Source organism: Gymnogyps californianus, chromosome 2, assembly GCF_018139145.2.
Source record: "Gymnogyps californianus isolate 813 chromosome 2, ASM1813914v2, whole genome shotgun sequence".
In the NCBI taxonomy this organism is placed as follows: domain Eukaryota; kingdom Metazoa; phylum Chordata; class Aves; order Accipitriformes; family Cathartidae; genus Gymnogyps; species Gymnogyps californianus.
This window is the reverse complement of record NC_059472.1, coordinates 26299181-26352992: the sequence shown is the minus strand read 5'-3', so window position 1 is coordinate 26352992 and position 53812 is coordinate 26299181. Positions and strand designations below refer to the sequence as shown.

Here is a 53812-nt window from a genome sequence, read left to right as displayed (position 1 = left end):
CATGGTAAAAAGTTTACCAATTTGTTTTCAGTGTTTGAAATCTCCTGTTGTGTAGTAGCTAGAAGAACTTTAAAACCAACAAATCATCTAAAGCTGATTAACTAGAGAAGTTAGTTGCATTCACATTTACAACACAGCTGATAATAGAGGCAAGAATTAGTAGTAAAGATGATAGTTTACAAAAATAATTACGACAAAGTTTTCAACAGCTTGATTAGGTAAGACAAGTTTATTTTGAGGATTCTCATAACACATCTTTATTTTCCCTGCAAAGTCTTCTGGCTCCTTGATCTCTTTTATAGCAGCTATGAAATAAAAGCACCATTTAAACTCAGAGGAGGATTCAGAACAGTATGCTTCTGAAGCAAATTCCTACCAGACAGCAAAAAAAGGTATGCAAGTGTTCAGAACTTGAAAATTTGGCCACATTTAAGTTTCTTTGTTCAGAGGAATCTACGCATACAGACTTGGCATTATTCTCATTCAAAATGCTTTTTTCCTAGCACTTAAAACCGAGGACAAATAATATGCAGAAGAAATAAAGCTACATTAGCCTTTTAAAAATTATAGAAAAAAAAAATTTCTCTCGATTTTGTTTGCTTCTACTTAAAAGACTTTACATGGAAGTTTAGTGATGATGATGACTTTACATAAACAAAGTAATTAAGGTTTGACGACCAGTGAAGGTGATCAGTCACTGGTATAGGCTGCCCAGAGAGGCTGTGGAGTCTCTATCCTTAGAGCTATTAAAAATCCAACAGACAAGGCCTTGAATAACCTGTTCTAGTTGACGCTGCTTTGAGGAGGTTGGACTAGAGACCTCCAGGTCCCTTCCAACCTCAACTACTCTATGAATCTATGATTTTTTTGGTATTGCCCAAGCAAAGGTTAAAACAAGTTTTCATCACCAAGTTGCAACTTTGTTGTCTTAGTTTGAGAGGGGACTAAAACTTCATAAAATTCTTCAGTACTCCAAGTACTATCTTGTACAATTGCAGTGTCCACAAAGTCCTTATCCACACAACCAAAGTTTCCTACTAAGCCTGAATTTTGAAGATGCAGTTTTTCCTCAAATAGGCTAGCTTTTATTTCTTCCTAAAATTTAAATATGCTGGTACCAAACCAATCAAAGCATTCTAAATACTGGCATAAGCACTTATTTTCTTACATAAGAAAATAACATGGTTGGTTGTCAGCTTGGTTGCCAGTAACAGATGTTAGTTAAAACTAATCAGAGATTGACCTGGAATGCATCCAGACATCATTAGCAAGTTAATATTAATGTTATGAGCATGTGGAGATAAAACAAAGACCACTCAGAAAGCTCAGGCTGAAGTCAGCATTCTTGATCTAATTCCAACATTCATTTTCTGCCTCAAGGTACTACAATGAGTGAGGAGAACAAGAAAGCCTATCCAACTGATTAATATAGATTTTGCAGTCTTTGTAAACTACCTATTCATTGCTGTGTTGACAAACTGTAATAGTTCACCCTTTCCAGAGGAAGCAGCCAGCATTATTCTCACCAAGACCCATGTATGCTAAGCATACTAGTTGAGATCATTAACTATAAGAGTTTTAAATGTAAGACACACATTTAATGGCAATTTCTTTTTTATTTAAAAAAAGTTGCAAAGCCAGCTAATGTGAACAGGAAGCTCTTTCTTCTTTTAATAGGAATACCTGCAAACACATGAAACTGAACAAAACCTGAACAGCTTACACAAAAAAAAAAAAAATCAGCCATTTTTTAATTTTATTAAGCTAACCTCAGTAAGAAGTGTTATTTACTAATGCAGGTAGCACTGAAGTTCTTCTATTTGAACCGTTTGTGTGGTCAATCAACCAGCACTTACATTTCTATTTGATGCAAAGTCACGGGGCATGGAATTAAAGCAAACTAAAAAAAAAAACCAAAGCATTACAACTCCATGCCTTTATACCTTGATGTAAGACATTCAATGTCCTCCAGCATTTCTGGGCTCTTCTCTGCCACAAGTAGGCACAATACAGTTCTCATATCTTAACCATACAGATATTTCAACCAAGAGCTAAACAACTGAACTAGCTATTATTTACAACCGTTGATGGAAACTGTTTCTTCTGCATCTTCCAGTAATTAAAAAAGTGAAAATAACTGCCAATACTGTCAAATCTAGAATGTTTTATTCTAGGGCATCTTTTCCTCCTTTACAGCAAGCTTAACTTAACTTTCCGTGGACCAATTGGCCTATCATTCAGTTCATTAATAGCAGCCATAGCTTCCTCATAGTTTGTCATAGCAACGATGGCATCACCCGAAGGTAATCCTTGTTCATTGTACTGTACAGAAACTGACTCTGGTATCACTCTGTAGCCATAGAAAAAATCCAGAATCTCGTTAGGAGTAGCTTTAAAAGGTAAATTTTTCAATCGAATAGGAACAACACGTTCAGAACCACCACTGAAATTTGGATCTGGCATAAATCTTCCTTCAGGAAAATTTCCCATTTTATTATTCCCAAACTCCATTCTGCCAAAAGGTTCATTGTCACCACCAAAATCCATGAGGGGTGGTGGACCTCTAAAATCCTTAGGAGGGCACATGAAGTCCTCAGGGGGGTGCCTAAATTCAGAAGGATGCCTAAAGTTCCCAGGGGGACCAAATGAATGCATGGGTGGCCCTTGTGGTGGCCCAGGTGGTGAACCAACTGGACGGGAAAGCTCACCTCTGTCATACGGATGTGAATGACCCTGCATTTCATTTGGTGCAGACAATGGTACAGTTACACCAAACTTCTGCATCTGCTCTTCAGATATAAGTCTTATTAATACCTCCGTTCCCAAGAATCTTCGACGATTTAAATTTTCTGCTTTCATGGCCTGTTCTTCAGATTTAAACTTCACTAATGCTTCTCCCAGCCCAACTCCTTTGTCATCATAGAGCAAGTAAATATCATCTTCATCAATATCAAATCTCGCAAAGAACTTTTGCACTTCAATTTTTGACACATCAAATGGAAAATTCCTTACATAAACACACATCTTAGGGCCAGAATGACCTTCCCGATAACTTTTTTCTGGTATGGCCTGTCCAGGATGATCTCTGTCCTGTGATCTTTTCCTCTCACAAGAATCAATTATTTTCAACATTGACTTTCTTGAAATTGGAAAAATGTAAACAGGACGATTGAGAAGAACCTTCCTATGACATTCCAAAGCAGCCTGATAATCTCTCTCACTCCTTAACATCACAAAGGCATCTCTAGTCCTCCTCTGATGCTTATCCGTTAGAAGCTTGATTTGTTTGCTGCATATATCCAGATCAGGGAAAAAAGCTCTCAAATCTCTCTTCTCCAGATTAGTAGATAGATTTCTTAAGTGTATGTAATATTCCTGGTTGGGAGATGAACGAGAACGTGTTCTTTGTCTCCTTGGTGATCTTGAATGAGAATGCTTCCTTGAATGAATGTAGCTTGAACTTCTTGGAGATTGGTCTTCGCACAAAAAGTCATCGATTTCATTTGGCACGTCTACCCTCCCGCCATACTCAATCCACCGTTCCTCTGTAGATGGACTAATTTCTATAAACCTCTGACCCATGTATTGTCTATGACGTTTAAGTCCTTCTAAGGCATCACCAGGCGTAGCAAATTTTACCAAGCAATCACCATTGTTTAAACCATTGCGATGCTTTATCAGAATCACTCCCTCCACACATATCCCAGAAAGGAAAGCACGTACTTCATCTTCTGTTGCAGAGTAAGGTATACCACGTAGAAATAAGTAAAGATCATCTGGGTTAAATGGATGAGAATCCTTTCTTGACTGATAGCTTGATTTAGGTATACCTGTATCACCATGTCTTGTGCCATTGGTATGGAAACCAGCCTCTGGATGATTTGGTGGACCGTAACCAGGTTTACTTATTCCTTTTGGAAATGCCGTGACTAAATGTGGAATGTCTCCAACACCTGATGCACCAGAACCATTAGCACCTGTTCTTCTAGAGCCAGCCATAGTTTCTCGTCCCCCACGGTCAAATCGTTTCCGGCTCATTTCTATGGTATTCTGCATTTCTGCCTTGCTGCTGAGAAAGAGCTCTATGCGCGAGTCCTTGATAAACCCTCCTGAACAGCTCATGGCACGCCGTGCATCTTCGTCTGTTGCAAATATAATAAAAGCCTCCCCAATCTCTCCTCCAATAATATGCACACCTCCATCAGGAATATTCAATCCCAAGAAGAAACGACGAATATCTGCAGGACCCGCAACAACAGGAAGCCCCTGTAAACGGATGACTACAGCCATGCTGAGCTCAACCCACAGCAAAAATCACCTGCAGACAAAAAGGTACACATGATAGCACGTCTTTAGTACTCAGCTATTACAGTATCTTAACACTTAAGAAGCTAGAGCCTTTTTAATGAATGTCCTTGTCTCAATCAAGAGAGAAGGTATCAAAAAATCCACAAGTTCACAAGAACAAGATTAAAACAAGATTCACTGAAAGTTGATTAGTCAGAACAATTAGCTACTCCACCAGCACACGTGCACAAGTCTATCAATATTCCCTACCCTAAGGGCAACAAAATCCACCTAAGTCACTCCTCACCATCCACAATACCTAAAGAACACCTAAAGTCTTTCACAGCATAGTTACTGCATGCCAGAGATCTCTGCCCAGTCCTAAGGAACAAAAAAAATCCTGTTTACTTTTGAACAGGACACTTGTGATTGTAACATAGAAAATACTAGATGATAAAAGCAGAAAGGAAAAAGGATAACTACGTCACTGGAAAATGAAGTAATTCACCAACAGTGATTACTTTACTGCTTTGACAAGTTGCTCTACCCAGTGATCAGTTCTGTTCAATAACGTATGTGTTCTCAGCGTTCAAAAATGTTGTCTCTTTCATGTAGTCAAGAGTATTAACCGCAGCAGCCACATGCACTCAGGAGAGCATATCCTAGTTCCCAGCCACAAGTCTGTGAGAAAAAAAGGCCGTGTATGATCTTGTCACAATACTCAGTGAGAAGTGTTAAGCTTTTGGCAGCTTACCTGTTTCTGCTCTGAAGACCTGATAAATTCTGTAAAATCAACTTAACTGTGGAAAGAAAACGAAACATAATTAATGGCTGATATCTGTACTTCGCTTTACATACTGTGCTACACTGCTGCAGCTCATCCGTAGCGGTGGCTAATATTAAAGCCAAGCATGTAATGAACCCACAATCTGGGATACTATGAAGAACTCCTTTCCACGTTCCAAGATGCTCTGCACTGCATCTCTGTGTTTCCATTTTAGAAGCAAAAGAAATTCAAAATTTAAGTTGACTTCTGGAAATGATGAAAACACGATGAGATTACTTGGTCATCAATTGCGCCACACTGAACTGTTGAAATGAAACAGACTGACAGTATATCGAGGGAAAAACTCTCAATTCTTTTGAGTCCTTGAAAGATGCGTAAGTCCATCTCAAGATTACAGGACGTATCCATTCTTCTGAAATCCACCTGCTTTCAAAGTTCACAACAAGAGTATGCTACTCACCAGTCCAGCACTGCACTTAATGTACACAGTGAAGACGATCAAATGAAAGAGCAAAACTATCCAACAAGGAGAAACTTCAGGGAGTACTTCAATTTACAAAGCAAACTTCAGTATTTTCCCTATGTTTACTGCCTTTCAAACATAAGAACAAGAATCACTTTAATACACTGACTTAAGCATATCCTGATTTTCAACATTATCTAACATCACACAATACATAGCACAGTACTCTCAGAACAAACACAAGCTTCTGTAGCAAATTACTACATCCCTTTAAAAAAAAAAGAGCCCAACGCTCCAATGACAAGTGTTTGAGAATAACCCTTGTACAAACCCCTTGCTCAATAACAAACGTAAAGCACTAGATCCTGATGCCAAGTTATCTATTGATAACAGTAACTATCACTCCACCTGAGCTTAGAAAACAAGCAAAGCCCAAATTCTGTAACTAATGGATCCTACGTCACTTCTACGTCAGCACTTTGTAAACACAACAAAATGAAAACAACTGCCTATTTAGTAACTTCACAAAAGATGATCTGTTCTCTGTATTTTTGTGGTGGGTTGACCCCGGCCAGCAGCCAAGCACCCACGCAGCTGATCGTTCGCTCCTCGTGCCCACCAGCAGGATGGGGAAGAAAATAGGAAGAACAAAGTCAAGAAAACTTGTGGGTCAAGATAAAGACAGTTTAATCAGTCAAGAGAAAAAAGTGAAACAAAGGAAATCACTCACCACCTCCCACAGGCTGACTGATGTCCAGCCTGCCTCCGAATAACAACCATCTTGAAAGCCAATAAAAAATCCCCCAAAAAAAGCAAAACGATCACACAAAAACCTTCTTCTTCCTCTAGCTCAGTTTTTGTTGCTGAGCATGATGTTACATGGCATGGAATATCCCTTTGGTCAGTTTGGGTCAGCTGTCCTGGCTGTGTCCCCTCCCAGCTTCTTGCCTACTCCCAGCATACTCACCGGGGTGGCAGAGTGGGGAAAAAAAAAGAGAAAGCCTTGACACTGTGCAACCACTGTTCAGCCATAGTCAAAACACTGATGTGTTGTCAACACTCTTTTAGCCACAAATCCAAAACACAGAACCGTAAGGGCTGCTATGAAGAACGTTAACTCCATCCCAGCCAGACCCAGTACACTTTATAATGTATCTTCTCAACAGATGTGACAGCAATGCCAAAAAGCAAGGAGAATTCAACGGCAGAATTTTCTTATAGGACCTTCGTGTCTTGAAAAATCAAATCCGCTGCCCTGCTACTTCATGATGTATTTAATCTGTAGCATTTCTGAATTTCACGACTCTGCATTCTTATCCCAATTTTTAAACAGCATTCAGAACAGATCTCCTCAGTATTTCTTCGGTGATAAAACGGGAAGTTCTCCACGATGTAGCATGGATACAACATACAACCTTCAGTGGTGAAAACTAGACACAGTGATTTCAGATCATAATGTGATATTTAAGAACTCCACAAACAGAAATGCAAGTTCAAATAATAACCTTTTACTGACTGTATATTAAACAAGCACTGGTAGAAAGTGTAGACAAGCCATCCAACAATTTAAAGTGAATGACCAAAAAGAGTGACTTTTGGGATGAAAGTGTCACACAAAACTAAGACCAATGCATTAACTGAGCAAGGACTTCAGAGAGCAAGGATTTAGATAATAAATAGATTGACAACTTCATGCCACCAATTTAAAAGCACAGAAGTGTGCTCACTGTTTTAACAAATTTTGTATTTGAACTAACTAGAAAACAGTACTATGCCTATACTTCCACAGCCTCAGCAAATTCCAAATACCATTAAAACTTCACTAAAAAAACCACCCCAGCTTGTAAACATTGTAGGAAACTAAGCCTGCACTAGACTAGTATTTTTACTACAACGTTGAGATTACAGAGTCTGCATGCAGTGAGCATGCAAGCTAGAAAGAACACCCACAGAAATATCCCAACTATAAAACTGCACTAATCTGAGAATAACTGGTGCATCAGAGGACGATTTCTTATTCTAATCTTCTTCAAAATAAGCCTCAACAGTCCAAGTAAGCTGTTGCTAATGACAGTTTTCGCATCGCTGAAGGAAGATGCGAGTGAGCTCTGCAGCTGGGCCCGCTACACGGCCAGCTTGAGCACGGGGTCGCTTCCGAGCGCTGCGAGCTGGAGAAAGCCAGTGAGACGCCCCGCCGCCAGGCAGCGCCGCTCGACGGCCGGCTCGCACCGGCCCTTACACCGCTCCGACCGCAGACGGCGCAGCACAAGCCCGGAAGGGGCGAGCGGGCTGAAGCCCAGGGCCGCGGGCGACGGGATGGGGAACAGGGAACAAGGGGAACCGGGTGAGGGGAAGGCCTCCCCGCGCCACACGCGCTCCAGCCCGCCACAGGCCGCTTATGATCCGGCCCCACGGAGAAGCCCGGCCTCCCCACGGCACCGGGACAGGGCTGAAGGGAGGCACCGGGGGGGAAGGGCGATGGGCAGTCAAGCGGCATGAGGCCGCGGCCGGGGAAACGGCTGCGCAGCGGTTCCGCCAGAGTTGGGCTGCCGAGAACCGGCTCACGGCGCGAACCCCGCGCCCTTGGTTACACGCAGCGCCCCAGGAAGCCGGGCACTCTCCCTCACGCCATCCACCCACCGGACACGCCACTAGGACAGGCTCCGCGCCGAGCCCCGCTCCCCGCAGTTCCCGGCACAGCACCACCAAGATGGCGTCCTCCGTCGCTCCCCCCACAACACTCTGAGGAGAGACTGAACTGCGCCTGCGCGAGCCCCTCCCCTTCGCCCCTACGGTTGAAGCCGCACGAGTCCTTCCGGGCCTCTCCCGCGGCGCGGCGCGGCGCGGCGCGGCGCGGCGCGGCGCCGAGCACGACCCCGACGCGCGCATGCTCCGTAGCGCGCGGCGCCCCAGAAAGCCGCCGGGAGGCGGGGCGGAAAATGCCTCTTTCGTAAGCCTCGCTTCTATGCCTGCGCATGCGCAGTCTCACGCCTGGGGTCATAGCAATACGCATGCGCGCTGCTTTGGCGCCCAGACGGGATCGGTGTTCGCAGAGGTGAAGGAGCCGCTCTGCAGCTGGTGCGCATGCGCCCTCGGCCCCATGGCGATCCGCATGGCATCCATATGAAACCAAGGTTTATATAGGGGACGGCATCACGTACATAATTGTTGCTTTGGCGTGTTAAGCATTGTTTTCAGTTTCTCATTTCCATTAGTCCCAGCGACTGCCCAGCCGAGGAAGAGGGGCAGGGAGGAAGGCAGGCCCGGTGGGGCCCGGCGCTGACTGGCCTTGTTACCGTTTCCTTTTCCTTACATCCGGAATGCAGACAGAAAGGCTATGTTCAGGAAGGAGGCATTGCTTTATTCGATAGTGCACAGAAGTGGACACTTGGGGGAAGTTCCCCAAGTCGAGTGCAAAATCAAATATAAAACTTAGCCTATTCATACATCCCATTTCATACCTCCTATTTACGTTACATATGCATCACACTAATCCCTCCTATTTACTACATTTACATATTGCTAACATTGCAAAACTATACTGTGCATGCGCGGGGGTCCCGAGTGGCCATCGGTGGTCGTTTGGGGAGGTGCCCCCTACTCATTCTGAGACAAAGTTCACATTAAGTTATCTTCATCAAGTAAGCATTCTGTCCCTCGTTGACTGAGTATGTCCTTGTGGTTGTTACTTTAAGATAAGTTCCTGTTAAAAAAGCTCTATCCACCTTGCAAATGCTTCACACAACTTCTAGCAGTTACAAGATAATGACAACTACAAGATAACAACTACTAAGGTCTATTTACATAAAGAAATGTTTCACATGCCATCTAGCAGCTAGAAGATAATAACTACTCCTAAGGTCTATTTACATACAATTAAAACAGCTGGTATCAGCCTGAGCCTGTGGGTGCCTCAGGCACCAAGGAGGGAGTTTGCACCCACTGCTGCTCTGCCAATGGCTACAGACACGATTTCTAACCTGACTCGGGGATGGCTCAAGTCTGGGTTTTGGGAGGAAAGGCAGGCAGGGACGGAGAGGGGGAAGAGGAGGAGGAAAGGTGTAAAAGGCCATGTACAGGGAAGGGGAGAGGCAGACTACTTTGGTTGTGCAGGTGAGGTAGTTATTTTATCCTAGTGTTTATCCCACCTGCCTTTCCCTCTGTTTTACGTATTCTCCCCTGTATTTCTAGGCTTATTCTGTACTTGTGTGCTACACTTTTGATAGACAAAAATCTGTATTTATGGTAGATTCACCTAGTAACTCTGCCTTTAAAAACTTGTTGAACCCAGCAGAAGAAAGCCAATGAGGAATAAAGCATTTGGTGCAATAAGCATACAGGCTTCTAAGCAATGCTAATACAGAGAATCATAATAGTTAGGCAATCAGCACACAGGAAAGGGGCAGTGAGGAATAATTAAAATCCAGGACATGAAGTGCCCTGCAAAGTTTTGGTAACGTTTGAGGGAATGTGAACAAGAGCGTCCTGGCAGGTGGAAAAGGTAAAGGGGAGTAACTTTGGCTGTGCATCCATTCCTCTAGGCATTTTGTGTGCTCGCCCTGTTACCAGTTTCCTCTCAGGGGGAAATAACACACACGTATCACATTTGTATTACACACTGTGTAACAGTTTTAGAGATGAGGTACCAGAAAGTGCAAACTACACCTCTGTCTTCCCTGGATTGTTTCTTCCCGCTGATCTCATCCAGCTCCACGTCCTGAAACGAGCCAAACAAAACCCTCCCAACTTCACTTCTCTGTTTTCAGCTGCTCCATCCCTGCCGCTTCCCCGAGTTCCCTGCCGCTCTGTAACCGATACCCTAAATCCTGCCCCGGCCTTGTGCCCTCCTCCTCGCCCCGCCCGCCTGCAGCCCCCCCCCCCCCGCCGAACGCTTTGCCTCCTGCGGCGGGCCCTTCGCGCTTGCCGTACGAGAGGGGACTGACCAATGAGGGCTTGCCGTAGGAGGCCGCGGGTAGCCATGGCGACGCCGGGGCGCTGGGCGGCCGCCGCGCTGCTCCTGGCGGTGGCGGCGGTGCTGCCGCCCGCCCGCGGCTTCTCCCTCCCGCTGCAGCGGCCCGCCGACTGCGGCAACGCCCGCTACTTCGACATCTCCCGCCTGGCCTGCGGGCCCTGCGGAGCCCACCAGCGACAGAGCGCCGGCGGTGAGCGACCCGGCCCTGCCGCGCGGGGGGGACGCGGGGCTGCCCGGGCCCGGGGGCCGTGCGGGGCCGGCGGAGCTCAGGCAGCTCCGCGCTGAAATCCGCCCCCCCCAGCAGCGGGAGATGGCAAATCTGGGCTCGGGTTTTGGCGGTAAAACAGCAGTCCTCAGGGGCAAGTCTGAAAAGGCAGCGAAAAGGTCCAGGATGCCCCAAAGGCATAAGGGGCCACAGCACAACTTTGATGCCTGTGTCTGAGATACATCCCAGAGAAACGTCTGTAGACCTTTTTTTGTAATCTTTCTTTCCTCGGGCGTTTGTATGGTTATAGGTATTCACATTTTCATCAGTAAAATTCCACAGCGCCCTGAATTTATGTTCTCGAACACTTCTGTAACTTGAAGCTCCTTCTCAAAACTTGAATGTCTGAGATGTTAAGTATCTGAGATCTTCACGCTGTGCACGTACTAATCCAAGTCCCATGTGCGAACTTGGAGCATACACAACACACCTTGACAGTACTAAATGAAAAATACAGATGGTAGTTCGCTTTCTTTAGTCCTAAGATAAATAAGATGGTGTGATAGTGTCCATCTTGTATAAATACACAGTCCAAGAGAAGTGGGAGTTCAGTGTTGTGTGTACAGAAACAAATTCGAGACTAAGACCCAACAGCATCTCTCTTCAGAACTGGTACCTCAGCCAGATGCAGTGATCTGGACGGCTGTGTTCACAACTGCTGCGTAAAAGCTGGTCGCCTCTTCCACCACCATCATGGTATCCTAGAGTAACCCCATAGTTTACTTGCAGAAAAAATGCACTGTAATAGTTTTCAGAACCCCTGATAATGTGGGTGTCTAGGTGTCCCTTTTAGGCTTGAATCTTCCTTTAACTGAAGGGCTTCAAGGAGAGAGAAATTCCAGGGGGAGGTCAAGGTTTTGTTTTTTCCCTGCAGTGTCTGACTGGAGCAGTGTAGGTAGCTGCCACTCAGTCTGCTCTTTGCATCTTGTCTGGATTCCACTTAGGATTGCACAAGTCTGCCCATGCACTCCATGGCTAGCTCATCACTGTGGATTCTGCTTTCAAGCAACTTGCCTAAAAATTTAGGTATCATCACAATGAATGTCTCAACTCAAGTCTCTTCATTGATCTAATCCTATTGGGCTTTTTCTTCTTTTTATTAAGTATGAATGGTTGATCATTTTGACAAATGTTGTTTCTGTAAGACTGGTCTCATGATGATGTACTTTAAGGTTATAAAACTTTCCACAGAATTTTACATGATTTTTACGTGCACAGTTCAATAAGCTGAAATAATAAATACAGTTTATTAGTACATAGAATGAATTTTGGTTTGTAGTATGTGTTTAAAAATATGGAGAGAGGTCCATGATAGTGAGACTGAAAAAGTTTCTGAAAAAAAAGTTGTTGAGCACTAGCAGATGTGCACTGTGATGTGCCATGAAACTAAATGTTTACTTTAATTTCATACTAAATGTTAAGTATGTTCTGTTATTCACTGAAAACCATTCAATATAGAGCTCGATCCCCATGCACAATTTTAAAAGCTTTGAGTTTAAAATAGCTTTACAAACGACAGTTGTATTTTGAAAAACCTTTGCATATAAACATGTTTTGTTTTTAGGACTGACTTCCTATTCAAAGGATAAAAACTGTATACAAACATATAATGCTGGTGGTGTAGAGAGGATGGGCTAAGAATGGTGCTGTGGCAAGATTTAGAGGGAGAGATTATTCTATCTGTTATTAGACCAACTGATGCAGTTTAGTTTAAAAAAAAAAAACACAAAAACACAAGCTCTGGGTTCCTGTTCCGCCCTGGTATATTAGTCAGCCTAGTAACGTTTTCCTAAAACATCTTTGTACAAACTATAACATGAACATTTTTAAAAAAGCAAGATGATTTTCATGCACGTCTCACTCAGGTGTTTTATTTGCCTAGCTAATAATCTATATTGATCTCTTGAGAACAATAGCAGTTGTTCTTAGTATTCTGTGAAAAAAAGTCAGTTTTATATAGGTTAAAAGCGCATTTGGGGTTTTTTTCAGGTAGTTCATGTGTATGTCAGCCAGGATACAGGATGGTTTCTAGTAATGGTGGGTCCTCCGTTATTTGTGAAAAATGCCCAGAAAATATGGTAAGTATTGAACTTTTCATACTTTGCCATAATAATAATGCTCTTTTAATTTTAAATTTCCTCCTGACTGCAAGTTATTTTTCATTAATGTAAAATTATTTTGCATAATAGTCTTTGCTTGGGAATTTTTAAGACCATGCTTATAGGTAGTAATTTTTTTCCCTTTAGAAGTGTTTATTACTATTATTTTGCAGGCATTTTTTCATTCTAAATTTTACCCCACAGACAAAGTAAGAGTATTTTAGATGTTTAATTTCCTTCCACTGGTTTTCTTTTCTGCTTCATGTTATGTTATCCTTGCCCAGAGATCACTGTTTTATAGAATGCTGAAGATGCTTTTCAGCTCATAGGTATCTTACTTCATTATTTATATAAATCCTATTATTGTAATATTTAGGCTGTATCTTCATAGTCCCTGATACTTTATCTTTTTACTTCAAAATGATCTGCTACTATTATGTTACTTTAATTATATATATCTTTGTAGTTTGGTCAGTTCTTTCTACCTTTCTTGACAAATTAAGCTATAATTTTGGGTCATATTCACATCATTGAGCCAGAGGCACCAGGCTTAACCAGCTTTTTCCCGCTATAGTAGAGAAATAATTTTTCTCCAGCAAAAACAACTTTTCAGGGTGAAAGCCTTCCTGAATACTTCTTTCTTTCCGATAACTGTAGAAGAACTCTCAAGAGCCCAGCTTAGTTGCATACGTTAGGTGTTCAATGGCTAATGGGTAATGTAGGTCATTTCCCTCTTCTTTCCATCTTCTTTCTACATTAGACATTGACAAATATCCATTGGTGTTTTGATCATTCTGCTGTTTCTTTCTCTTTCCTGTAATGGTGGCTTTTGTCTTTGATCCTATGGCAAGGCTTATGTAAAGATAAAATGATGATAGTGGAGAAGGGAATAACATCAGTATCACCTGAGGATGAGCAGTTATCTTCGTTTTCCTCATTGGGTTTGATCTGTAGTGCAGCTACTTCATGGTATAAAATAAGTGTGGATGTGAACTGTTTGGGTACGTGCAAAATTCCATGCAGTTATATAAGCTGCTTCACTTCAAACTCCTCCATTTCCATTACTTCTGTATATTTATATGCGAATATGTCTATTTATGCATTGTTATGTTTATTTATTTTTTTTTCCCCAGCGTAGAACCTCTATATCTTTTTTTTAAACCTTCCACTTTCAATCAACTCTTATCTTCACTAAAGGGTGTTAGCTAATGGGTTCAGAAAAACTTAAGAACACTTTTTTTAGTCTATGTCTGCAGAGGAATTAATTTTGCCAGATTGTTTAGCCTTTTTTTATCTTTAAAAGTTTCATAAATGTTATCGATGTTGTTGTATCTGAACACATTTTCTAGTTAATAACATCTGGATCAGGCATTCTTCCCAGATATTGGGTGTTATCTATATTTTTCAAAAATTATAGTAGTTTTACATTTTATTTTAGAGCGGAGTTACTCAAGATGGGTGGAATTGTATTATTTGCCCTCAAGGCCTAACTTCAGAAGGAAAATGTAAATGCCTCAATAATGAAATATTAGGTAAGAAATATATGCAAGTTATGAGATACTAGTGCTTGTTTTAGATATTTGAGTTTATTAAGACATGCTCTTCTGTTAAATAAGAAAGGAAATTTAACATATGTTTACATATCTAATGTAAAAATTCAACATTCCTCTTGATCTTAAACCTCATTCCTGAAAGACAACAGATAAATCTGTACCGTTGTTCATTGCAATAAAAACTATTATGCAAACATTCCAAAAATGAATACTGATGTATCACTTCCTTTAAGCTGGTTGGCACTGAGTGGAGGCATTAAAATTGGAATGAAAACAATGTCAATATAGACTAAGAAAAAACATTAAAGTGTTTTGAAGTATATAATGCGTGGGAACTTCGCAGTACAGGAATTGTACATATATGAGTAGGTGGAACAGAATAGCCTGAGCAAGCCAAGCAAACTACTGTGCATTAAAATCAGTGGATTTCATGCCTCCCTGAGACACATGCCTATATCTGTGATTTCCTGCGACATGCTTTCCTAGATCTGTGCCTCTTACTTGATGCTCTATAGTAGTTGCAGATGAATTTCAGTAGACTCAGAAAATTAATTTTAATGTTAACCTTAGTGTCTGTGTTAACTATATTTTTGCTTATCTTGCATGGTAAAAAACTAAGAGCAAAGTATAGTTTTCATCAAGGGTGTAAAACAAAAAAGCTCTTGGAAGCTCTAGTTTTCCTTATTTTCAAAGACACAGGATGGAAAAGACTTTCCGTGTGCCTGTAATTCTTTGAATAAGTATTCCTAATGTCCACTTCGGTTATATTTCTAACAGATTATACTGGAGAATCACTGTTTTCCAGATCATTAATTTAAAATTTTCATAGGTATCTGTAAAAGAGTGAATATCAATCATCTCCCTTAAACTTTATGAGAGTTACAAAATACATTCTGAGCGTTTATGGTAAAATGTTGAGAGCAAAGCTGATTCTGTAACTAACATGCAGAAAGAACATTAGTATTGTAATTCTTTTGATTCTCTGTGTGTGTCTTTTTTTTTTTATAATTAGACTCAAAATCCCTTGCCAAATGATTTAATGGCTGGAAGATGCAGTTTTGAAACTTTGAATTTGTGACATTTGCATGAATCATTTCAGATAAAAAATTTTTTTCCGGTAATTTGTAAACTTGATGGTTTGAGTTTTAGCTTTGCAGTGAAGCCTTGGTTTGAAATTTGGTTCAGAATAAATAACAAAGGAACAGAAAAACTGGACATGAAATATTGCGTTTCTCATTAAAACTAAACTGCATGTGCATAGTTATAAACAATGCATATATATGTATATGAATGTGCCTTTGTAGTGGATGTTATTTGCAAGTTGTGCTCTTGATTTTTTTTTAAATAAAATCTTTGCATTTATTCTAGATCTGCATAGACACTATTTTTTCACACTTTTTTTAACCTGTGTGACGTACTGTGCATAATGCAATTTTATCACAGTTGCTTTTCTTTTCCACTTAGTTGAAAGAAGTATCGATGGCATTTTGCTTAATGAAGCATTGTGCATACGTTGTAATGGAAGTGAGCAATCATTCTCTGCCTCAGATGCATCAGGAAATAGGTGAGTATTCTTTGCCTTTTGTGATGATAAATTTGAACGTGTCATGTTCTGTTTAAATGGAATATTCTTGAGGAACAGTCTGTATCTTTGGGATGATGGTTTTAAAAGCAGTGAATTGGAACTCCTCAACCCCATATCAAACTCAATATGTTTTGTGTTCACTGAAGTCCTTATATGACCAACGGCTTGGTTGGTTGGTTTGTTTTGCTTTGGTGTGACTAAAAAGCGGGCTTTGGATTGGAAGCAGAAACTGAATTCTTACTTTGATAATTAACTATTTCATTTCTTTGCTACTTCACTGACAGTAGAAACAAATGGGTAATGTCTTTTGGATTTCAGTTCAAACTACTGAAGATGCTGACAGTGTTATCAGGCATACTATGTAATCAGCTTTCACTAAGTATTAAATCTCATACTTAACTACATTTTAAGTGCATTCTTCACGTTTGTGATCCATAGGTGTGTAAGATGTGAACAAACGTTCATCAATGTAAGCAAGTCTTGTGACTGCAGCAGCCCAAACATTTTGGTAAGCAGAAGAATGCTTATTGTATTGAAGCTCAGAAAAAGAAAAGTTATGTTGACAAGTGTATAAATTTCCTTTTTTTTTTTTTTTTTTTTTTCTCCCCAGACTGGTGGATTGTGTTTCAGTGCTAGTGAAAGCTTACCCCCAAAGGGAGTTGCAACTGTTCGTTTTGGACAGCTAGTAAGTGTGTTTAATTCTAAAACATTTTCAAGCTATCTCATTATTTACTTTCAGTAAGTCTTTTAAATTCCGTTCCTGAAAAACAAAGGTGGTGGTTTGTTGTCTGATCACGGTGATTGCAAGGTAATTTGCATCTAGATAGAGTGTAGACATGTAGACCAGGCAAGCATTGTTCTAATGGAATATGTTTAAGAAAATTCATGCCCTCTTGGAAACTGAAAAAGGGAAGTAATTTACATGAATTTAGTATCAAAACAAGTAACATGTGGTCTATTGTATTAATTGTATGTATTTAAAACACACTCTTGTATAACAAAAACATGCTGAAAAGTCCGTGAGGGCCTCTGGGCTTTTTTTCTTTTTCTTTTTTTTTTTAATGTAAAATTAGTGTTCGTATGAAATATTTGAAAGAAGATATAAGGATTGAAAGGGCATTTTTAGTTGTCAGGCGGTTAGACCTGATAGAAGAAAATGGACACCTATACAATTTGAGATTGTGTATGAAGTTATTGAACTCCTTGAATTGGCTAATGAATAAAAATATGTTCTATTGAGAAGAATGAAGGTGTTTTCATTGTTTTAGCTAATGAACTTTTATTAGTTGTGAAATCTGCTCTAAGTTAGGACCATTTTCCAAGTTCCGAATTCAGGAAATGCTATGTGCCTAATAAATGAAGTTTTTTCTTAAATGAATTAATGTTAAAGGCTACTGCTTGAAAGAAAGCAAAAAGCAGTCTTCAGTTTTCCTGGTAGCAAATATCGGTTTTGCTTTCTGCAAATGCCATCTTGTAAGTAATATTTTATTGAAAACATGTCTTTTCAGTTGCTTACAGTATGTATGAAAGCTATGTTTAGTTCAAAGATGAGTAGTTATAAAAAGCAGGTTGAGAAATAATTAGGCAAATTTGGTCCTGAGTTAAATTTACCACCCAGTCAGCACCTTACCCTTAAAATCATTAGTATTTCCCTTGTGCAGTAAAGAAAACTCCTTTGGCACAGAATCCATATTCAAAACTTAAATATTTCTGCTATTGTTCTGTGTATTTTGTCTAATTTAGTGAAGTGAAAGAAATTATTGCATTATGGTTGTGGTTTGAACTGAGCTGGTTTGATTGAGACATTTACAAAGCTGAAGAGACAGAAAGCTCTTAGAAAAAATAAGTAGCGTCTTTTAGCTGACATAGTTTTCCAGACTGTTACGTTATGGATAAATTGTTCTGAACAAAGACAGTGAAGCAGTTCCTTCTTTACAGGGTATAACACTGACATCAGCATGGTTTCTGAAAAACCTGCAGTCCTCAGCCTCTGCCTGTTGGGTGAGTTTCATTAACATTTGCAGTTTGGTTTTTTTATACAGAAGTGATACTCTGTATAAAAGCATGGCACTTTAATTTTTGGAAGTTAGCTTGCTTATTTTTAAGAAGTCTTATTTTGAGATGACAGTAGATAAGAAAGAAATACATATACAGAATGTTTAGAAAGAATATTGAGCGCTAGTCAATGTTAATGCAAGTCTCCAGGGTTGGAATCTTCACAAGGTGAATGGTGTTAAAGAAAAAATCCTGCAATAGTCAGTAGGTATGTGAACTGTTATTGAGTATATCCAGTAAGGGATCACTCAGAAAACCAACTTCTTACATATTCAGTATTGATTCGCAGCTGGTCTTTACCTCTTATTTGGCTTTCAGTTATTCATTTTGTTTTGTGATGGAAAAGGATAACCATAGAACCATCCTTTTTAGCTTTGCTTTGCTTTATGTTTGCAAGTGTTATTTACCATTATGTTGCTCTGGGTGGCAGTAACCATGGGTGGAAGAGTGGCTGAGGCAACAGAATCATGCACACTTGTGAAGGGGATGTGCCTCTGCCTCTTTTTTACCAAGTCTGTTATCACACATCTTCATTTCCCTTCCGTATTCCTCTCCTCAAAATCAGATTTTAACTTCTCAGCCCCTACTTTTTCTCCCAATCTGTCACAACCCAAAGGGTTACCTGGCCTACAGGGGTATAAAGATCACAACAGTGGATTTGCAGAATTCCGTAATACACAAGCACACAGAGTCTTTATTTCCTACATTTCTTTATTACAGATTACTACAAATTACTATCAGTAAAGTGAGTATACTTATGATTAATAAAGCAAGTATATATGTATTCCAATGGTAGCAGCAATCAATAGTAGCAGCAAGCATATATTTCAATATTACAAGTTACTACAAAATTTTCACTAGTGAAGCAGCAAATACACTTATGATCAATTACCTATATGCATGCCTATGTATATATATTATTCAAAATAGTACCAGTACAGTGCTCACCAAACCGCTCCCAGGAGTGGGGCCTTGAAGTCGACGACAGAGGAAGTCTCACTTCGAAGATGATCCGCGTCACAGAGTCTGGAGTCAGCCAGGCGTCCTCAGCGATGGTCTGATAACTGGCCTAGGAGAGCTCATAGAAAAGTTTGTGCAGGGGGAGTTCTCTGTGGGTGTGTGTGAGAGAAAGACAGACAGACAGACAGACAGACAGGGACTCTCTGTTTTGGGTAAAAAGTAAGCCATTTTTATATCGCAGAGACATAAGGCAGTGTAGGACAGCACCACCTGGAGCAGCCAATAGATGATGATGTTTTATATTCTCTCAGACAGTTTTTATTTTTCCAGACTGTTTTTCTGCTCTTTCAGCTAGAACAGCCAATAGCAGTTGCTGATTTCTACTTTCTTAGAATGTTTTCCCTCTTTCCAGACTATTTTTCACCTTTCCAGATGATAAGTTGCTGTTACAGTTCCTTGGTTTTGTGCTTATCGATGGTATCTCAGGATGTCTCTGGTATTTAGGTACCCAGCTGCACTTCTCAAGGATGTTTCTGATTCCCAGGCCTAGTTCCCAAGCTAGCAGTTCTCCAGCTGGCAGGCATTCTGTCAGTATTTCAGCAGACTTCTGTTCAGTATTTTCCCAGATCACCTTTGTGGCTGCTCCCATCACCATCTCATACACACAGGTCTGAGATGTATTCTCCTACTTATCCCATTCTTTTTTACAAACTGAGGCTGTCCTCGTCACTTACGTAAGTTTATCCTGTTTGTCTGCCTGAGCCTGCTCAGCTCTTCAGAGGTGCTGCCTGAATGTAACGTGCAACTGCCGATCTGACCGGCACAAAGGCAATAGGCGGTGACAAGTAAATACGAGTGCAGTGATCACTGCACACAGATGCCAGACATCACTTCTGCCTATCGCATGACAGTGGTTTGTTTACCAAAACTGAACAATGGTATTAATACAACGTAGTTTAGGAACAACAGAATAGAAAAAGTACTAAAACTGAAAAGAAGATATTTACAACACATGCAACTATAGTTGTCAGTCTTAGGTCTCTGATGGAGTCATCTTTGACATACAGCCTACGTGGTGTTAAACATTTTGATTCCTACTTCATTTTCTAAATGCAGATTTTGACATTTCTGTCACATACCATCTAGCTGATGCAACTAAAATAAACTGAAAAAGTGAGAGCATTGATTTCATGCTGCCATCTGCAGGCCTATAAAAATATGGAACCTGAATAGCTGGGAGAAAATATTAGGTGTTGACAAAACGAAATCAGTTTCAATTAAAAATGAGGGTTTAGGAGTGGCTTATTAAAGATAACATTAATTTTATGACTGCCTCACCAAAAGGAGGGGCAAATAAATACTTTTCTGTGTTCTTGTGTTTCTCCACTGCAGTTGTACTCTAATCTAACAGCGTGCCAAGCCCTTGGAAATATGTGTGTGATGAATATGAATTCATTGAGTTCTTCAAGCACTGATGCCTGTGGTTTATTTCAGTATATTTATGTCAATACGGCAAGGCTAGGCATTGTTCATTCAATAGCCTTCTGGTAAGTTGCCTTTTCCATAACTTTCAGTCTTTAATAGTGTTTTATAGAAATTATTATTCTAAATGTTCTTTGATGCAAAACATTATGTTTCTTTAGAGAAAACATTGTAATTGTTTTCAGGAGGCATAATCTTCCATGGCTATATTACGGTGATCAACCAGGATTAGCATCCCAAGTGCTTGAGGCAAATCACTTCCCTACAATCTTCAGTTTTAAAGGAACAGATAAGGTAGGTGTTGGGTAGCAGACATGGGGAAGCAGACATTAGGAAGAGGACATAATCACATAAAGAGGTTTAGATTTATTACAGATGTGGCTCTACTAAAAATAATTTTTAGGCAGTTAGTGTAACACAACTCAGTGTGATATCTTACAGAAAAGGAAGGCGATATTTATGTAAAAAATCTCTAGGTAAGATGATTTTACTGACTTACACCCACTCGCTCACACATTTGCTTTGCTCACACTCTTTTACCCACATTCTCATAAGGCCAAGATGTGCTTGCCTGAGCGGTCTGACCAGGATCAATTGTGTGTGACACAAGGAACAAGGGATGCCAGCTATTAAGTCCTCATTGTGTCCCAAAGGTTCTTCTGGATTGGCAGTGATGAACAAGTAATTAGACAAATCTTTTATACCCCTTAGGAGTTAATAGTTGTTTTGGCATTGTCCTTTGCTTCAGAGTCTTGTTTACTTCAATCTCCTAAATCTGAGGCAAAGGTGGTCTTTGTCTTTTTTCCTTGTTTGAAATATATACATCCTTTCGTCAGTGTTGGTGGTGAGCTAATTGGAAAAAGAGGGGTACATGTGATATGCTGTAACTTTGCTGCCATTCTCCTGGTGCCAAAGTGTAGGATCTTTTGCTGACAAGTTGTCTGTGCCGTGGTTTTATCACAACCTATTTCTCAGCTTTATTGCTGAGAACAGTGTTCTTCATTATTGCTATGCAGTGTTTAACCCTTTCTTTCTGTTGCTTCTGATGCTTACACACACATTTCTATCCCTACTTCATTTATACCCACCTTAATGTTTCTGTTACAAATCTCTACAAGCTGAGTTGTATCAGAGATGGATTCAGTCTATTACTCCAGCCGTTTCCTCTTCCTACAGTGAATTAGGGGAAAAAACCAAAAGAGGTGAGGAAAAACAATCATTTCAATGTTAAAAAAGCCAGGTATCCATCCCTGGGAGGGATGGACTGGTTACGTAGCTTGTTAACTGGCACACTTTTAAGAAGGAATCAAACAGTAAATCAAGCAGTGAAGTGTTTTGTTTTACAGATTCATTGTAAAATTAGAATAACTGGAATAGTTTATCCAGATAAGCTAATCACAGAAAGAAAGTAGTGCTAGTGATAACCTGTTTGTCAGTTATACTGCCAAATTTATCTTAAGTTTTCTTACTGACTCAAAATAATAGTTTTTTTCAGCCATATTCTAAAAGGTTGTGTTTTAAATTAAACAATGTTGCAATGCAGCGGTTGTTTTAACAACTAAAATACTCGTTAATGTTCCTAACACTGAAGGTCCTGGAAGACCTCAAGATCCCAGCCTGGTATACATTAGAAATCTGCATAGATTTCTGATTAGTTTAGGGCAAGTCTGCCTGTGTAGAAGTTCCTTCGGAACTTTTTCCACGTCACCAGTGAAGCTGTAGAAGAATGGTAAAGTATGTTTTTTAAAAAAAGTAAACCGCCAAAACCAAGATTAAAAACATAAAATCAAAGGGGAAAAAAATGAAGCATTATGCTGAAAGTTTTAGGGAAGCATCAAACGATGAGACAGCAGTCCCTAAAATGCGTATGTCCACTTTATGGCAGTTTCATTGTTTCTTTATCTTTTTTCATCATCAGGATGTAAAGCTGCAATTTATTGCAGCCTCATTTGATGCAGCAGGAAACTTTCTTAAATGGCAAAGCTTGGAAGGAGGCATCTTACAGGTATGTTTGATTTTAATTATCTTTTGATGATACCATAATGTTCTGATTGCCTTTAGCCAAATTAAGAAAAAAGCCAAGAGTTTGGTTACTACAGTAGTGACAGTTCATAAGATAACTATAGAGCTAGATTAGGGAAAATAGCCCTTTATTCTTGCTTACGATGATCTGTACAAAATCAAAGGTGTAAGTTCAGCAACGTTGCCCTCATCCATTGGACAAACATAAATTTGGAATGTTGGAAAGCTCTGAAAAACAGCGCTAGTCATTTAGAACCAACCATCTCTTCCATTCAGCATACAGTTACCCATGTACATAATTCATTATTAGCCCTCTTTTTCTTGTTGAGAAAAGTGTATTCTTTAGCTCTCAGTCCACATATGTTTATAGATGATTCTATGAGTATGTCCCTATTAGATGCTGTCGCCTGTTTTCACACATTATGGGGATGCCAAGCAAATCAGTGGTTATGTCACTGTCAAGAGAGGTAGGAAAACTGATCTACCACCCCATTTTCTTTCAGTTCTCTTGGGATTTTTTGTTTGCTTATTTCTTTTGGTTTTAAATATAAAATGTACACGTTGGCCAGCATCTGCCTGACTTTTTCATAACAGAAAGTTATAAAAACTTGCTGGGAGACTTTACATAGAAATAGGGAACATTGGCTAGAAGATTCACAGTACCCTTGGACACTCTACCCTTCGATTTCAGTGGCACACACACATTCTGCTTCAGCAGTACCATGCTGTATAGATAGGATGTGAAAAATGCAAGTAAACAGCAAGTAGAAAGTGCAATAGTAATTAGCCTAACAGCAGAAATTGGCAGCTGTGAAACATGTTACAGAGTAGAATTTGTTTAGCAGTCCAGTGGTGATCTAGGCACTCTCAGCAATTCCCTAGGCAGGCAACAATAGGAACACTAGCAAGAACAATTAGGAATTGTCTGTCCCCTTTTCTAGGCTCTTCATGTCACTCTTGGAGCATGTCACTTCAGAAGAGCAGCTGACATTCAGGACTTAGCGACTGCTATTTCTTTTGTTATTGTCTCAGGATGAACTGTCTTGCATCTGCCTCTCAAATTATAAGGAAAACTAGTGTCTGAGAAAACAGGTTACTAAGCCAATCACTGTGCATAGAAAATTATATATTCTGACATAGATTTTAAGGTTTATTGGGACACATTAATTTCCTAAATGCAGAGCTTTTAGTAGCTATCAAAAATCAATGGGAAAGGAATAGCTTTTCCATTCAAAGCCTCTTTTAATGTAATAGATTGTGCGTGATGATAAGACATCACAGTACTAAAGCGATCTCAATGCATAATTGTAGCAATTCCCAGAATTTCAGTTGCACAGTAATAGAATTGTGTTTTGTGTAAATTTAGACTTGATTTTCATTTTGGGAAAGTGGCTATGCTCTCCACTAAGTGCCATGCTCATTTAGTTAGAATTTGGCCCATTTTTCTAGGTTCTGCTTAGAATGACTTGTTCTTTGCAGAAAATGTAAAAGTTACATTGAAAAAGGAAAAAAAAATCTGTTACTTGCCATGATAACTTTGATCCTCTGATAATGCTAGCTTAAGAGAAAGGGGCCAATATGAATGTGGAGTTCTTTTCTCTGGGATTCTTGGATTTAGCAGAAGCCACTAATAAAGCTTGAGGCAGCACAGTGCATTGAACATTCAGTCCCCAAAAAGATTGTTCTTGCCTGGTTGGATGCTGCTGTCCACAGATTTCAACTTCAGTGATGGAACTGAAAAATACTATGCAAGTATGAATAAGCTAAAACAGCGTTTTAAGAACACCAGTATTAGTACAAGAAATAATCGTGTTTACTCTTCAAAATCAATCCCTCTCTTCTTAAAAAATAGAACAAAATATCTTTTGTGAGAACTGTGAATACATAAACTGCTTGGGGTACCTGTAAATATTTAATGTGAGAAAATGATACCTTTGAATTAACCTAATTATAATTATGTTTTGTTCAGCTTTGTCCTGATACCCAAACTAAATTGAATGCAGCTTATGCATTTGGAACAACTTATCAACAAAGTGTAAGTAAGAGATAAAATGCCATTTTGAATTTTGAATTAAGTTGCTTTATACATCATCAGTAATTCATTGTATATTGAAGGACCTCTGGAGTTTAGCCATAAGCTGCAACATGGATTTCTTTCTTGTGAAACTGTTGCTTATTTTAATTTCTTTATTAGTGAGTGAAATAAATGTGTTTTTAAACATTATTTAACTATACATCACAAAACTTGTTTACTATATAGGATAATCAAAATAAATTGAACTGGCATTTGTATTAGTGAGGTTGCTGAGTTATCAGTGGAAGAACACAATGCCTGGATTCTGGTAGTCATGTACTTTGTGTCGTAATTTCTAATTTTCCTGCCTCCATCTTTGGCCAGGTTTCATATAGAAAGAAGCCATATGCAATCATGCCATGCCTGTATGTTGTCCTGTTAACTCTTTAATGTATGCCCTGATTTCCATGAATTCAGTAAAGAGATTGAAGGCAAGTTTTAATCGAACAACTGACTCATCAGAGGAAAGAGATTCTTTAGCTCTCTTAACTATGGAAAAAACTACTGGAGTTTTCACACCTTACTAAACAGCAGGAAAGGGAGAGGGGATAGAACACTTGAGCTTGTATATACTTAGATGCTAAATTCAGTCAGACAGAGACATGGTTCTGCCAGCAATAAACCTTCATTAATTTTTGTCACTTATGTGTTAAATGGGGAGGTGGTAGTGTCTTTGGCAGGGGAGTGGAGGAATAACATCTTTATTTTTATAAAACACTGTATGTGTGCACAGCATCTAATACCTATATATCCATTAATATTATTTATTAACTCGTCTACATTCAAAACCATTCCCCACATTATGTGTTGCAGTGTAAAAATATATAAACTCTGGCTGCTATTTGGGTGGTGTGAAAGTCTTGTAGTGTAATAGCTGTCAAAGCTTTAGTCCTTGAAAACTAAAGTTTTGTATTGGGTTTGCGTGGCAAGGTTTTGGTAGCGGGGGGGGGCTATAGGGGTGGCTTCTGTGAGAAGCTGCTAGAAGGTTCCCCTATGTCTGATAAAGTTAATGCTAGCGGGTTCCAGGACGGACCCGCCGCTGGCCAAGGCCGAGCCAATCAGTAACAGTGGTAGCGCCTCTGTGATAACATATTTAAGAAAAGCAAAAAAGTTACAGGGGAGTTGCAGTTGCAGCGAGAGAGAGCGGAGTGAGAAGATGTGAGAGAAACAACTCCGCAGACACCAAGGTCAGTGGAGAAGGAGGAGGAGGAGGTGCTCCAGGCGCCGGAGCAGAGAGAGAGATTCCCCTGCAGCCCGTGGTGAAGACCATGGTGAGGCAGGCTGTCCCCCTGCAGCCCATGGAGGTCCACGGTGGAGCAGATATCCACCTGCAGCCCGTGGAGGACCCCACGCCGGAGCAGGTGGATGCCTGAAGGAGGCTGTGACCCCGTGGGAAGCCCACGCTGGAGCAGGCTCCTGGCAGGACCTACGGACCCGTGACCCCGTGGAGAGAGGAGCCCACGCTGAAGCAGGTTTGCTGGCAGGACTTGTGACCCCGCGGGGGACCCACGCTGGAGCAGTCTGTTCCTGAAGGACTGCACCCCGTGGATGGGACCCACGCTGGAGCAGTTTGTGAAGAACTGTAGGCCGTGGGAAGGACCCACGTTGGAGAAGTTCGTGAAGGACTGCACCCCGTGGATGGGACCCACGCTGGAGCAGTTTGTGAAGAACTGTAGCCCGTGGGAAGGACCCACGTTGGAGAAGTTCGTGAAGGACTGTCTCCCGTGGAAGGGACCCCATGCTGGAGCAGGGGAAGAGTGTGAGGAGTCCTCCCCCTGAGGAGGAAGGAGCGGCAGAAACAACGTGTGATGAACTGACCCAAACCCCCATTCCCCGTCCCCCTGCGCCGCTCGGGGGGGAGGAGGTAGAGAAAATAAGGAGTAAAGTTAAGCCTGGGAAGAAGGGAGGGGTGGGGGGAAGGTGTTTTAAGATTTGGTTTTATTTCTCATTATCCTGCTCTGATTTGATTAGCAATAAATTAAACTAATTTTTCCCCAAGTCGAGTCTGTTTTGCCCGTGATGGTAATTGCTGAGTGATCTCTCTGTCCTTATCTCGACCCACGAGCCTTTCATTTTATTTTCTCCCCCTGTCCAGTTGAGGAGGGGGAGTGATAGAGCGGCTTTGGTGGGCACCTGGCATCTGGCCAGGGTCAACCCACTACAAGTGTTTACCAAATAATTTTGACAAATCTTTGTTAAATATTTTTACTCTTCCATATTGTTTAATGTTGTTTAATCCATATTTCAGTATTTCAGACAGAATGGAAACTTATCTTCTGTTTAGGATCATTGAACTAGTCAAGTATGGTTATTCTTTTTTTGTGCTTTTTAAAATCTTATGTATTTGATATATTGAGTCTGTAGAACCTGTTGTTAAATATTAACAACAGTTAATATTACTGGGTTTAAATACAAACACCAATAAATATTAACTTACTGAGTATTTTTTAATGTAATTATTTTCATGGATTGTATGCATCACTTTTTTTTTTTCTTACAGCTTTGGAGAAAACATGGTTGACGTTATATGAGTATTTAAAGACTGCATGGTTGTTCACATATGCAAAAAACTGCCTACTTTCACATTTAATTTCTTCACACAATCACAGAATGGTTGAGGTAGACAGGGACCTCTGGAGGTCATCTTGTCCAACCCCCTGCTCAAGCAGGACCACCTAGAGCTGGTTGCCCAGGACCATGTCCAGATGGCTTTTGAGTATCTCCAAGAAGCAAGACTCCACAACCTCTCTGGGCAACCTGTGCCAGTGCGTGGTCACCCTCACAGTGGAAAAGTGTTTCCTGATGCTCAGAGGGAACCTCCTGTTTCAGTTTGTGCCCATTGCCTCTTGTCCTGTCACTGGGCACCACTGAAAAGAGCCTGGCTCTGTCTTGTACACCCTCCCTTCAGATACTTGTACACATTGATAAGATCCCCCCTGAGCCTTCTCATCTCCAGGCAAAACAGTCCCAGCTCTCTCAGCCTTTCCTCATAGGAGAGATGCTCCAGTCCCTTCATCATCTTAGTGGTCTGCGCTGGACTATATCAAGTATCTCCATTTCTGTCTTGTACTGGTGAGCCAAGAACCAGACACAGTACTCCATGACTTCAGCGTTTATGTTTCTTGACTTCAGTGTTTATGCTGTTTCAAATTTTACATCTGTGAAATTTGCTAGGATAATTTTTCCTAATCTGTTGAAAAATGTTAGCAGAGCTTCATTTGCCACATTAGTCATTCTAGTCAATTGCAATCATTTCCAAGAGGTTTGTATAAAATCATTAGTACTTTGTAATTGCTTGCAAATAGCTGGAATGCCTTGCCTTTTGTGAAGAAGTGGGACAGATTCCACAATAATTTTGTAGGGGAAGAATCCACAACTTGATAAAATCATTAAATGGCTAAAGTGATCTTTTTATGTTAACTTTTTTTTCTTGTAGTGCAAAATTTCAGTTTCCAAGATTTTATTGGATTTTGCTAGTCCAATCTTCTATGACCTATTCCTTGAATATAATGGTGACAACGGGCAGCAATATCTTTGGGCTGTGCCAGTTTTAAACTTGAATCTTCAATACAGTGAAATGTTTGTTAATCAAGGTAAGACTGTCATAGTAACATTTCTGTGAATTTAAATAATCTGAATAACTTCAAATAGAAAGAATTTGTATTAATTACTGTCACTGAGTTGTTTCTAAAGATGCCACAACACGCCATAGCTTGTTTCTGTTTTAAGAATTTAATATTTCGTGGGCAAGTTCTGATAGCATTAAGTGCAAGCTTTGGTTACATACACTGGCCCAATCAATAATATGCAGAAATAAAGTAATCTGATTTCATTATGTATTTAAGTTGAAAATAAATAATTTTACATCCTGAATACAGTTATATGTTTTTTAAATATTATGTGACTGTCATGTTTTTTCAAAGGCAGTAATATGAACAACTGGCTTTTGACTCGTCGATTTTTTTTGGTGGATGCACTGAGTGGAAAAGAGAATGACTTGGGAAAACTACCAAGAGTAATTCGAATTGCTAGCAAAATAACAATAAGGTGATTAATTGCATATAATATATAGTACATAGAAAATAAAGCCAATTTTGTGCAGTCTGCATTTTATTGTCTTAAAAGAAAGTTGTTTTATTATGTTGTTTCTAATATGTTCTGTGCTGCTTTTTCCATTGCATACTTGGAAATAGCAAGAGTTTCCATAGGTTGTTCTGATGAGTGAGTGAGAAAACATAACATTGACTTGTGGGGGTTGAAATTACTGTGATTACTTTCCAGGTACGATGGATCAGACTATGTATGCATAATGCAAGTTAGCAGGCATTCAGTCACCTCTTAGAAGCAGGTGTCATCTGGAAGGACCTAAAAACTCCTGTTAATTATTTTTCAATGTGTATGTTGCTGACTATACAAGGATGCTATTTCATACTCTGTATTCTTTTTTGCAGTATTTTTACAAAATGTTGCCAGTTCTGTTATACAATCCAGAATAGGCTTGTAGTCATTTAACTGAAATTGTGAGACTACCTGTTAGGGTCATTACTGGTGGTTTAACTGATGGTTAGGGTGATTAACTGATAGTTAATCTCAGCTGGAATATGTTTTGGAAGAACCTTTTTTTCTCCTTCTTTATGTAATGTTTTCCTCTGAGGTGACTGTCTAAAAACTGAGATCTCCCTTTTCCTTCAGCTCTTCTTCACAACTTATTAGTTAAAAAGATTGCTGAGTAGCACCGAGTACTGATCCATACAAGTAATCATCTTGAAGATTAATGTAATATACTAACTCCATTTGCTGAGAATTACATATTACATTATTTCAAAAAATAAGGATTAGCTTATGTATCTTAGGAGAACCCCCTCCCACCCCCGCTTCGAAAAAAGCATAATGCCAGAAATTCAAAATACACATTGAAAAGGTCATTCTGTAGTGTGAGAAAAGTTACCTTTTGGAATTGACTTCAGTTGCAGCTATAGTAGCGTGAGCAGTAGGTAAAGATTGATTCAGGTATTTTCTTACAAATAAACAATCCTTCCCAGCTTTTTCTTTTTATGTATTTGTATACATGCCTTTGTACACTCTGCTTGCTTTTAAAATGTGAATTGCCATGTCATTGGGTTTGAAACTCACATTTTATTGATCAGGTTGTTCTGTTCATTTAGTATTTTCTTATTAGTAAAAGTTTCAATGAATACTTTCCAAGCAATTCATCCATTTTCTGTATTAAAAATAATACTCTGTTTGTATTTCTGCAGTATTCGTCTGGTGTCCCATACTCAGAGAGGAACTATCCACCCTCCTCTAATTACTATTGCTTACACAGATGTGCTTGTCCAAAACCCTGAAACCCAGAGTGTGATGGTGAGATCTTTGTGCTATCTTAATTGAACTGATTTGTTAATCATACTTTTAGTTCTGTTGGAATTCCAGTTGAGTGAACGTTTTGGGGGGGGAGTTATAAAAATCTAATAAGCAGTTTCTAGTTCTGCTCAGTTTTGAAGTTGCAAGTTTTCACTAAAACTTAAAGCTTTTAAAACAAAGCAGTTAAAAGTATTTTCTTTTTAATTTATCTTGAGTCTTTTTTAACTTAAAATACTTAGAATTTTACAGTTGGTGGTATAATGCTAAATTAGGCTACAGTTCAAATAAAATTATACGCACAGAAAATAACAGGAAAAGTACTATTTATGCAATGTACTGAAAGCAATTTATGCAAGAAATTGAATATTTTTATCTAAAGCAATGCGTTAAGAGGAGGTTGTTATGACATAGACATTTGAGGTCACCTGTAGTTTAAGTTAAAATATTGGTAATATATCTGAAACATCCTTTAGTGTTTTGTCTGCTGTGCATTATTTTACAGCACATCTCTAAGAATTAAAGTAAAATAATCCAAAAATCCATAGCCAGAGGGGTTGCAGATCAGTTTGGGAGATCTTTCTCTACTGAAAGCTACCGAATTCTGCTGTAGCAGATGCAGAAGGGGCATTTCCTACTTGCCCTTTTACCTGCCATGATGGGCAGCAGCTCAGATGTCCCGTTCCTGTGCCTTGTTTGCTTGTTAGATCACACTGGTTTAAAAAGTGAAAATGTAGAGCTTAATATAGTAAAATAATTATTCTGCTATTAAAAAAATTATAATATTAACATTTTCTGATTATCAACTTTCAACAGTTCAGGCCAGGCTTCCGGTACAGATAGGCATCTAGCTAGAAATTTCTGGTGCTAGAACCATTCCTTGTGTTCCATATTAGCTGCATGAAAGGAAAGAAGAGACAGGGAATTAGAAAGATAGAAAAATTAGTCGAACACTTCTTCCCTGCCTAAATGATGTCTTTATTTAACCACAGAAACAGCACTGTTTTTTGAAAATAATTCATACAAATGGTGATGGCAGGAACAATTGTTCTCAGTTTCTCTATTCTCTGTTACACTATTTCACCGTTACATCTACGTCTGATGTACTTAGGTGTTGTCAATTTTGGATGTCTTGTTGCATTTAACAAATTTGATGCAAGTAAAAAAGATACATTGAATTTCATTCCAAGTTCTATAAACACTGAGCTTCTAGTAACAGAGCATATTTAGACTTAAATCCAAGTGAAGTGACAGAATGAGCTCAGACAGGAACAAATGTTTTGGGAAGCCAAGGTGGCGGGGAAGAGGGATTGGTTTTGCGCGATTTTGTCCTTTTTTTAAAACTGAATTAAAAATAGTATTCATTATCATGCGTGTGTTAACTTTAGCCTTGCAGTGACAAAGACTCAGGCCAGAATGTTATAAAACCAAGACACAAATCTTTCAGACCAAAGTCAAAATAGGTCTTAGGTTAGATAGATATTTAAGCTAGAGGGAGCAAATTTGATGCTGCATGACAATTTTTGTTTCATTCAAGCTGGAAAAAAAAATTGGTGTCTGAGGTATGTAAGACCTCCATGATTTTGCGTACTGGTGCAGTTACATTAAAGTTACTTTTAATCAACACTGTTAAAAGGGAAAGTGTCAAACTTTTGGTGTCTCCTTTCAGAAGGAAAAAATTTATGCACATATGAAAGGATTATAATTAGGTACAGCTAGTAACTTGCAGATAGCAGACATCCATCCCCAGCATTACTGTTGGTAAAATCTGCACTAAGTGTAGCAGAGCACATGCTAGTACTAAGCCTGGCACTGTAGCACACCAGGTCAGATGTATACAGAAAAAGAAGGTATATGTTGTACTTGTATAGTAGCCCTAGATGGGAATTCCCACCAACTAAAAGTGTGAAAAATACCACTGTCTATAATGGTTGTAGCATTTCAGAATTTCTATGCATATTTACTTTTTGTATCTTAATATTCAGGTTTCCTTCTCAGTCAGTTATGAGATGAATCAGTCAGAGGCTCAGATTCAGACTGATGTAAGTTGTATTTCCCTTGAATTTGTTGATATAATGATTTACTTCTATTTTGTGTTTTTTAAAAATATCTGCAAATAATTTTTCATTGTCTTCAGATCACGTTGGGTGTATTGGGTGGGCTCGCAGTGTTATGGTCCCTTCTCAAGACTGCAGGCTGGAAGAGGCGTACAGGAAGCTCTGTAATTGACTTGCAGGTATAAACAGCTGGCAACCTAAAAAGGGACACGTCTTTCTCTCTTTAAGGAGACCTTTGCTATCATTCCTGTGATATAACTATTCTGTTTCATAAGGTAACTGAAATAATTTCTAGCCTAACTGCATAGAACTGTGACCTGGAGTTAGGCTCACTTGACGAAGTAGGTTTTTTGCGTTTTTTTGGATTCTGATATTGTCATTTAGGAAATACTTCTGCTAAAAAAAAAAAGTTATTTATTTACAGAGCTATTCTGATCAGTTGACTGGACTTAGTTTTCAGATTAATTCTTCTTTGAACAAAGACTAGCATGTAGGAGTTTCAGTTACTGAATATACCATACATATATGACCACAATTTTGTTCAAGGCTACTTTTCACTACTGGAGTTTCCTGTAGTGTGAGCTGCATAACATTTTATATGAATGTACATATGCATTATTTAATGAGTTTTACAGATCTCTACAGTGTGTTTTTATAATTGCAGACAGTTTTGAAGTTCTTGCTGTTTTATGCTGGAGACCTTGCCAACGTTTTCTTTATCATCACAGTGGGCACAGGGATTTATTGGCTTGTGTTCTTCAAAGTAAGTGTTTTTCCAGATTTGGGTGTTATGAAAACCTATTAATATTGATATATTTTTACACAAAAATTCATTTTCTTTCTTTTTTCTTTCCTTTTTTTTTTTTTTTTTTTTTCCCCTTTCTGGTCAGACTATTGAGGCAAGTTCTATATCATATTCTGTTTTGTGTGCTTAAATTTTTGTGTTCACCTGTTTCTTTTCCTTAGGATTCATTGTACTTGCAGTCTGCTTAATAGTAATTTAAAATATTTTACAAATTCAAAATAATTGCACATTAAATATTGATCTTTTTCTGCAAAACATTATTCACTCTTAAGCACTTAGTATGTTGTTACATATGCCATCCATACTATTTCATTGTAACTTCTCAATTATAGGCTCAGCAGTTTGTCTCTGTCCTTTTACCACTTCCATCTCAAGAAGAAGATTTTGTTACATATGTAGCATGTGCGTTTAGTTTAAAGGTAAATTTTTTTTTCCTCTGGCATTAAAGGCATTTCAACATATGCTTCTGTATATTTTCAGTAGGCTTGTTTTTAAACATCTTGTACAGTTCATTTTATTAGTGTATAGATGTAAACAATTATTTTATTCTAAGAATTCAGTCATTCTTCCCTAGAAATTTATTTTGTGGAGTCTTTATAGGGAAACAAATGTCTAAGGAAGATGATCTATGGAAAATTATTCTTTCAAGGATAAAGGTGTAAAGAAACCCACATAAAATAACACTGTATCAAGAAAGCAAGTGCTTCCTTTTAAAGCAGAATAGAAGTGCTGTCAGTTCCTGATTAAAAAAAAGACAGATTAAAATAATTATGTTCAAACATACTTGTAAAATTCAGAGATTGGTATTCTGTCATCATGGGACATACAAGTATTTTATTAATTGTGGGTATTATATTGAACTAGAATTCATAATACAGGTTAATATGTTATGGGAAAATACTTAGTAAATTTTTTGGAATTTGTTACTTTGCTGTATTTTCTTCATAATTTTGGACATCATCACATGACTTACCATTATTCCAAGCTTTTCAATTTAAAAAAAAAAAAGTATCAAAAGTTTATAACAAAGTTGCAATCTCAAGTATAGTCAAGTATATCACTTGTTATGTTTAATGAATGACGTGCAATGACTGTTTCTTCATCTTTGTCTATATGCTGTTGCTGTCCTTACTTGTTATATTTCTCCTTTTTCTTTCTTAGGCTCTGCAATTCTTACAATTGCTGGTTTCACAACTTACTATAGATATTTTCTTTATTGACTGGGAAAGACCTAAGGGCAAAGTTCTTAAAGCAGTTGAAGGTAATTCAAACTATGCTTGTTTATATAAACAGCTTTGGTTAAATTCAGATATTACTCTCAAGTATTAAATTTCAGAGCTTCATTGGATGTGTTCTTTTTAGGTGAAGGTGTTATTAAAAGTGCTGCTGCACCTGTGAGCATATGGAGGACATATTTTATAGCAAATGAATGGAATGAAATTCAGACAGTGAGGAAGATAAATCCCCTCTTTCAAGTGCTTGCAGTTCTTTTTTTTCTGGAGGTATTATTACTACAATTATTATTGTTATTGTTATTAATTTTTTATGAGTCACAACCAGAATGTAACTTAAGGGTCTGTTTTTTAATTCTTGCATTCTCTGTGGTAATAGTGGATGACCTTCAAGTTCACTGGAAAACATGTAACTTAGTAAAATAATTATTTTAATACATTTTTTAATTTATGTGTATGTATGTATAGGTCATTGCAATATTTCATTAAGGAAGACTTAAAAAAACCCAAACCAACCTTTAATTACCTTAGAGACCTTTGTTAGTTTTGTTTGGGGTTTTTTTTAAGGTAATGAGTTACCCTAAATGGCTTAAGAGACTGATAAATCTCTGTACACACTCAGTTCTTTATTTGCCTACTGGCTCCCTCCTGCCACAGTCTACAGCTTTATTTCTGGTTTCATATTTATCTGAACTGAGCTTCCTTTCTACTAATTTGCTATAGTGACCTTTTGTAAAGCAGGAAATGAAATGTGCCAGTTCTGTTCCTGATGGCATAACACAAGGCAGTATGCCTTCAGTTACAGCTTAAGGATATGTGAGAAATTGTGCTTTAGCTTTTCAAAAACATTTTGGTTTGTTTCTTCTTTAGTTTGGTAAGTACTTTTATTTCAGGAAGTGTTCTTAAAGCGTGTAGCATATAGTTGTTTATGTGAGGTTCTTTTAAACATTTTTTAATACTTTTATTCATTTTTGTATTTCTGTTTTTAAATTTCCTATTTTGCTTTTAAATTAAATACAGTAAAAAACGCCTAACTTTCCTCATTCACTACGTCAGTATTTTTGCTGTTGGTAAATACAGGCCAGGACCAACTTAGGTGCCGTGTTACAAGGAAGGAATGGGAGAAAAGAGAGCATGTAATCCCAAAACTAATCAATCTCCTCAGGTTACTCTTTGTAGACTCCTAGTATTACTAGAAGGGAGAGACTACTCTTAGTAGAGAGTGATTAACATCTTGCTCTATAACTCCTGCCATGAATTTTGCTCTGGAGAATCCCTTTCTTGCCACTGATGGTGGAGGAAGTCATGAAAAATACCTAAATAGGCTAAAATTGGTGTTTGCGAAAACCTCAGATGATCTTTATAACTTTCATTGTCATGCTGGAGTTTGGAATGTAGTTTCCCTAGAAGTATAATGCACGGGATAGATATGGCAATCAGCGGCTCACTGCAAGGGGGAACTTCTGTATTGCTCAAAACCTGTCTTCTTGGGTTAGCAGTTTTGATAAAGTGACTGTTCAGTTCTCATTAATCATGGTGACAGGCTGTACAGTAGTAGAAAACAAGCCAGCAAAAGTAATAGTTGGAGGAAGTTGGAAAGCGTAGAAGAAGGAGTCTCCCTCCCCTCAGGCCTCATGTCTGGCACCAAAGTAGCCACTGGTTGGCACTGGTCGCCGTGGCAGTGTTGACTACATGGCTAGTGCAGATAGCACTCTGGCAGCAAAACTGAGCTTTTCAGTGTTGTACTGACTCTGGCTGGGATAGAGTTAATTTTCTTCATAGCAGCCCATAGGGTGCTGTGTTTGGGATTTGTGGCTAAAACAGGGCTGATAACACACCAGTGTTTTGGCCATTGCTGAACAGCGCTTGCACAGCGTCAAGGCCCCCAGCGGGTAGACTGGGGCTGTGCAAGAAGCTGGGAGGAGAACACAACCAGGACAGCTGACCCCAACTGACCAAAGGGGTATTCATTCCCATATACCATCTTGCTCAGCAATGAAAATGGAGAGGAGGGATTTTCTGGGGACTGGCTGAACATCAGTCTACTTGTGGGAGGTAGTTAGTGATTGCCTTTGCATCACTTGTCGTGAAGGTTTTTTCCACCTCTTCTTCCCTTTTCTTTGCTTATTAAACTGTCTTTATCTTGACCCACAAGTTTTCTTGCTTTTGTTTTTCCTGTTCCCCGTCCCGCTGTGGTGGGGGTCAACCCACCACAAATATGTTTCTGGTGCAGCTTCAGTTCTGAATGATTTTCACAAAATTTTCACCTCTTAAGTGTTTCAAGACATAGTGTTTATCTCATCTTTTTTATTTGGCAACTCTTTCTAGATTGTTTGTTTAAAATAGATTCGGCCATAAAGACAGTGGAGGGAAATATATTTCTGTTCAATAAAAACAAAAAAATCAGTTTCTTACAGTTGCAAAACAGATAAAAAATTTGTTTTAACACTGGAATATATAGGACCAAAAAGCTGAAATTTGGCAGAAATAATATCTGTATGCAGTCTAACAGTAGAATCTTTTGGAGTTTTTCAGTAAAAATCAATGTTGATTTTTCATGAGATTTAGCTGTGTATGTTTTTGAATTTATGTATCAACACATATATGTACAGTTTATGTTTTTAATTATATTTCTCAGTAATAACACTGGATCACACAATTGGGCTCTATCATAGTGAACATGCTACTATTCCCAGGTCCATTTTTCCTAATTTTTTCTTCTTACTTCCTGTTATGGTGGAAACAACAGGGTCATAATTATTACTATTCATTGCCTCATGTTGTTATATTGACCTTCTTATCTCTTCAGGTGGTGGGATTTTCAAACCTGGCTTTAATGGATTCTTCTTCCAGTCTTACAAGAAGCAGTGAGAGTTACATAGCTCCTTGGAGCCGCATTTTAAGATTTGGTGTGTCTGCTGCACTCTGGCTAGCCATTGCCTTCTTACAGGTATGTGAGACACATGGCATACTGAATTATCATTTTTAGCCTGGTTCTTGGAAGCTAGAATATATCACTAGGCCATTCACACTATGTGTCATAGCATTGGGTATATTCTTAACTGTTTTGCTTGATCTAGACTTTTAGCTGCTTTAGCATGGTACACCTTTAGAACTCAAAATCAATCTTCTGAGCTATGAGACATCTTAGTTCATAGTCAGAATTTTAATCCTCTCAAAGATGTGAATTTATGCAACTACTTCATTTTATTTTAAACAACTTTAAAGCATCTCCAAGTTCAAAATGAAAAGCAGGTTATTGCTACAACTTTAATTCTTAGAGGAAGGATGTCAATCCCATTTCATAGAGTCCAATGCAATGGTGGCTACAGAAGTCTGTAATTTGTGGGTGTTAAACTGTGAAGTTAATTGCTTAATAAAGTCAAATCTGATGAACTAATAAAAGAAAATTTGGTTCATTTATTTCAGATTATATTTTTTTCTGTGTTTTATGAAAGATTTGTTGAAGATAAGATAAGCCAATTTGTTGATTTGTGTTGCATGAGCAATGTAAGTATTTCTTTGTCTCATTTGTACAGTGGCATTTTTAATAGAATAATACATAAGATAGTTTTAAGAGTATTAAATAATATTTATTAATTTAATCAGAGATTACTAGCTAACAGCCAAAGTCAATGTTTCTTTCAACTCACTTTATTGGTGCAATCTACAAGAAGATTTCAGTTAAACTTTAATTGGAGAAAGATTCTGGAACCATAGGTATCAATATGTTCTTCTAGACGTGTGATTTTTAGGGGTTTTTTTGAAGTTAAATTGGTTGCATATGCTCATACAGAATTAAGAAGTAACAAATGATGACAAAAATTAGGTGTGGAACCATTTTCTGCCGTTCTGTCTACTGGTTTGCATTTTAGTACTTTTGTCTTACAGACACAGCTGTCTTGGTTTTATTTAATATGTTTATATTCAGTTTCTGCTCCTATCTTGTGGTTGTCCCTCAACCGCTGAACTTCATGGTTGTCCCTTTTGGACAGTTATCACCCTTTTCATGCATTTTCACTTAGTTACATCTGAACTACTTCCCTTTCTCTAGTTTAAATATGGGTCTTGAAGCTTTATACTGCAGGAATTCCTTTTTAACCAAAGAAGAGTGCAGTCAGAACAGGCTGGATTAGCTCATTTGTCCAGAACTTTTTAAAAATATAGAGATTAACCCCTTTTAATCAGCCTTTCCAGCCTCGGTTATTCCTCTTCCGTGAAACACCCATGTAGTGCATGGGTTGCAGAGAGAGTGAATTTTGGGTTTTATGTCATATGTAAGCATTGTATCATAGTGAATGAAATTTTGTTAAATACAGTCTCCTAGGAGCTCAACTGGAATCATGCATATGTATTATGTATCACAGAAATGACTTTTGTATCAAAGTAAAAGCTAATAACTTTGCTTTAATTTTTTGGCGCTGTAGAATTAAGTAGTGATCCTTGCTGTTGATAAACTAAACTTGAAGCTGGTGTGTGTTTCTAGTTAAACATAGATAAGACTATTCACTCCACTGTGAATTCAAAAGTTCAAAAATAAAATGATAATGTTTAATTAAAGTATTCTTCTCTTCCCCGATGTCTTTCAGATTTCAGTGTTTCTCTTGTCACACAGCTGCTTTGGTTATTATATCCATGGTCGCTCTGTGCATGGACATGCAGATACCAATATGGAAGAAATGAATATGAACCTAAAGAGAGAAGCAGTAAGTAAAAGTATTAAAGTTTACACCTGCTCTAATTATTTATTTTATAAAAAACCCCCACACCTTTGCATTATGGATCTGCACTTGTGCATTACATTGCACCAAGTTATGATACTTAAAAGATACCAGCTGTTGGTGTGTAAATATATGACTCAATAGTTCTTTTAACTAGCTCTTCATCTTTCTTTTTCTTCACCATCTCTTCTTCTTCAGATTTCATAGATATAAAATTCCTGTTTTTCTAAAAAGCTTTTTCATGTATTTAAGAACGTTCTTTTTGATATTGAAGCTTTTCATAAGCTCATGGCCACATTCAAAAAGATGCATACCAAAAAGCTTTCATAAAGAGAAAAATATGAAAAACTCCTAAGAAAGAAACATCTGTTCTTCCAATAAATTCTTTTATTCCATCTCTTCTCCTGTGGTGATATAACCTATTCTTTACAGAAATCAATTTGAATAAGTACTTTTTCCTAGTTTGTCGTATGTTGTATCTTTGCTGCAAGATCAGGCAAATGTAAAATGTCTAATACAAGATTGGAGCACTTTGCACTAAATTTCATGACATCTTGCATCTTTGTAGGGACAAGTAGGAAGTACCTTAGACAAAGGATGTTGCTATTTCAATGATAAGTGGACAGAAAAAAACATAACCATATGAAAATTAAATCTCAAACATTGAAATGTAGAGGAATCTTTTTAATAATATTTTTGACTTATGTGTTCCTATAATTTTTTCCTAATTGTCTATTTTAATATAATTTTGGGAAAAGCAGGTTTTTTCCCTATGGAGATGTCGAATTTTCTATTTTCTTGGGGGGTTTGAGATTTATTAAATGTGACCTGAAAAGCACAAGGAAAAAGTGAGGAATCCAAAGCACAAAAAAAAAGAGGACAAGTATAGAATAAATGATAAACATAAAAGAAAGGGCTTCAGAGTGAATGTCAAAAGATGTATTAGAAGGTAATGAACCGAACACAGGTGAAAAGAGGAATATGACTTTGTGACAGCAGGGGTCAGGATTTCATGTCCTAAGAAAATCTTGCTATAATAGAACCAAGAGTGCAGTGGATTCAAGTATTTAGAGATATTAAGTACTATGTGTACATGAAAGAGAGGAAATGAAAAGCTTTTTACTTTTTTGGGTCTATGAATGACATTAATAATGTTAATTTACAATTGCTTTAATTGTATAGGAAAATCTATGTAGTCAGAGAGGTTTGTTACCGAACACAGATGGCCAGACATTTCAGATTTCCATTTCAAGAAAAATGCGACTGCACTATGACAGGATTCATGAAACCCTAACAAGAGTAAGTGAGATATTTGTATTCTGTAAATGTTATTTAAAATATGTAATTTTTCTGCTGAAGTCATGGTCATGTTATATTTCAGAAACGTGGTCCTGCTAGGCTTTTGGACTCATCTGCAAATACTTTTGAACAAAGCACAAGGGCATACAACACCGTGAACAAATTTCTCAATTCTTTTATTGATCACGTATGTATACTGACATTACTATATTAAGGAAAGTACAATTCTAGTAAGTAGAGACTAAAAATTGTAAATCTGAAAGACTGTAATTTCTCTTTAAGCATATGTGCTTAAAGACTTGTTGTTAAAGATTTTATGGCAACTGGAACAGTGCTTCATTCAAAAAAAAAAATAAATTGGAGTACTGTCCAACAGTGCAGCCTGCTCTTAAAAATGACAAATCCTTTTTTGTTATGTACTTATTTTTGTCTTGGAATAGATCAGTGCTTTTTTTCATTCATAAAGGTCTAAGTAGCTGTACTTCACTTTGTAACAAGTACTTTTTCTTTGAAATCATAAAACAAGAAGTATTGTTTTTCCTTTTCTTATAGGTTCATAAAGAAATGGATTATATTGTTAAAGATAAGTTGCTGCTTGAACGGATTCTTGGCATGGAGTTCATGGAACCAATAGACAAGAGTATTTTTTACAATGGTAAAAAGATTTGTGACTTGGTATTTGTACTATTATAAGTATGTAGGTTTCTGTGTAGATTTCTCTCCCAGGATTTACAATCTAAACTGGACTTTACAGCAGGAGGGGTCATTAAATGACCGCTTGTGAGGGAGGTATTTAAGAAAAGTTCTTCAGGTTACAGAAATCCTATTTATAATTTGTTGCTTGACTGCAATGTTTTTTCTTTTAGGCAACTGAAAGGATACTGTGTAGAGAGATGCACGTGTTTACGAAGTGCTCCTTTGACTTGCTATCTAGATCCAATATCCACTTTGTAAATGGAAAGAAGACCCACAATATTTAAATAGCTCCATGCTATTTTTTTTTTATAGAACCAAATTTCTTATGAAACAACTAAAAGTACAGAAAGACAGTTTCTTTAAAGAGGATATTGATCACAGTGAGGACGTTTTAGTGGAATACTTGATGTTAATACACCACTCATCTTTGCAGACTCCACTAAGTAATTTGGGTTCTTGAATATTTTATTTTGAAGCTTTTTAAGTGTTGCCAATACCTACAGCAAAAATGAGTATTGCAGCAGAAACAGGGATGACACCAGTTGTGATTCTGGTCCCTGGAGCAATGCAAAATCAGTCAGACTTGGGTTCTCCAATGCATCATCCTGAATCCCAAGCCCATGCTAAACCTAGCCATAAGTATTTCCAAGTGACCAGTATATATGTTAAAAATAGATTTAGTGAAAGTTCTTGACCATATCTCAAACTTCAACCTAGGTTCCTAAATCGGAATCCTTGGAAGACTGATGCTGTGAAACACCAAGGCTCTAAAAACCTGAACCTATTCATAATTATTGCCAGGTGACCAATACCTGCATCACTGGAATCCTCATCCAGTGTTAGGTCCTCCACTTCCTCCACTTTCAAGGTTCTGAAACCCTGAGTCCTGGTCTCCTCCTATTAACAGATGTGGTCTGGGGACCAGTATCCACACTGCAATGAAATATGAGCTGTGAACTTAGGCCTGATACCAATCTGCTTCCTCAGTCCCTGAGCTGTACAGAATCCATCAAAAATTACCTTTGAAAACCTTAGTGCAGACCCTGATTCTACCCCTAACCATAAATATGGCCATCACTTGCATGAAAACTAAATATTAACTAGTGATCCAAGATGATGCCGGCACTCATTTTGAGTCCCTCAAGTACTTGGCTCTCCAGCCTCACTGTTCAGAAACTCTAAACCTTATCAGAACCGTAATCCAATCCATAGATATTACCAGGTGACCATTACACATCCTAAATATGTCATCATTCTTATATAATAGCAATCCGCAGATTACATCACTGAGCTGTGCAGAACTTTTCCTGCTCTATGACACTGGGGCTGCAAAAGCTGAAGCCTAATTTGAATCTCAGACCTTGCTATATGATCAAGAATGCAGCACATGCTTTCAAACTAGCCATGGTTGTAGTCTGATATTTTTGCTCAGTCTAGATGTCTGAGCTACACCTAATTCATTAAAGGCTTGAGCTCCCCTTCTCTGTCATGGTGAAGCACTATCTTTAGTAATAAATGTTGCCAGATAGCCAGTATCTGCCTCAAAACTGTAATTAGGACTTTCTTCAGCCTCAGTCTGTGATTCCACACCTTCCAATATCAGTCATTCCAAAACCCCATTCTAAACCCCAGGTCTACTCAGCCATAAATATTGTCAGGTATGCAATGTCTGAGTTAGAATTAAGTGTATAAACATGATGTGATGTCTCCAAATTGTGCAGTATTCAACAAAGGTTTGGTCTTTTGACTGCCATTGTTTCAAAGTTCATAATCATAAGCATTGATGTAAATATATTGTTTGATGGTTTAGACTGCCACGGTTCCCAGAAGTTTAGATAGAAATCAGGATTTCATGGCAGTAGGACATATACAATTTGTAACGAAAATATGCTCTTTCCAGTAAAACTTGCATTAGACATTTTTCTGAAAAAGTAGAAAGAGGGAGAAGAATCTATTTTCTGTAATTGTTTATTTTAAGTGTTCTTTTCTCTTTTGAAAGTGGTGGTTTTTGATAAAATAAGGAAGTGGATAAGTGGTCTAGACTACTTTGGCTATGGAAAAGGTATTCTAAGCTTAAAAGACCCATTTTCTGGGAAACTGTTAACCAATGAACAAAGATAATGTTAAGCTCTGAACCTCCTCCTAAGTAAGGCTTTAAGCATATGATTTTATTATTTTATTGAGTTGGGGCCCGAGTTAACACTTGCTAAAAATTTCAGTGACAAGGAAGTTGCATCTGCTTGTTGTTCAAAGCAGCCTTTTTTAAACAATCTGATTGAGATTTCAGGAGTGAATAAAGTTGCGTGTGGCACATAGGCTTTTCCTATTGAGTTCTGTCAGTGTTAAGCCATTTTACAAGTGAAAAGGTTCGTATTATTTTGCTTAAATACAATGACATAAGTAGCTCTTATGATGCCATAGAATGTCGTAACTAGCTCTTGCTCTGACTTTCCTTTTTCTTATCAGCTTTCTCAGCCTGGACTGATGAACTCTACAAACTTGCACTTCACAGAAATAATCTTTTTTCAAAAATTATTTTCTTTCTGCAGATGAAGGACACTCTTTCAGTGACGTTCTCTATTATGGCAATGAGACAACACTGCTCATCTTTGATATCCTGTTTTTCTCCATTGTGGATCTGGCTTCGCAAAGTTTTGTTTTAGCAGCTATTCTAACATATTTGCAACAAGAGGTAAATTTCAATTTAAGAACAAAGTAATATTTAAAAAATGTGGGTTAGTATGGAAGTTTATATAGTTAACTAGATAATTAAAGCAGTAAGTTAGCAGTATGCGGTGACAGAAGATTATACTGAGAGCTTATAAAATAGTTTTTTGATTTTTTTTTTGTCAAATAGGCTTGTGAGAAATTAATTTTATTCACATGCCTGTCATGAATAAAGAGCCTACAAATAACTTTCAATAGAAAACACAATATCTGTTAAAATTAATCACACATGATTATAACATATTTCAGGGTGGAAAGATATTGGAAAATGTTTCAAAAATGCTAAAGGGAGTTAAGCACCTAATTCATGTTATTTACGATTTAAAGATAATATGAAGTTATTATTTTATGTTAGGTACTGAAACATACTGTTTTAAGTATTTCTTCATTAATATATTTTTTCTAAAATGTTCTTAGATATTTAGGTTTGTTCGTAATACACTTGGGCAGAAGAATTTGGTAACCAAAACCTTGGTGGATGAAAGATTTCTCATTTAATTAAGAAGATGAAAAACTTTGTTGAGGAGTTAATCGTGGAAATTATGTCCACGATCAAAGCATCTCTGACCTGCAGCTTAATTGTAGTGTACTTTTCAATAGTAATAATGTAATGGTTTTTAAATTTATCATTTTTTATATTGTGTGCTATTAAGCTTTATTTTTGTGTATTTACAAATATTTTTTTAATTTGTGAACACTAAGCCATAGGCCTTTAAAAGGAAGGGTACATGAAAATAAGACAGAAGTAAACTTACTATTGTTATTATTAGAATAAAATAAAAATTATTTAATGGCTTTTGGTAAGATATGGGCCGCTCACTTTGAGGCAATAATTTGAGCATTCTGGTTGGCAGAGGAGGTTGTCAACTCTCAAGTTTTCTGAAAAGCCCTTAAATCTTTTTTTTTTTTTTTTTTTTTTTTGAGGTATAATGTTTAGCAAACATATTTCCAGTTTTGCACAACACAGGATTTGTTCTGAATTAAGTTGGCAACACCAAGCTGTGTGGTGCAGTTGACACGCTGGAGGGAAGGGATGCCGTCCAGAGGGACCTGGACAGGCTTGAGAGGTGGGCCTGTGTGAACCTCATGAAGTTCAACAAGGCCAAGTGCAAGGCCCTGCACATGGGTCGGGACAATCCCAAGCACAAATATAGGCTGGGCGATGAGTGGATTGAGAGCAGCCCTGAGGAGAAGGACCTGGGGGTATTAGTGGATGAAAAACTGGCTATGAGCCAGCGATGTGTGCTCGCAGCCCACAAAGCCAATCGCATCCTGGGCTGCATCAAAAGAAGCATGGCCAGCAGGTCGGGGGAGGTGATTCTGCCCCTCTACTCCGCTCTAGTGAGTCCCCACCTGGAGTACTGTGTTCAGCTCTGGGGCCCCCAGCATAAGAACAACATGGACCTTTTGGAGCGGGTCCAGAGGAGGGCCACAAAAATGATCAAAGGGCTGGAACACCTCTCCCATGAGGAAAGGCTGAGAGAGTTGAGGTTGTTCAGCCTGGAGAATAGAAGGCACTGGGGAGACCTTATAGTGGCCTTCCAGTGCTTAAAGGGGGCCAGGAAAGATGGGGAGGGACTCTTTATCAGGGAGTGTAATGATAGGACAAGGGGTAACAGTTTTAAACTGAAAGAGGGTAGATTTAGATTAGATATCAGGAAGAAATTCTTCACTGTGAGGGTGGTGAGGCACTGGAACAGGTTGCCCAGAGAAGCTGTGGATGCCCCATCCCTGGAAGTGTTCAAGGCCAGGTTGGATGGGGCTTTGAGCAACCTGGTCTAGTGGAAGGTGTCCCTGCCCATGGCAGGAGGGTTGGAACTAGAAGATCTTTAAGGTCCCTTCCAACCGCAACCATTCTATGATTCTATGATTCTATAATATTTCAAGAGGACTTTTTAAAGATCACTTATTTACAGCAACTCTAACTTGAAATTTTAACTTTTCTTTATTGTGTCATAGTATTGTATGCTTTTGTCTCTTCTCTTGGAGTTTATTATTGTTTTTCTTGGGTGTGGACTACACATGACAAAGTTTCCTTGTGTTTGAGATACAGTAGTGTTATAGAGATGCAGAAAAACAGGGTAGTTATGATAGAGCAGAGGAGATGGTTATAGATATTTGGGGTTTGTTCCTGATCTTCTGTCATCTGATGCAAGACGCCCAGGGAAATAAGAGTAATTCTTCTGTGATGTTTCCACACAAGTGAAATAGAAGCAATTGTTCTTATCTTTTTAGAAGTGTTTTCACAGGTGCCTATATATGCTCATGTACCTCTGTCTCTCTTAATTTTCTGGCTTTATTATCTTTAGATATAACACAGAGACCATAATCATTTTACCATCATCATATTTTTGGAATTTAGACAAGTTAATAATTATTCAAGTGCCACTTATTAAGTGTTAAGGGAGATTATGAATGGCCTTCAAAACACCTTAAAGTGAGGTGTGTACCTCCCATTTGTACCTCTGAAAAGTCTCCCTACTTTTTTTACATTATGTTTTTCAGTAAATGGTTAAACATGAATAGTGTTTGCTGTTTTTATAGCTGTTACTTGTCTTTAGATGATTCAACAAGGGACTTTGACCAGCAAAAACAACATAAAAATGTAATGTAACCTCGAGGTTAGCATGCTTATTGCAAAACAGAGACTGAGGACAGGGTTAGTTGGACCTAGCAGATTTCCAACGCAGACCTGCTTATCTGAGTTGAAGCAGCGTTGTATTTCAGGTGTTTCTTGGCTTCATAAAGAGGAGCATGTTCTCATGTTGATATCATATCATATCACGATATTAAACTTACAGTAACATGGACATAAATCTCAGGGTCACTTTCGTTCTAACGCATTTGCTTTTGGTGTTGCAAAACCTGTGTAGCTTGCTAGTCCAATATAATTGCAATTAACTGATAGAATGCGTGTGCCAGTAAGGCTATAACAAGGTAGATAACTGAAGAGTTGATTTTCAGCGGGACATCCATTTATTAATATGCAGTTTACCATGGGCATTTCCATGTCACACTTTCCTTACTTTTGTCTGCTTATGTGCACAATTCTTAGTTTGTGGGTGCACACTATGCCTCAAAAAAGGTGTGAATACAAAACTTCCAACAGAGTGAAATGTCCACTATAAATAAAATTAAGGTTGTTGTCTTCATAGTGAATGTAGTAATTAAAGTGTCCATTAGGTTCTGGATCTGTTAAAACAGCCAAAAATCGTATCTCCACTGAGTACCATGACTGTATGACTTCATTAGTTGTGAGGTTTCTGTCATATTTCTTGTCAGTGATCTACTGAGTGCCAAAACTGTAAACTAAGCTAAGGAGCCATCTGAAAAATGGTCTGCAGTAGAACATTTGCAAGGCAAAGTTAGGCTCACATGATGTCCGTGTATGTCTTTGGTTGATATCTTTGCATAGCTTAACTTAACTAAACTTTCCAGATCTTACACGTCCTACTGAAATGTCAGCGTACAAGAGGAAATACACTCTTTCTCGTGTGACCATATTTATTCAAGATGACTGATGTGAATAAAGGGGTGTAGAAAGTTGCTGTCGTCCATAAGTGAGCAAGTGTGACCCTAGTGAATTACCCTAATACAGGTCTTTTCTTACTGTCACTTTCCAGCAATAGTACTGTGCATCGTTGTCACTGGTAACAGGCACAAGCTTTTTCTCTGTGTGAATTCAGATGATGTGTTCATCGTCGTGAAGTTATTCTAGGGAATAGAATCACACTTCAAACATACCTCCTCCAGAATGGTCTGATTTATGACCGACTTCAGTCAGAATAACTAAAACGTAGTAACCAGACCCGGGTAAACCAGGAAATGTCTGCAAGCAAAATGAAGATGCGGTTGTGCCATCTGTAGACACAGACGTGTAGTTTTTAGTTAGTCTGGTACCAGCAGAAATGGAGACGTTTCACCATGTGGGCTCTCACTCTGTACCCTGTTCTCAATGCTTTTGCTAACCAGGTACACCTTTCCATGCAAAAATCGTGCTTTGAGTTTGCTTTAGATATGCCTTTAATTATCTGCTGCTCAGAAGGGCATGTGAAAGCTTTAATGACCTTGCAATTTGCAAGAACTACTGCTAAAGGCAACTCTTGTTACAGATAAATGATAAGTTAATCTAAAAATGTCCTGTCAAAACAGTTCAGTCACTTGGCCCCCTCTTTCTCCTCGGTGCACACACTACTCTGTTGCGTTTTATTTTTCCAGGTCATTTATCTAAAATATTAATATAGCTAACATAGGCACTCTACATGATTTAGGAAATAATTACAGGAGTCAAAAGCTCCAGGTATTCATAGAAGCTTTTCTTCATTCTTGCTGTCCAGTGAACACTTGAAACGGGTTGGCTGCGCTTTGTTCTCCTATTGCTTGATATTTGTTCAAGAAATAGCTCGTGTGACTGTATTTCCAACTTAATGTTTTTCTTTTTTTAAAATTAATATGCAACTACAATGTGGTGTTCATGTGATGAGTGTCTTTCAAGTTTCTAAATGTTTTATTTAACCATACGGCATTTCAAACTCTCATATCTGTCCCTCTGAGCAATAAAAAAATTTTCAAGGATTGGAGAAGTTTTTTTGCACTTGTTAAATCAGTTGACCCAAGCCTACAACACGCTTTTCCTTCCATGAACATGAGAGGTTTCAGAGTAGGCCAGGAGGCTGCTACTGGCTCTGCAGTCCAGAGCAGCTCTGTCAGGACACACATAAGAAAGGGATTTTGCAGTCGGTGTGGCAACAGAGGGTTCGGTTTTGGATAGCCACAACTAATGGAATGAGATGGTTGCTTTTTGCCGAGCGTCTTAGGGGTTAGATACCAAAACAGTTAACTCCACAAATAATTATAACTCGTATGTACAGACAAGGTACGGTAATTTCAAGAGTATGTTTAAAATTTGCAGGTTTCATTTACTAGTGAGGACTTGATTCATTTGTATTTCACTACAGCATTCATTTTAATGGTAGGAGTGGCTGTGTGATTGAGGTAAATCGTACCAGAGGTGAGAAGTACAACTGGCACGACACTCAAAATTTCAGCCCGCCCATCAGATTGCTGCAGCATGGGCAGCGCGGCGATGCCAGCCAAGCCAAGCTCATGGGGTTTTCTGTTTGTTTTCAGTCTGAAAGGGAGTGCGTGAGCAGTAGGTGACATGGGGAGGGTGACATTGTGATATGCTCCTATGAAAATCACGAGTAAACTGGGATGGTGGAAGGAGGTAACTATCAAAACTCTCAGAACCAGTCTCCCTCAACAACACCTGCTTTCCCCTACATCTCTTCTTTTCTCTAGCCAGGATCCCAGTATCACGCCCTTTTCTTCTGTACCTTTTCACCATTTAAAAGCACTAATCCCCTGTCCCTCTCTCCTGCGCCTCAAGCCAGTGCCTCCAGATCCTGCAGTGCACGTGCAGATCCTGCCCCTGCCTTCCTGCCTGTGGGTCTGGCAGCAGGGCTCTGTGCTGGGGCAGTTGCTGCCTGTCCCCGCTTCCCTGGGCAAATGAGGGCAACGCAGTCTGGCAGGCCAGAGGCTGAGGGGAGGTGGCCTTTGCAGGTGAATGCTGCCAAGCTGGGTAGCAATGAATTGCGTGCCAAGGTGTGCCTCGGGCTTAGCAGCACAGGTTCTTTGGTGAGAAGAATGAAAATCCAAACATAGCATTAGAAATCAGTTTAAAAGCATGAAGTCCCAACTTCCGTGTATGTCTAAAAGGAAGAAGGAATGAAACCAAGACACCTCCAAACAAACTGCTCTTTGAGCACCGGCTTCCTCCAGTTTTGCCACCTTTACTGTCTACATACCATCTCCACCCCAGCAGTCCTAGCTTCCTCGTGTGACCCTTACCACGCCACAGCAGGCAGATGACACCTGCCACAGGTGGCTTGGAAAAGCCACCGTCCTCGCTGGCCCACCACTGGCTGCCAACGGGAGCGGGACTGCGGATGTCACCCTGCAGGCAGGATGGCCGAGCTGCTGCCAGCCTCCGCAGCGCAGGCAGGAGTGCGCGGGCGGTTCTGCGCTCCGGTGCCTACGGGGAGGACCTGGATCCACAGATGGGGCTGGGGATCGCGGAGCCTGAGGGACGCTCCCCAGGAAACCCCACGGGAGATGCATTTGCCTCTCTGTAAGATGAACGTTTCCATCGTATCCTGGTAGAGCTTCAGTAAGCCTTGATGGTCCAGAGCCCTGACCAGCTGTATCCCTCTCTGATCCAGACTGCTTTACCAACCTACTGCTGCTTAGTTTTCCCGGGCGACCTCCATCACAGCAGGAGCAGCTGTCAGCCTGGCAGCTGGGGAGAGGTGAGGCAGCCCTTGGGGTTAATTAGGAAATATTCGATGTTCAAAGCTCACCTGTGGAATAGCTCTGCAGCTTGGTGACTCTGCAGAGATCAGGAGGCAGTGCCGCATTAGCTGACATTGAGACTCTCCCTTTGAATGTTCAGAATTGTTCTTTTTTTAATCTGTGAAAGCTCAGCCCACAGCAGACAATCTCCTCACAACCTATGGTGTTCATGCTATCAAAAGCAGAGGCTATATCTAAGCAGAGAGAAGGAAACGTACTTGTCATAGCACTAAAGCAGTTATGCCTAGAAAACATGCAACAATTAAGAGACAGATCTAGATGGTTTCTTTCTGTGGTTGGATTGGGGTGGTTTTTTTGCCTACGTGCCTGCTATTACAGCAGTTATCAAATTTCCATTTTACAGCTCTGTGCGTCAGGGTGGCAGAAAGGCTCATGCAGTATGGAAGAAACTGGAATGAAAAAACTGACCTGTAACCCCATGGTCTCCGTGACCTTTTCACCCTGGTTTACAACTGCGGGAAAATAATCCCCTTCAAATCATGCAAAAAATAAGTCTCCAGTTCTTCCTGCAAATGCTGAATGGAGATATTTGCTTTGGGCTTTGCCTGATCCCTGGGACAAGAAGAGTTGCACCGACCGACCTCCTGAGCAAACAGCTCGGTACCTCCGAGAGCCTGGCCTGATCCCCCTTCCCATCCGTGCCCCGCCGGGGGCAGCCGAGCTGGGACGAATGGATTTTGCTCTTTCACGTGCCGCAGTTTCCCCTGAATCCTTTCCATGTGCCGTGGAGCTGCTGGGGCACCGTGGGGGCCAGCAGCTCCCTCTGCGGCCTCTCGGAGGACAGATCCGGGCACTGGCTTTGGGGCACAGTCCCAGGCTGCCGCCTCACCTGCATCAGACCTTCCCCTCACCTCTTCATTTCCAGGTTCACCTGGGCCTGCAGAGAGCCAAACCCCCGGAAATCTTGGCAAGGGGATGCAGGAGTTATGCTGATATCTTTATGTTTAATAACAGCTGTGCTGAAAGCTCAGTATTTATTACATTATCCTGGAAGGTCAGAGCAGAGATGATGCCGGGAGAGGGACCTCTCAGGTGTTCATTTCTCCTAAAAGCATAGTCAGAAATTAGTTTCTGTTTGTTTCACAGTTTGAGACAGAGTGCTCTTCTTCCTGAGAAGGAAAAGGCTGCATTTCCCATTTTCAACACTTTCATTCTTTTTGTGTGTGTGGATATAAAGATCTGAGCTTCACCATTGAAAACGCCAAAGTTGCTCATCTGTACCTTGTATGCGGTAGTTCTCTCGACAAACACTGGAAAATATTACCGCATGGTCAGACACGTGATAGGACATGCAGACAGAGTTTTCCAGCGAGATTGCTGTGCAGAGGTGGGTTGTGTCATGGGGCACCCAAGCCCAGTGCGGAACTTGCTGAGACTCCAGGTTCCCCCCGCAGCATCCCAAACCCACAGGGACAGGGAGACGTCCCTCTCCATAGGGGTGGAGACAAAGCCTGATAAATTCCTCTGTGCAGACAAGATTACAGTTCTCAAAAAAAAAAAAAAAGAGAGAGAATATGGCTGCCCAGTTTGCACAGGCAGCTGCAGCTCTCATTCTTGACGAACGCCTATCTTACTGCATGTTATTTCTCTTAGATGGCATCCTGCCTCTGCATTTGCAGAGAACCCAGCAATACGATGTTTGGAAGGCAAAACACTGAATTCCTTTGAAGGCTGGAGATGCTGTGATGGGTCCCAGGGATTTTTGAGCATGGTGACGGGAAAGAGCTGGATCTGAGACCTGTGGATCAGGACCATCTGGTCTGGCAACAGAAAGAGCAGGACTCTACAGTGATGCTGTCTGGTTTGCAGCTGCAGATGTGCAGCTGCGACACCCCTGTGATACAGGTTGGTCTAAGGGAGGGTCAGCTGCTGTCAGCGCGGAAGTTTTGCTTCCTCACCCCAAATAGTGCAAGCAAACCACAATTTCCTCAACTTCTTTTGCTGTTTAGAGCTAGCAGTGCTCTCCAGTGGCTTATTTCTGACAGTATTCATAAATGCAGAGCGATGCTTCGATTACACACTTCTTGGAAATAGTAATATGCATTGCCCATACTCACCAGACGTCAAGCCAGAAGAGACCACGAGGTAACGGAGCCTCTCTTGGTGGTGTCCGCCGGTGCTCTCAGCTCCTCTGACCCAGCCCTCCCAATTCCCCATCATTTGTCATCAAGGGCAATACTGCAGCCTCAGCAACTGTTACCAGGGAAGGGCTGGGACTCTTAAAGATGCAATTAAGTAGCAGATGCATTTAAATGTAACTAGATGGAGGAACAGAAAGGAGTTGATCCCCTCTGGGGAATGGCTTTCGTTTCCTGAGGCTTTTAGCTTTCTCAGCTTCCCCTTTCTCTCCAGCACTGCTCGATTGCAGCTGCTTTAACTGGAAGAGCTTGAAATGGGTGCAGCAGCTGAAAGCAGCAGTTAGAGAATTTGGGAAGCTTAAACCCCCCCCAAGTCATTGTCATGCTACCGGTAGTTATAAAAGCTGCATTGGAAACAACAGTGTATAATTAGAGGAGGTGGATGTTTTCACATTCTGTGCCTGTGTATATGCTGGAGTGCAAAATCCTAGCTGCTTTTCACACCCCTTGTCAGTCTCTCAGCTCAGGGACAGTATAATAGGAGTCTGCAAGGAGAGCAAGCCAGCTCTGCGGGTGCATGTGCTCAGTAATAAAGACCCCTAGAAATCAGCTCACAGCTGGGAACAAGCCCTGGCCCCTAACATTGTCTGTGCAATGATGCTGAAATGGATCTAAATGGGCAAGTGGCTCGGAGGGCTGTTGGTAAGCAAGAAGCCCTGGCAGGGTTTGCTGCCCCGCAGGGCCAGGACAATGCTGGTGGCACCAGGTGAGGAGAGGAACAAGTGGAGGAGCCAGGCCTGGGAAGAGGTGCCGGGGGCAGCAGGGCCCAGCCTGGCCCAGAGGCGCTGGAGCACAGCACAGCATCAGCTCAGGAGCATCAGCTCGGGTCCACCAGCTCTTTTGGCTGGTATTTTGCATCGCACAGGAAATATGAGGCAGACCGTTCTCGTGTGCTCCTTCTCTGCAGCCCCTTTGCCGTGAGAAGAGCGTGCAGCAAATGTGAATGCTGAACGCGTGGTACCGCCGCGATCCCTGGCTGTCTGCGATCTGCCCGCCTGACGTGTGCTGAGCTGGGACGAGAGTGAGGGACCCAAAGCCAATGCAGCAGGGCAGCTCACCCTGTGATGACACCTTCTCACATGGTCTTGTATTCAGACCTTACCCAAGAATCACCAGACAGATTCCCTTGTCCCAGCAAATACAGCATTTCTTGAGAAAGGTGCCTACAGTCCTGGATGTTGCCATCTTCAAGCTTTTGCCTGTGTGACAAAGGCTCAGGAGACCCACGGTACATACGTGACTGGGACCTGCAGGTCTGGTTTCTAGATAGACCTACTGATACTCCTGTTTGATCCCTGGGCTCTCTCTTGGGTGTGTGCCCACGTGCTTGGCTACCTGTGTGTGTCCAGCCAAGGCAGCCTGATGTACTTCCCCAGGGAGCCCTGGGGTCTCTGCAGTCACCCCCAGACTGAATGAGGGACCTTTGGTGAACCACCAACCCTCCCATTTCGTAAGCGATCATAGAACCATAGAATGGTTTGGGTTGGAAGGGATCTTCAAAGATCATCGTGTCCAACACCCCTGCCATGGGCAGGGACATCTTCCACTAGATCGGGTTGCTCAAAGCCCTGACCGTGAACACGTCCAATGATGGTGCATCCACAGTTTTCTCTGGGCAACCTGTTCCAGTGTCTCTATACTTGGACTCTGACCTGTGACTCTGCACCTGGTTTTACTCCTGCGTGAGAAAAAACACTTTTCTGAACAAGTTGCTCCTGCCAAGCTCCTCTCTGCTGAACGCCGGTTACATTGGAGAGCACTTCAAGAGCAATTTAGGCTGAATTTTTCACTCGGGGTGAA

General features: G+C 39.7%; 2 protein-coding genes across 3 annotated transcripts; one reads left to right on the top strand and one right to left on the bottom strand.

Annotated features, from left to right (window-relative positions):
* Positions 1–2144: 2144 nt before the first annotated feature.
* Positions 2145–8238, bottom strand: RBM12B (RNA binding motif protein 12B). Of its 2 annotated transcripts, XM_050891081.1 has the most exons (3): positions 8178–8238; positions 5042–5087; positions 2145–4318 (listed from the first exon to the last, which is right to left on the bottom strand). In XM_050891081.1, the coding sequence occupies exon 3, from the start codon at positions 4288–4290 to the stop codon at positions 2191–2193; it is 2100 nt and encodes a 699-aa protein (XP_050747038.1). In that variant the 5' UTR covers positions 4291–4318; positions 5042–5087; positions 8178–8238; the 3' UTR covers positions 2145–2190. The 2 variants fall into 2 exon arrangements, with proteins under 2 accessions (XP_050747038.1, XP_050747039.1); XM_050891082.1 differs by lacking the exon at positions 8178–8238 and adding an exon at positions 6268–6967 and having other exon boundaries at positions 2145–5087.
* A 4542-nt stretch (positions 8239–12780) lies between these two features.
* Positions 12781–44009, top strand: TMEM67 (transmembrane protein 67). The gene is made up of 27 exons (XM_050891588.1): positions 12781–12852; positions 14312–14405; positions 15891–15990; positions 16450–16519; positions 16622–16696; positions 17950–18012; positions 20419–20573; positions 20694–20802; positions 22427–22513; positions 24500–24565; positions 28041–28197; positions 28528–28651; positions 29863–29968; positions 31951–32007; positions 32103–32201; positions 32687–32785; positions 33160–33246; positions 33989–34088; positions 34190–34329; positions 36869–37009; positions 37489–37569; positions 38649–38765; positions 39963–40079; positions 40162–40266; positions 40632–40734; positions 43325–43467; positions 43920–44009. The coding sequence occupies exons 1-27, from the start codon at positions 12796–12798 to the stop codon at positions 43998–44000; spliced, it is 2733 nt and encodes a 910-aa protein (XP_050747545.1). The 5' UTR covers positions 12781–12795; the 3' UTR covers positions 44001–44009.
* The last annotated feature ends 9803 nt before the right edge of the window (positions 44010–53812 follow it).

What these genes read in the sequence shown, in the direction of transcription:
- RBM12B (XM_050891081.1), bottom strand. Translation starts at nt 4,290, where the DNA reads ATGGCTGTAGTCATCCGTTTACAGGGGCTTCCTGTTGTTGCGGGTCCT.
- TMEM67 (XM_050891588.1), top strand. Translation starts at nt 12,796, where the DNA reads ATGGTTTCTAGTAATGGTGGGTCCTCCGTTATTTGTGAAAAATGCCCA. An exon ending in AAAAATGCCCAGAAAATATG is followed by an intron (nt 12,853 to 14,311) that starts GTAAGTATTGAA and finishes ATTTTATTTTAG; the next exon opens with AGCGGAGTTACTCAAGATGG. An exon ending in CAAGAGTATTTTTTACAATG is followed by an intron (nt 40,735 to 43,324) that starts GTAAAAAGATTT and finishes TTCTTTCTGCAG; the next exon opens with ATGAAGGACACTCTTTCAGT.